Source organism: Dromaius novaehollandiae, chromosome 1 (assembly GCF_036370855.1).
Source record: "Dromaius novaehollandiae isolate bDroNov1 chromosome 1, bDroNov1.hap1, whole genome shotgun sequence".
NCBI classification, from domain to species: domain Eukaryota; kingdom Metazoa; phylum Chordata; class Aves; order Casuariiformes; family Dromaiidae; genus Dromaius; species Dromaius novaehollandiae.
This window is the reverse complement of record NC_088098.1, coordinates 201,449,147-201,521,235: the sequence shown is the minus strand read 5'-3', so window position 1 is coordinate 201,521,235 and position 72,089 is coordinate 201,449,147. Positions and strand designations below refer to the sequence as shown.

Here is a 72,089-nt window from a genome sequence, read left to right as displayed (position 1 = left end):
ATGTTGCTGATGTTCTCTAATAAATAAAAGTCCTATAAACTGTTCCCAGTGGTACAGTACTGCTCAGTGAGAAATGTATCTCAAGGCAACTCCTTTACAGTGAAGTTTTGTATAAAGAATACGCTGAAGCATCACCATAAATAATTAAATATCTTTTTTAAAATATTAATGCAGTTTGTTGACAGCTTCTGTTTCACTTATAATGTTTCAAAGATGTTGACTGTAGGCAAGTATAGATCTTACTTCTGATGAAAAAAAGCTTTGAAAATCATCTAACACCATTGCAGTTGAAAGTATTTCTCCAGACAGGGACTTCTAACTGAAGTGTGCTGTCTCTGAGGCAGAGCTCCTAAGGAGAAAGATCTAAAGATCAAAACAGAGCACAGTAAAGCCACCACAAACAAATCTAGCTGGTGTTTGACCAAGTTGTGTTAGCCACTTACAAATGACAGAATTTTGACTCCATAAGGTCACCACCAGAAATATGTCACTCTAGACAGAGGTGGTCTGAAGAAAATGCCAGCTACATCACAGATTTGCTAAACAATGTTTCCGAACATTATGGAAGACTTTGGTTTTTCTCTGCTGGTTAGTTATGGTGACATTATTTCCAAACTAACAAATATAAAAAGCAGTTGTTCAAGGCACTTCAGTGCTGGGAAATCAGAGAACAACTGTAATACATCACTTTATTATATTTCCCCTCCTTTTAGGAAGAGCTCATCAGTATCAAGGCCAATGGCTTATAACAGATGAGCACTATCCCAGTTTCTGGAGCCAATCATCATGTTGCAGATAAGTAGAACCACGTGTTTTAACCCAGAGAAATGTGACAAAGCTTTTCTAATTATTTTTCTGTGTGGAAACACTCAAGGTTTTCAGTCAGCTGATGACGGGGAGCACCTGGAGTGTTCCCATCCCGACCTTCCGCCAAGCAGAGAGCACAAATGCCACAGCTCTCGTGTCAGCTTTATAGTTAAATACCTGTCAAAACTCACTCTTCTAAGGATGATCCTACTTGGCCAAGAGCAACTTTCGTTGTGAGTCATATGCCCTCTGCTCTCAACAGCTCCAAGTTGATCTATTGCTAATATTTCTGTGCTGTTTGTTGATAACAGCCCTGTAACAGCAATTATCTCAGCAGCTTGCACTGAACACTAGGGATTTCATTCCAGAAAAGGAAGGTTAACATTAAAGGAAACTGAGAAAATTAAGATGTACAAAATCAAGAATATCTGCCTTAGGGATAAAAGGCTGGCAACTGCCAGCTTATAAATAGAGTTCTAGATGTGGAAAATCACCCCCCACATCGCTGCCTTTGTGCCAACACGGTAAAATAGCCATTTAGAAAATGTCAAAATTAAATTGCCTCCTGTCATTGCTGTCTACCTGCAGATGAGTGCTGCTAATCTGTTGTACCAAACGCAAGAGTCTATTGTTTGTGTTATTATCTGCCGAGCACAGATTCCAGCACTGAACATAAATGCAGGGCTTTGGTATTCTGGAGCTTATGTGCACTGGTGTTTATGCTAAACGGGTAGACATAAGTACTAGTATAAATGGTCAAGCTCATTATTCCCTCCCAGGAATGTGTCCCGGTTTCAAAATCAGAAGGAAGCATTTCCGATTAACTCCAGTGGCTTCCTCGTCAGACACCTAGAGCAATGTTTGGCTGCAGACCTGTCATTGCAACATGATCTACAGTGTGTTCGCTTAGGTCATTTCAAAATAAAAATAATGCTGAATGTCACTGGCAGATGGTGAAGCACTGTGTTACGCAGATAAAGTCTAGATGCATTTTAAAGGAAGATGAATAAAAAGAGTAAGTAGATAAGACTGAAAGGTTGCTAGACCTCAGAGTAGCGATGTGGTTTGCTGGAGCATGCTTTGCATTGACTAAGCAGGAATAACAGAGCAAGGAACTGGTGTTAGAGGGAATCGGAGTACATAGCACCAACAGAAAGCAGGAAACAGTATTTCTCAAAAAAACTCTTTCTACAGAATGTCCGCTATCCCTCTGCCTCTTGGGAAAAGTATTGTTTTTCTTTTTTGGCTTGAATCTATAAATTGCTGATATTCCCACATAATATCTGAAATGCAAGCATCTGGGTGACAAAGCCAGCAGATGTCCCTGTGAAAGGTATCTATCTCCTGTATTCTCACACTCCCTATCAGCAGAGGCCTACTGACACATTTTATGACCTGGAGCCTGGTCTATCTTCCTTAGGCTCCTTAGAGCCACTTCTAGTCCTCGTCTTCTGTCCCCTACCTCTGTCACTCCCCGAGCAGCAGAACAACTCCCACAGTGCCAGCAACACCAGCAACGTTGTGGACACAAGCATATTCGCTGCATTCAGCCCTGTCCTAGCTATTGCTGTATTTGCCAGGACTGGGAATGAGAGACACCAGAAGAGGTCAGGAACATATTCCTATGTCCTTTACTGAATCGAGGTCCTTCTTACATCAGTGAAATTCCCCGGAAGCATCTACTCATGGCAGAGCCTCAACAGATTAGTCAAAGTTTTAACTGCCTGGTAGCTCGGTTCATTTACCTTATAAAGAAGAGAGTGCACAACTTCCTTCCTTCCTCATACAGCACCTATGGGCTCGCGTCTCTCCAAGGTCCGGCACGCTTTAAGTACCACAGGCCCTGGGTGAAGTAAGCCCAAGTCGGCATCTACTTTGTTTTGCGCTAATGCAACAAAGCCGACACTGTGAAAATGACTGAGTGCTACTTCCGCACAGAGCATAGAGCATGGTCCACCTTCCAAAAAGGACACTTTCAAAACTACCAAAGTACTTTCAAACTTAGCAACTTAGCATCAAAACATCACTGCATGATCAAAGCATTGGAATTTGCACTACTTTCCCTCTTTGCTTGAAATTTGCTTGAAAGTGAAATTATTTACTAAGTTATTAGAATAAAAACTCAGCACTGTATGTATTCACAACATTATGCTCACACTAATTAATTTCTGACTGAATATCTTGCCAGATTAGCTTACTACTGAAATAGAGATCACAGCATGTAGAAGCCTAACTGGATGGGGAGAAGCCCCAGAAGGAGACAAATCCTCTCTATCTTGATGTTGTGCCAGATCGAAGGAGGGCAGATCTAGAAATGCATCAGCTTGCACAAACGCAGTTGTGAGGCATTGCTGGCAGTGGTGCTCTCTACTTATTACAAGTGTCAGAGCATGCACAGGAGTGTTTTTGCTTTATATCTAAGAAGGGTTTTTTTAATCAGCTTGTCCCATTCATGAAACAAGCAGGATTCCATTTCAGCAACAAGATGGCCAGATTCTCAACAGCACCATATCATTGACACAACATTAACGAGACTTCAGGTCTCACTGTGCAGAGCACGTATCCAAAACTGGCTTGATTAGCTATTGTTCAGGTGACCTAATTGCCCGCTTACATCACATCATCCTCACCATCAGCCTGGGTTCAGGTGGCCCTCAGCAGCCAAGGAGGGCAGGGGGGCAGGCAGCATGCTGGCGGTGGGAACCAAGCCTGGACCCGGGGCCACTGAGGCTGCTGGTGCTGTGTCGCAGCTGCAGACTGTGCTGCCGACAGGCACTGCAGAGGCCCCTGCCTGCTCGGCTAGGAGATTTCTATAATCGGGCAGAACTAACCTTGCTAATGCCGATTGCGCTGAGTGGAAACTAACACGTACAAGTTCCTCATTTCCATTTCAGCCAACAGTAGTCAATATGACCAGGAACGGGACCAAAGTTCATCCAACAGAAGTGTCCCTAGGTCAGCCATTTACTGGGAGATATTAGATTGGCAACTGTCATCTGCTCCTCTCTCTTCTCTTTTTTTAAGGAAGAAGTGTGAAGGATTTGGTCACAAAGCAGCAGCTGTGCTGCACTGATCTTGAAGGCCATGACCAGTCTTAGTTTAGGTACACGTCAGTACCTGAGGGACATGGATCCATCAGCTTTATCTGGAAGAGGTATTTGCAAGCCCCAGAGAAACTCTTCCTTGACGTTACAGATTGATCCAGTAATGAGTAACTTAACATGCTTCATACTGTTATTATAATCAAAACTAAATATCTGATCATTTTAAAGAAAATTCTGGGGCATATTGATCCATGACTTGTATTAACTGAATGGTAGTCAAATGACTAGGAACAAATAGAAACAATCTCTGTGGAAAACTTCATAACACTACTAGCTAGTTAAAAAGCAAAATGCAGGTCTTCTTTAAAACAATTTTAATTCAGTTTGCTACAAATGTGACTCAATTCTTTCTGCCAGCAGCCTTAAAATACTACTAGTAGGCTGATCTGCTCACTCACAGAAAGAAATGGTAGCGGTTCTTCAAATACTCTTCTTTCAGTACTGAGATGAAAGGTCCTTTTCTTCATAAAAATGTTGCTGCCTCTCAGTAGACCATAACCACAGTAACCTTAGGGTTAACTGACTGGGTTGGGACATTTGTCTTTTGAAACATCTTTCATTTTTGGATAAATCATTCCCTTCTCTTGATGCACTATCTTTTTTTCCCAGCAGTCATTCAAACCCTGTCATAAAGACTGTGAAGGAAGTGTCGATGGGAGTCAGTGGACTACCTCAAGTTACAAGCAACTTTGGAAACCTCTATTGAAAAGCCAGATGGGTGTTTGATACAACTTTTTACTACAAAAATGTTTTATTAGTAATAGTCGTAATAGCTCACTAGAGACTTCAATGTGACTTGGCTCCTCTGGTTGACATGGCTCCTCCTTGTAGAAAATACTTCAGTGCACTGTGGTACACAAGGCAGAATTTGCAGAGCAGCATTGATGGCTGAAGAGTGTGTGCTCTGCGAATTTGTTGTCTGTCCTCTCGTAAAAATAGACCTCAGTGAAAGAAAGTGGGATCCAGGCATGCACATGGGCTTGACATTTAGCAGACTGTCATCTCACCAGCGTTAATTCAGTTTGCACTGAAGCTTGTCACTGTTTGTCCCTGGATGAAGTATGTGCAGATTCCTGGCACCCAAATGATTCATTGCAGAAACCACAGAGCAGAGGGGAGAAAAGGCCTTTAGAAAGGCATCCAGACTGTGAATGGGGTGGGATTGGGTCATTCCCCCAGGTCTCCTCCTGAAATGGTATCACAACAGGATTGTGCTGCACATCCAGATGCAGGAGGGGGGAAGTACTACTGAGTCTTCCCTATGGTGCAGCTACCTTCTAGCACAGGTTGCCCTGGATGAAACACAAAATAAAAAAGTCTGGCGGATCCTAAGCCTAAACTGATCTGAGGATGGCACAGACCAGCAGCTCTCCCTAGAAGGCAGGGTGCATGAGGCCTCTGTTTTAAGGAGGGAAGGGAGTTTAGCTGCAGGGACATGAGCTCTGTCATGCCACCTGCCCTCAGGGCCAGTCAATGGCCCGTTTTACTTACTAACATAAATGCAGCCAATTGGTTTTGAATATTTTAGTTCCCTCATTGACTCCTTGGTCCTGCTGTCCTGATAAAATGTGATTTCACTCCTAGATTGTCTCTTTGGAGTGAATCAATTAGCCTCCTCGGAAACAAAACTGGCATGCGGTTCCTGGCAAGGGCCACTCCACATAGGCAGAGTGGACAAGCCTGGACTAGGCTGGGCTCCCACCGCCCTCAGCAGTCTCCCAGCACTACCGTAGAAGACTTCATCCCATCAGACAGACCCTCATGTCACACACCAGGGCCTGCAAAACGCATCTTCAGTTTTGGCATATAAAATCATTTTTCTGGTGGACTGCAACTCAGCCTCCACATTTTTTTTCAGACTCTCTAATCTGAAGAAAAGACCAAAATAATAATCAAAGTCTTAGAGCCACAAGGGAATTCCATAAAAAGCTCATACAAGAATAGGGCCAGGTGTGACACCAAGGGGGCACAGCCAGTCTGCTGTAGGCACGGTGAGCCCGCAGCAGCGTGGACACAGCCACGCTATGCCACGGGGGCTGGGAGCGCTCCCCGGGGCAGATGCAGTTAGCTGAACTCATATCACCAGTAGGACCATCTAGCTGAGTCTCCTCTAACTGCTGCAATTCCAGTTTACAGAGCTGCACTTCTCAAGCTTTGGTTGATGTTCAAGGAAATGCTAGCACACTTTGCCGTTCCCTCCTCCATCACCCTGAGTTTGGAAGGGCTCCATTTACGCAGAGCTTCCCTTTGTGCTGTTCTCGGAAACCAGAACTTGAGCACAAGCCAAATTATATGACATTTTCACAGTTCCTCAGAAAAACAGCCACGGCAAGGCTTTGTGTGAGGAAACATACCTTGATGGAGCCGTTTCTCTTTCCTTCTCCTTTCTGCTAGACCAACCTGCCAAAGAAGCTGATTGATTTTCTTGCACATCGCAAGAAAAGCAGAGAAATACATTCATACCAAGTAGAACAGAAAAACAAGCAAATACAAGGTGGAGGTTAAATTTGGTGGTTTTCTGGTGTTTGCCAGAGCCCTCTGCATAGCGGGTGCTATGAACTTTGGATTCCCTCTCTCTCTCTGCAGAAGCAAAACCCCAACTGTGGTTGAACCTGCAGGCAACATCTGTGCTAGTAAACTAAACAGGGCCAAGGCACAAACTCAAGCAGAGTCCTGCAGTCAGGCGTACTGCTGAGTTGTTAGCTTGGTTCCTGGTGCTATTTTGGCTCAGGCCAACAAGCGCTCTTCCAAATACTGCCTGGGACAGTTCCCTACAGGCAGTTTCAGTGTAGCCACCCTGCTGGGCATAAAACTCTTTAGCTATGTGGATACGAGTCCTACTGTGACATTTGGCCTAGAAGCCAGAATCCAGCCTGTTTTATTTACCGGGAAAGATGGAGCCATAAGGTTTTGGCAGTGATCAGGCTTGGTGAGAACTTCTCATGCAGTGTTTTATACCCTGAGCTGATGTCTCTCAGACAGAAGGAGCCAGTCTGCCAGCTCTACGTGGCAGCACAGCATTTGACCTGTGCATGAGGTCCTCTTGGGACAGAGAGCTCAGGTGTCTCGATGTTCTGGCATGTGCTTGTCCCTCCTTCCTCCTCCTCCTGCAGGTCCATCCCAGTGAAACCCAAGCTCTGCCTATTTCACAGCAGGCCCCAACAAGCAAGGTCAGACACAGGTTTAATTGTATGTGCAGTGAGGACAGCTCTGGGCTAGTCTCGTTGGCAGAGGGAAGGCCATGCGGGACCACCACCCAGCCCCGCAGCAAATCCCCTTGCTGAGCCCAAGGGGCCCCTGCCTTCCTCAGATAACACCCAGCTGGAAACTGAGATCCCAAGAAAATCACCCCAGGCCAGAGCATCCCCACGGGGACAGGAAAGCGGGAAAGGGGCGCGGAGCATAGCGGTCGCCCAGGAGGGTGGCCAGAGGAGGGAATCCCCTCGACGCCTGGCGAGGGCCACCGGCCCATGCAGCAGCGGCACCTGCCCCGCGGTGCCTCGGGGGAAGAGGCCTCTGCACGTTGCTGCGCAAAAAGAACAACCATACGCTTCCTACCAAGTGACTCATTCAGAGTAAGGAAAACAACCAGAATAAATGCAAAATGTCTCTGAGAGAGCACAGCGTGTGCCACCGTTCACAACTTGTCAAGCAAGTCAGAGATAAGATGGCATCTCCTGTCTGCGCACACGAAACCCATTGGCAGCCCACTGATTATATCGAGATAATGCAGACATTTTTCATATTAGCCGCAACTAGACTAATGCTGTAGGTAGACAGGAATCATAACTTTGTGCTTGCTGATTCCTGTTTGACTAAATTCGTAACCTGACGATTGCATTAACACGGTACGCGCATTTATGCTGTAATTGTATTCCAACTGCCTGAATGCTCCCCTTAATTTAGTCACGCTACTTTAGTTTCGCTGTGAGTTATAAATCACTCTTGCTCTCAAGAAACAAATTAATTTACAGATGTTACAAGAGATAGGATTACCCAGTAGGATTTCTTTTTTTTTAACACATGCAAGGTATAAACTTTATTAAATGAAAATAATTTCTTCAGGGAAGTCCAAAAGGCATTTACGCTAATGGCAGAGGAAGATAAATTAAATATTTTTTGCTTCATGTAGCATCACAGTCTCCTTGCAACTGATTTGAAGGAGCTCTGCTGTGAATAATATGGCAAAGCAAGAATACCAGAATCCTCCTGCACCTGTCTGCTTTTCAAGCACTCGCTGATTTTTCTAGGGCACAAATATTATGCACATACAGATATGATGATTAGAACATGAAACAGTGGCTTTTTGAAGCTGGTTGCCTCTTTCCACTCTGAGCAAGCTTTTTCAATCACTTTGAATTTTTTTCACTTACATTTTTGGCCTAATTTTCCAATTATGAGGTGTTTTAGTGGCTCAAGAGTCTGAGGCTAAAACCTAAAATGTTCCCCACTTTATTACAAATAACAGTGTGTGGGTGAGATATCTGGTTTATTAAAAAAAAATCATCAGTTAAAGTAAAACCATTATCTTCTGGACTTCTGAAAAGTAGCCATACTCTTGTGCAGTCCTCTTCCTGCCAAATTCATCCGGTTTCATACCATTCCATTGGTCACGCATTTGCTGAATTAAATTTTTGTATTTTGGAATATGCGCTTTTGTTCATCAGAGTGCTCTGTCCTAAATATAATAATTAGATACAATCTCAATAGATGGGGCTGAAGAGCAACAACACAGCCCCTGACTGTTACAGTAGCAAGAATATTCCCTAAGAACTGCAATGGCTTTCACTAGCTGCTATTTACATAAACTTCTAATGACCTGTCATTCTGGAGTTATTGCACTGTTTCCAGTCTTCTTAGATACAAAATAAGCTTGGGTATTCCTGTTAAAAGATATTAACATTCTTAAATAAACATAAAAACTTCATTTTGTACAATAATAATATACCTTCATACTTTTTTTTAGCAAAGTATGCCTTCTTTGGAAGTTGTCCATAATGTAATTTCAGTAGTCCTTGTCTGCGCTACCAGATATTTGAACACTTTGATGCTGATATACAAGAACAAAATACGCTTTTGTTACATCTTTTTCACTTAGCTATATACAGACTTTTTAAGCTTCTGAGAGAAGCTAAGTGCATCTGTTACTTCAAAAGCTTGTTCTCAGGCAGTGAAACACCTACAGAAAAATCCCAACCAACAGACATTGGTCATGGCACTACCAGCCTGCAGACGAGCTAGTAAAATAAAGTTTATTTTAAATGTAGTGATGTCATGGGCCTGTGTTCAGTGATACTGACCCCAGGCCATTCATTTCAGATGAAAATATCACAACCATTCCCAGTTGGTAACTTAATAAAAATACATCAGTCTCAAAGGGCATGGGAACCTGCTCTTGGAGGCTGTTTAATCCAAGAGGGCCCTGAGAATTATAACTTTTGGGCTTTGCTCTTTAAATGAGCAGGAGCCAGTTTATGAAAAAATTTGGTTCTCTTACTTCCAGAATGGATGAATTCAATATCACTTTAGGAATTTAATATCAAACTTTTTAAAAGATGCTACAATTTAACCAAAATCTACAGATTTGATTCAGACCAATTGGGTATAATACTTTGACATCTGTTTTACAAGAAATCAGACTTTTCCTTCTGGCTCTTCTCTATAAAATCTATAACTCATAGTCCTTAATGCTCATGTAGGTGTAAAAAATTAAATTGTGTCTAGAGAGGAGTGACAGATGCACACTTTGAATATCACTGCACCCAAGTCCTGTTGAACCTGCCATGGGCTTCCTTTAGCTGCTGAGCAAATCTCTCTGTGCCTCTTTCATCTCTTTCCTAAATTGTAAATCTTCAGACTTGCAAAGCCCCTTACTAGAGACACGAGTGCCTATAAGAATGGGCCAGTGAGCTTAGCTGGACCCACTAGACCTGGGGTGATTCCACCTAAAACTAAAGCTCCCAAAACAAGAAATTTCCATAAAGAGATATTGGCATCTCCAAGGAAGAGCTGAATTGCTTCTCCAGGTGCCTAACTCCCTCCAAAGACTGTAGACGAAGCCCAGAAAGGTGAGATCTCAACACCTTAGATGCAGTTTGCTGGATGAACGTAGTTTTAGGTACAGCCCCAACACGAGAAAAAATAATCAAGTTAAACAGAAAAGGTTACAACATTACAGCTCATCCGCTTCTCATTTGCTCAAGTGCTTAAGTTGCCAAGAGGTTATACAGGCAGCATTTTGGTGAAAGACCAAGACAGTCCCAGGATTTCTCATTTTACATTTTTAGGTGTCAGTGTCTGTTTGCTCCAAATTGTTCACGATCCATCATGGAGCTTGGTGCAGCTTTTCTCTATCAAACTTCCTAAATTGATTTAAATATTTACAAGACAGATAATTTCAACTCCATGAAATATCCAACAATACATAGCGTGTGAGTGAATGGTGCTGACAAGAACTGATATGCCTGTCCCAGACATCACATCAGATAGAACTGAATGTGTGGGACTTATGAATAAAGGTCAAAAATCTTAAAATAGCTAATGTCCAATAGCTTAGCTTCTTTGTCAAATTCTAGAGCAGGTAATGTCACCACTCAATTACTGCTCCACTAATTTTTTCCTTTTCAAACACATCATGACATTCTGATGCCAGATAATTTTCTGATGTCCTTCTAACCAAACCTGGGAGGGAGGCGGGATGTCACACATTTTTATTTGGATACTTGGGTCTAATGCATGTGACAGCTGGATTATTTTTTGAGTTAACTCCAATGTTAAAAAGAGACATGTTAAAGAATCTTCTATGCACCTTCTCTCAGAGGCGGCAGATGATCTGGCATATGTGATTCATTAACTGAACATTTGTTTCCCCAGGAGCAATAAATGTGCGTCGCTTGTGCTTTGAAGCGATGCACATTTCTTAAAGAATCTATACCTACTCACTTTTGATCTGTGGGACAGGCAATGAATACGCGTGGTATATTTATCCCCTTCATCTCACTGGGAGCAGGCTAAAAGGGAAGAGCTGCTGGTGCTTCAGGCATTACAAGGGCAGGTTCAAGTGCAGGCTCTGTCATGGACTGCCCATGGGAAATGGAGCAAGTTTAATCACTTTCTTTGTCTTGGGAAAGCTCCATTTCCCCACTGCACGCAAGGCTGTCCTTGAGGGACACTGTCACACTGGCTACAGTATGGGATCCACCTTCCCCGTCTGCAGCACACCTTCTCGCCCTGGTCAACTCAAACCACACCGTGGCACCTGTTTGTGAAGCAAAGCCCCTCTGTTTTGGCTCTTCTTCACCCAGGCAGCTCCTGTTCGGGGACAGGAGAGAGCAAGAAGGGTGAAAAAGGGGTGGAAGTCAGGAGGGGAGAAGTGTGGGGCTGGGGTCGGCCACCCTCCTGCGTGAAGGGCTTGCGCTCCCGGGGAGCCCCCAGCAGGCTTGCAAGGAGTGAGAGGAGAGCCTTGCAAGATGAGGAGGCCAGTAACCTGCAGCCACCGGCAAAATGGTTAACAAAAGCAATCAATCTTTTCCTTGCTGAAAGCATAAAAGACTTCCCAGACATTTTTCATGGCATTAATACATATCCCAGTGTCAGCTGCTAACAGCGTGGCAAGAGAATTGCTTGGCCGTGAGCTGTATGAAATGAACTCCCAGCCCATATCTGTGAAACAGCTGGATAGTGAACCCAGGTTTAAGGGTCACCTAAAGGTTAACCCTAATTACTAAGGGGAGCAGGGTCTTTGTTACACATTTTATAAATGAGGATCATTTTACTATGTCCTGGGGGAAAGGAGGAATGACCAGGTGAAAGATCAGGTAGCACTCCCGTTCCACCACAAGGGAAATCTTCGAACGCACCTCAAACCAACGCAGGAACAAAGCAGACAAAAAGGCAGGAAGATGCTACTTATGCACTTTTACGTGATTGGTGTGATTGGCAAATACTTTGATTTTTTTATGAACTGCAAACAAGGTAGCAGTCCAAAGAGACAAGACACTGAAGAGGCGATCAACAGAGTTTGGAAGTTTTCAGTTCAGATTATAACCAGCCAAGCAACTAACTGGTCCCGGGAGAACTGATGGGGAATTGTCATAACCATACATCTACTGCTGTTTCGTGGTCCTGCACTGGCACGCTGAGCCTACACCGCTCTCCTCTCACCATGGCTCAGTGGCAGTCTTGTCTGGCCAAACTCATCTGAATCAGATTACTATCTGCTATTATATTTATATTTTAAAATCCTTGGAACAGGAAATCCATAGCTGATGAGCTGTGCTTGTAATCTCACGTGTTTTACACAAATTTAATTTCTGTGGTCTCTGTATAGCACAAGGTTAGTTACTGCTTATACCCTCCCACCACTCCATAAGCTGGTACTACATTTTGAAGACCAGCCAAGTCTGAGTCAATACATGCTTCTGTATACTTTCAGACAAGACCTACAATATGTTACCACTGATTATATCAGTAGTTTAGATAAAATAAAACACCATCTCCCAAACAGAGCACTATACATGGGAGAGGACAGAGTATCAAAATTAAAATTAAAAGGAATACAAACTCGGAAACAATACCAAGTTTAAAAACAGAACATACTACAATCCTACAAGCATTATCTTTGTCTTATACTAGTGACAGTATGGTATAACCATCTAATTAAAACATTTTTGTGTTTGCAGTATGAATTAAAAGTAATCCAAATTCCAATAATCAAATGTACGCACTTCCCCCTTGATTCTGCTACAATGAAGAGTTAATGTTCTGCAAATGCAGCCTGAGCACAAGATGCTGGTGGATTTAAACAACACAAGACCTTTGGTGAAGCATGTGTGCAATAATCCCCCACAACAAAGAGATATGAGCAGGGTATTCCATTTCCTTTAATGACCTCTTAAAAAATTAACCCCTAATTAATATACCTATAAATTTTCAGAAGACATTTTTGCCAAGGATACACTACTTCTTAATATGTAATTAAGATTTAATCCTCACTTTAATTCAGCTTCATCAGGTGGGATAACTGCCATTCCCCAAGCATGGACAGCTGTAGCATTTTCTGCCCTAGATAAATATGCAACAGCTACTGGTCATCTAATTTAACAAAATTATTGAACAATAAAAGCCATACAGTAGATTAACATTTCAACCAGGTGTACTTTTATTTTTTGGAGCAATAAAGCTCATAAATTCTCCTTATGTTTTCCATACGCGCTCTGCCATTTTAACAGATTAGTTAGCACGAGTAGCCCTGTGCACAATTTAGTGAGCAATGTGAAAAAGAGTGGCAAGCTGGGTCAAAAACATCCCAACTAGTGAAATGTGATTTCTACCTCTCACATGGAAATCTCACTCAAAAATGCTCTTGGGTTAGTCAAGAGCTCTCTAAAGATAGCTGCAAGAATATCCCTAACGTCCTTCCGCCACCTGGCCACGAGCACGCTTTTCCTCAAACGCAGCCCGGCGCCCATCGAAGCCGCCGGCCGGCCACGGGAGCGGGGCTGTTTCCGGCTGCTGCCGCCCAGGTTCTCGCCTTGGGGAGAGGGGACGGCACAGGCAGGGAAGGGGCCGACTGCGGGGAGAGGGGCTGCGCCGGCAGGCGGGGGCCAACCACTGGACCCAGCCGTGGTCCCCGTTTAATCCTTTTTTGGGCACACATGAAAAAATATGCCCCTACTTTTCTTTCAATAGGAAATATCTGAAGGGATGCTGTGATTTAAGAGCTAGCTTATCTTTATTTTTTCCATTTGCCAAGCTAATGCTTCCACCTCTTTTTAACACGGCGATAGACATCTTTGACAGCACTTTCAATAGTGTTTCTGACTGCAGCCCTGTCCCTTTTCTTTGCACGACGATTCATGAAGTCGCTGTCTGTGCACTGTTATTTTACATCTTCTTGTGGGCCAAACATCCCCTCATGCTGCACCGCAGGCGGGACGTGCAGGCACGCTGAAGCACATCCCTCCCCATCGGACACACACAGCTGTTTTGGCAACCACCACAGAGATACTGAAATGCCACCCAGCGATCGCACAAAGTAAATGCTCCAGGTTGGGCCGCAAGTTTCGTGTGGGATTCATTTGATTTTAGCTGAGTAAAGGTTAAGCACCTAAAGTAATCACATATGGCCCCCCATAGTCGTTAAGAGAAGTGACTCAGTGGCTCAACCGTAGGCATGTAGAGCTGTTTCAGACCTCCCAGGGTGTCTCACCTGGCCTCTACCTACTGCTCCAGGCCACAGATCTCCTGTAGATCCTGGGCCATATCTGTCCTATAGATGCCACAGACTCCACAGGGTGTCTCAATTGACACTAAACATCTATATTTAGGCAACTGAATCATGCCCCACAGAGAGAGGCACTTTAGACAGGACCTCAACAAGTTTTTTTTACAAAATAATTAATTAGCTAAATTTAGGAGCTGAATCCCCTGCGGCACCAATAGGTTCAGTGTTTAGGACCATTCACCCACAGACCCTCATTTGGCTGCTGTGTGCTTTATTACTGCACTGTTACACACTACAGTAAGTAATGACACAGGTAATATTGGATGAGATTTAGCTCCAGGTTGCAGGCATTTAAAATGAGGTAGCTAAATGCAGATGCTGCTATAATGACCTGGCTCTCTCAGCTCTCTGTAGAGACAGGGAATCCAGATACCCTCTCGTAGCCATCCAGTGCCATCTCAGATGGCCTTCCTTACCCACTCTCATCCCCAGCTGCCTGTTCAGCTTCAGCTGTATAAATGTCTATAGATGCCCCAATTTAGGTGTCTCAGTCTGTGTCCTGAATCTTAACTCAAGTAGTAAAGCAGAAGATAACTGGGCCCAAGTGCTCTCCACAAAACATCAGCACCTCTTTACTCTTCTGGGCATGAACTGCTCAGTGGAAAGACAATGTAAGCTGCTTTAGTACCTGCTGAATATTTATTTTGCTATCTCTAAATAAAATCAGGTAACATTTTTGCCTAATCATTTTGGTTGAATAACTTACAACAGAAGTGCACAAAACCAGTCTTTGTCATATGATCACCAGTATCTTCAGAAAATGTAGCTTTACTCCTTAGGGTAAAATTAAGTGATTAAAAGAATCACTTGGTCAGTAAAATTCATAAACATAACTTTGAGTAATAAAAGAAATTCTAGCTTAAAAAATAAACAAAGAGACAACTCTTCAGCTACTGAAAACTTTATTCAGCGTCACTTCATACAACTGAAATATGAAGGCTTGCATCAGAATAAAAAAAAGATCCAAGAATGGTTTTACTGATGTTAAAACTGCAGCCATATCAATTTTAATCATTTATTGTAAGTATGAAAAGGTGGGGGAGGAAAACTGCCAATTAATCTAGTGAAAACACTTAACATTTTGGAGATTGTCATTATTGCTGCAATGAGGATTGGCTAAGACTTTCTCTTTTTTTCCCCCCAAAAATGCCAATTTTATCAGAATGTCTCTGCAGAAATCTGTCCCATTTCAAGACAGTTTCACTGAGAAGTGAACATCAGTTCAAACCCTTTTGCTGTCTCATCCAGAAAAAGAATACATTCAGTTCTTACCGGACAGAGGAGGGGCTTAACTCTGTCTCCTCCACCTAGTGGGAATGCACCAAACAACAGCCTACTGAGATAAAAAGCAGATTACAAAAACACATATTCAAACTTCCATTACTAGTAAAACTGAAAATAAAATACTTGTTCTCTGCAGCAGCCCCAGCTGCAACAACGGCTGCAGCAAGTGGAACAGATGGCCGTTGGGGTGGAATGTAAGAAGCAAACGCCTCCAGCGGAGGAATAAAGTCCATCAACAAGTGAGAGGTGTACGTATGCGACGTGGCTTGCAGAACCAAATCTAGCGAGAAGCTGAGGGGCTTCCCAGCACTGACGTGTGCCAACCACAGAGCACTCAGACAGCATCTTGCAGATTTAGGTCCCTAATGTAATATAAAAGGTATTTGCTCCAGCTAGTGACCTGAGAGCTTGCTTTGGCTTAGTTTTCCCTGAAGCATTTGCCGTTAAGTTAATCAAATATTTAAAAATAACAGTCTCGCTTCCCAGAGACTCAACATAAATACTACTCTGTCTTCTTCTAAGGGCCAGATTTTCTGCAAGGGTAAATCAATAGTTTCACTGACTGAGGATCTGGCCTTAAAAGTCTATCCAGTGCATTAAAATCAGTGCAGCACCCTGGCAACAGAACAATTCTCCAGATTAATATTTGAGGGGAATTTTGGCAGTAAAGAAGCTCTAATTTGAAACACTGCCATTTTTTTTAATTGGTGCTGACCACCACAGTTTCTCCTCTTGTGAACTGTACTGTTCCAGCAGGAGTTTCGCTGTCGTTTTCCTCAATCTTTAGCGCAGCGTTGTCCAAGCCAGCGCTGACTGTGCTGGGCTGTGGCAAAGTGGTGGGTTCTGCAGTCCGAGTTGGCGTGGAGCAATACAAGATGAAGCCCACCATGATGACAACGAAGGACAGGATATAAAGACCTGAAAACTGTCAGAGGAAAGAATAAAGTGTATTAAGTCTTGTCTGTTTTAAAAACATACAAATGCTGCCTTGTTTAAGAATTTGAAAGCTACACTTGCCTTTTAAAAGAATATTTTAATATGGATTATCACTGTGATCTATATTCAGGCCTGAAAATCAAAATCCAACAGCTCCATTTACTGATAAAACTGCTTACTGTTTTTCTCTGTCTCATCCTCAACACTCTTCTACCGGGTATTTTCTTAGGTCTACATACAAAAGTCTTGACAGATAGAACAAATGATTCTAAATGTGGTGATTGTAAAGGACAGCTGTTTCCACAGCCAAAATGTATGCTGAAACACTGTATCCCTAAGAGAATTTTGTTTTAACACAGCCAAATATTTCAGGTCCTGGCAAGAGAAGAATCTGTCCATCCTACTACAAGTCACTCGAGTGGCTGGTTCTCTGCACAACTCTTAACTACTCGCAGGGCTAGATAAATATTATTACTGGGCAAAAACCTGCTTGCTCTCCGCACATGGAAAGTCCCCGAAGACAGGGAGACCAAGCTTCCTTGCACAAGATACACATCTGTGCTACTTACTGAAAGCGAACAGTTAGAGCCGTATGAGGTAAGAACACGAACTGCCGTGGTACATTAAGCATGTGATTCGCTATCATTTCCTTAATTGATGAAATTCTGACAACAGGCAATATTCATCCATCTTGATAGAAAAATAAATGCTTACTTCATAATACTGGATTTAGTAACACAAAGTGCCTGAGTCATACACAGCTGGCAAGTTTTTCAGGAGGTTTGCTAAAATTTACCTTATTGTCTTTGACAAACCACACTGACTTAAACAGTAGGATGATGGCCATAGCATATCTTACATCCCATTGGCAGGACATTATAAAGTTCTGGACCTCAATGGAAGCAGTATTTTTACTCAGGAAGGTTGGGTCATGGTCAAGATTTTCAACAGAGTCTGAGAAATTCCAAAATACACTCCAAACCCCCTGAGCTTCCTTAGACTTGCTTGAAAAATCTGTTCTAGCTTATCAAGCAGCAGAGCTGGATGCAATGAATGGTAGGAGTTGGAAAGGCACAGGACTGATCCAAAAAAGACTTCGGTGTCTACAGCTAAGGCACTGTGATTCCCAGCAGGCACTCACTTGGTCTGGAAAGTGCACTGAACCCTTGGAGGGCACCACACAAGTTGAAGAGCAGGCTGAAACGCACCAGCCCTCTCTCCACCTTGCAGGCTGCTTCCCTAGTGGTAGGCTTGGACTCAAATCATTCGCTCTGTGTTCGGGAAGGGCCACGCTCTGTAAACCTCCTAATGGAGGCAGCAGCAGTGCCTGTGGTCCTACCCATGACTGATTCAGTTTCATCACACAGGCAGAGCTTGTGTCTGTACCGAGGCACCTGCACAACTTCTCCAGAGTGCAATCTAAGGACGTGACTGAGCACGCGTTTGTATGCAAGTAAATGCGGCTGGCAGGCAAGTTTGAGCAGTTAGAGTAACGTCTAGATCCTCTCTAATAGTGCATACAAGAACATAGGTCTCCTTGATGCTGATCTCAAAGTCTATAGGTGAGTGGATCTATCTGGAGATGTTAAGCAGAGTCGTGTGTCTGACATCCTGCTCCCCCAGAGCTCCAGGCCCAACATCAAGGATGCACTGTTGAAGTCTCCACCCAAGAGTATCAATCCTCTCAAGGCAAAATGCCTTTTTTCTTTCCCATAACCCAGCACGACTCCCTGTTTTCTTTTAAAACCTAGATGCTGGAAAAAGAGCAGCTTATCATGCCCATCTTTTACAGAATATCGTTGTATTTAGATCACCAAGCCAGGAAGCAGGAGACGCAGGCAACGTCCCTATCAGTACCCTGCGCAGTGCCAGGCCACAGGCACTGTGCCGTGACGGCTCCTATTGCTCAGTTGCTAGCTGCGTCTCTGGCATGCTTTTGGTCTGCACTCTCCCAAACAACTCCAGACACCACTTGGAAGTTGGCATAAGCCAGGGACAACAGATAGCTTGGATGCAGCCCTTCGCTTTAGAGGGCAAGAGGGTTTAGCCATAGGGATGAGAACAGTCCCTAGCACTGTTCAGTGTACTACTGCAAGATGTAGTCCCAAGGCAAGGCCTCCCCCGAGCTGGGAGGTTCACACTGTCATCATCTGCTACCGAGACAAGTGCCTGACCTATAGGTTACGGTCATGCTTCTAGACAGAAGAAACTACATGGCATACAGGAAAGGGTAGATTAGAGAGCACGGCTGCTGAAGCCTCATGGTTAAGACATAATCTGAAGTCATTGAATAAAATAGGATTTGGAACAGGGACCAGACCGGTTAATTAGTTCTTCCTGTCCTGCATGTGGATAAAAGTTTGGGAAAAGAATTTTTTAGCTTGTTTAGCCCTATTTTGAAGGAGCATGTGGAGACTCTCCTACCCCTAAACATTTAGTTGATCAGTTTTAAGATGTCCATTTATGCAGTAAGGATAATATCAGTGGTGTGTGAGCATATGCATTATATGCATATTTATATATATATGCTCACAGAAATCACAATACATATGCAAATGACATCACATTAAAATGCCTTCCTTTTAAATGCCAGAGTGCTTCCCTTCCACCTTATTTCAGAGTCAGAGTAGTACTAAACTGTTTTATTATCAGCCCAGAGGGAAGAGTTCGTCTTGTTCTGGAGTTATGCAGAGGCTTCTCAGAATTAATTCATCTGTGAGTAGACACACAGTCATCAAGACAGGGCACAAAAATGTTGCGATATAGCTTTGGTACAAGGCCTGCTTATGTGCTAGTGGCTATTGACACAAGTATACCTTAACCATGCTGCTCCACCAGGCCTACACCCTTTGGAGGGGGGAGGCATGGGGGCCTCTGTGGTCTTCTTCTTGGTTTTATTTAGTTTCAAACGTTGCAGCAACTTTATTGCTTCAGACACTGATTTTAGTCATACCTCTGCAGTTTATCTCCCTTTATTCAGTAACAAGTCTAAAGACTACTTTAAATGTGACAGGCTGACTGTAACTCCATCTAGTGTCTGTATTTGCAGTATACTATTTCCCTAGGAGTTTATGCAACAAACATTTGAAGACCCTTTTTTAAGATGTCTTGAGGGGTTCTTCCTCTTAGACATTCTTGCATATTTGCCATCACACCTCACAGCTTTTGGGTAGCTGAATGAGCACATAATGGCAGACGAAGTATTAAGCTGAAGATGCATTTTGAAGCATCCTAAAGGGCAAGGAACTCAAAGTTTTACCGACTCCAGTGGCAGCTAAGGACTTGCAGCACCTTGTAAAACAGAAATGTAATATTTCTTCACACCAGCTATCTATATATATAATCAGCTCATTAGGAGCAAGCATACCAAAGATTAGCTATGGAGTAAAAGAAGAAAAAAAGTTCATCAAGGCAGTTATGCCAAATTCACATTTTGTATGCAGCAGACTCTTTTGAGGCTGGGAAGTTGAGTGCGTTAGCAAGACGCTGCACTCAAGCTAAGAACTCATACGTGCCTGGGCTCAGCCTCTGCTGCACCAAGACGTGTTTGTGCTGCTTCCATTTCAGAGCAGGCTCAGACAACAGCAACTCAGAGCTCTCCGCAGCTCAGCTCTTCCCACTCTGCAGCCCAGCCAAACCTCGAGTGGTTTACTGTGAAATACCATTTGGTAATGGGTAAGTCTTTCCTTACTGAATAAGAATAAAGAGTGATTTCTTGCATTTTTGTTTGTAGATTCCTGTATCCAGTGCGCTTTCTAATCTAGGAAATGTCCTGCCTGGTGTTTTGCCCAAGCGGGAAAGAAACTATATGGTAACTTGGCAAGATTTTCTACTGCTAAGTGTAGTGTTAAAAGCCCTGCAAAAATCAGGCTCCCTGAGTTCTCAGTTCCTAAGTCATCTCAGATCCTGATTACTAAAGATGTTGCATTATTATTTCTCCCTTTTTTGTTACTTGATTGTTTCTAACCACAGATGTAAGTTCATGGTAGTAGAGCTGTCCTCCTCCAGAGAGCCTTCTCTTGAATGTTTAGCGTGGTACTTCATTATCCCCTCCGTCCCCCATGAAAAACAGACAGTAGTTTCAAACACCCCTCGTTCCACCCTGCCATGTGAAGATGGAAACAAAAGAATTAAATCAACTGGCATCAAAGCTGTTTAGCCATTTCTCCTACTTCTCACTGGGTCTTTTTAGTCACTCATATTTTAATATACATCTGAAATTTTCTCAAAATGCAGCCCCAAAATCTTCCCTAATTCATTTTTCCTTTTTGCTACCAAAATACCCTGCAGTCAGTAATTACAGAATGATCTGCTCCCAGGAAAATCTCTCCGCAAAATAAGTTAAAATCCTGAAATTTAAAAGTTTACCTATATCCCTTCCAAAATTTTTGCCTATTTCTTCATATTAACTATTACAGATACAGATCTCTAGTCAGTTCTTGTGCTAAAATCTGAGCTATCTGGTGCTAAAACGCATTATTGGAAGTGACCAAGAAATGATTATTTTAATTTTTAGAATGTAACTATGGTTTCCTACATTCATTTTTAATGGATGCTTTGTAGTTTGGAGCAGTAGCTTGGAGCAAATTTTGAAACCAAAAGTGGTGAGGAAAGTCAATAGCTAGGAATGTCCTGAAAAGGAAATTCTAGCCCAAAATTGGATCCTAATCTAACCTGTTGGATTCCAAAATAAATTGGCCTTCACTTTCAGAAATAAATCTGACATAAAAGCTTCTGGCTCTCCATAATGCTGAAGAGAAAGCAACCACATGGAATAATACAAATTAAGCGTCTTAAGCAAAGTTCACAAGCTTCTCACTAAGCCCTTCCAGTCACTGCGCGACTCAATTACTCCAGTTGCTACAGTGAGTGAGGTTCCCACAAATGATTCTGGACGAAGAGGGTAGGTCAGAATGAAATCTTTTTAGCACTGTCATTTAGCTTCAACAGACATCTCAGAAAATATTTCAAAGAGCAATAAAAATAACTGCCTCTTGCAGACCTTACAGAACTATATATTTATCTGCATTTTTTTCAGTTCCTTTAGTTTCTCCTCAGAAGCATTACTGACAGAGATTGATTCTTCTCCCAAGACATTTGTAATAAGCAAATTAAACTTGTAAAAGAAAATATGATTTTCTGAAAATCAAATCAAGCCACTACTCCCGCAGACACCAAAATCCTTTCACGACAGTTGGATTCAAACCCCCTGTTTGTAAGGGAGAGATGAACCAAATCTAACAAACACAAACTCTGTGGAGTTCCAAACAGGGACTAAAATAAGAATCTATCATTTGAATCCCCAGTAAATTGTTTACTATCTCTAATGTTAACTCTAACTTATTCCATGAAGTATGAAATTATTTTACAGTCACTAACTACGTAATGGTGCAATGCTCTGTAATTATGTCCTTCTGATTGACATCTGACAGTAATGAATGATATAATCTGTACAAACATAAAACTGAAATCAGTTTTGAAGGGCGATTAAGAACAATATGATTTATTTATAGTTTTGGAGTAAAAATTTAACTGAAACTATAAGGAATGAATGAAGTTACTTACCTTATAGTAAAACAGGAAAAGTCCGAAGAAAAGACTGTAGAGATCTGCAGTCAGAATGCCCAAGTTGACTGATGTTGCACTAGTAACCTTAATCACTACTGGCATGAAGCTATACAGCCCAAACATACACAGGGCAAATACTGTGAACAGTAACGCTGTAAAAAAAGGATGGCCATTTAGTGTAAAGGCATCAAACAATGATTTTAAAGAAGACTGATACTACTCAGATGTTTCAAACCATGCATCCTTTAAATCTCATCTCTTTACTAAGTAGCACAGTTTGCAGAAAATACATATATTTGCAACAATGTAACATGAAGGTTGTTATTTAATATACAGAAAAAGAAAGTGGAAAACCCACTGTTCTAGGACTAAATGGTTATTAGTTTTTCCAGTGTTCTGTAAAAATGCATACTATTTTGTCACAAACATACCAATTTTCCAGTTCCACTGAATTTTCATTATGTCCTTATGTTCCAGAATGGCTCTAGAGTTAAAGAAAAATATCATACAGTAAAAAAAAAAAGAATTCAAATAGAGAATTTAATTATCGGAATATATATGAAATATTTCAATTTTATAATCCCTGAATTTTTTGTTTGAAATTTTATTAAATAACAATAACTCCAACATCCAACAAGCATGAAAAAAAGACTTGACAATTCAAGTGCTTGAAAGTCAAGAGCACTTTTATTTAATTCTTATGATTTCTTTCAAGGCTTTTTCATCCTTCAGAGATTCAGTTCTATTTGATACATCATTTGAGGAAATAATTAACTATAATGATGAGAAATGAGAAACATAAAATTCTTTAGATAGACTTCAGTGCATGTGGTCTCTTACTCTAACATGGTTATTTGTAAGAGTATGCATGCTTCATTTTAAACTTAAGTTTAATATGGAAGCCATCCTGCTAATCATTATCTCCGAAATCTTTCCACAGAGAAAACCCATTAGGAAATGCATTCCTGTGAACAGTCCTCAGCCTACTAAGCGTCCTCATGAAGGTCAATAAAATCAAGAATACAGGCAAGTATGACAGGTATTCGATTTGCAGGATTTGAGCTTTACAATTGCTGTAATAAGGGTAGAGCAAATAAAAACGATATATAATGGATGCTGCACAGCAACAAAAATGCAATTCAAATGAAAGATCTCCCATACAAGTCAAATACAGAGTTAGCAAAGAATTAATTTAATAATAACAGCATCATTTCATGGTAGACAAGTAATCATCCATAGAATAGTCTTAATTAATTTTAAAATAAATATATTAGATCCTTACAGCTGTAGACCGCTGATAATAGTCCCAAACAAGCCCACCATTCCTAGAAACTCCACTCTGCTCAGATTTTTCACAATGTATTCCTCACTCACATTAGAAATGGCATACAAAGAAGCACCAAGAAGAACTAAGACATCTCCAATCACCACGTCACTTCCTGTACAGAAATATTAATCCACAATAAGGGTAATGCTGCAAACACTTTTCAACTTTCCTTAAACAGACAAGCAAATTCAACCCAAACATCTCTGTCTTTCTAGCACCTCTCAGTGTAAGTGGAAAGGATGTGTATGTGTAAAGGTAGAGCTGTTGCTTGGTGCCTGAACGCTAACACTGCTAATGACTTGCATCACCCCTGCAGAGTGTGGAATGAGCAAAACTTCGCATTTAAATCATATCCTGACCAAGACGCTACTTTTGGGGTTGGTCCAATTCTCCCTGCTTCTCCTGATGTCGGGCGTCACAGGAACTCGAGAGGAATTGCAGGCTAGCGCTGCAGTCCAGCTTTCAGACTATTGCTCCTGCTTTTGCAGTAAGGCATTCAAGTCTTGCCAAAGTCAATTTATTGATTTCTGTGGACTGAGCTTCACGTTTATGACAGTTCTTAAGCAGGTGCTGCAGATGTGCGGTATCAGGTATCATGTGATATATTGACACTGTGCTAATGGGACTCCCTGTAACACAGTCACTCATCAAGCAAATGTTGTTATGCATTCACTCAATAGCAAGATAAGGGCTGCTGTTTAAGTCCTCAAATTGATTTAAAATTTCCTTCCCTAAGCGAGTTGGCAGTCACTAAGGAGATACGCCTGGAATATGAGGGAAAGCAGTACTAAGGATACCCATGTCAGTGAATAAATCACAACTGTCCTAAAATCCTAAAATTTTTCTCCCTCAGGACTTTGACATACTTGTACCACATAGCATTGATGCTAACCCTCAGTTTGTCATGCTATCTTACCTGCAGTAGATGTCCCAAAATAAAGCTAAGCAGGCTTATCCCTATGCTGCCCGATGAAGTCAATGCTACGTTCCTGTTCCCGCTGAAATTTACCTCGCCTTATATGCACTGGGATTCAAAATAAGATCACTATGATGTGGCCTGATTGCGCGTCTGGCATAGAGAAGAGAAGATGAGGCCAGCCCTAACCTATGCCCCTTTGGGTGCAGGCACCCAGATGCCAGGCTCCCTCTGGGAGGCCCCAGCAATTCCCTATGCTCTGCCCACGTCTCCTCCGGCCCTGGCATCGCAGGGCAGCGCTCTCCAGGCTGTGGCCAGTGGACCTTGGGGATACACAGACTACTTTTTATGGGTCTGCAAAAGAAAACTCAAAGAAGTAAGCCTGTTATTTAATAACTTTTGATTTGCTATTCATGCTCAGGAAAAATCTTCAGGGAACTGTAGATCAGAAAAGTCTGGCTGCCAGCAGGCCGAGAGTGTGAGCAAGGTGAGGTTTGTAGGGAGAGGTAGCATCTTCTATTAGACCACCTCATACGATTTGTAAAAGTGACCAAGCTTTCAAGAAAAAGGTCTTTCATCAGGTCTGAAGTCTTTCATCAGGGCTAATAAGCAGCAGCAAACTTCAAGCTTAACACAGGTGTTTCTCTTTCAAGATGGAAGAAATAATCAAAATCTATAAGCAAAAAGATTTCACAGCTCCCTATAAAATCGACATCTCCTCAGCCACTATCTTCTTGGCCAGGAAACATAAATAGCAGTTAATCATCTCCTCTTCTTGTTTAAAATAAAATTATATCCATTCCCCCAAGTTTGCTCCTCTTTGTCCTTTGAAAGTTAGACCAGCACAGGAACCACACGTCTGCATTTCCCCCTTGTGAGAAAGATTTCCTTACCTTCGCTGTCCTGCCTCCCGGCCAGTATGTCTGCGCCCACCATTGTTCCTACGCCCAGCAAACAGACAGCAACAGCAATAAAATGGATTAGTTTGTATCTTGCACGGAGAATGAACCATGATAAAGCCATCAGCACAGGAATCCCGAAACAATCCAGCAGCTGTGTGTGCAGAGAAACGATTTCAATTAGAAACCTACCCCAAACTTGGATATCACTATCGTGAAAGCAAACATACAGGCTCTTACCTTCCATCACTATCTGACATTAGCCTGTTGAAAGGCACAAACCAAACCCAATAGACTAGTTTAAACAGAAGAGGGGTCAGACCCACATTTCACCATGAAAAGCATTTTGCAAGTGAACGAGGGGTGTTGGGGGGGGGGGCTTCATGCTCTCCTGTTAGAAACTCGTGGATCTAGAAACTCTTCTAACAAGGGATCTAATCAATCTGCACAGCTTCACAAATTAGAACCAGGACGTTGCACTGAGCCCACTTTGCTCCCCATGACACTAATGCAAGGAAGTGGTTCACTGACATTTCATTTTTTCCATCAGGTTTTGTCTTTCCTTTCTTAACAGATTTCAGCTGTACTTGTCTACTCTCTCATCTTTTCACTCCTCTTCAAAACTGTAATTAGAATTTAGGGCTGAGTACACACAATGTGCAAATCTGGAACTATTAAAGAATACTATTGATCTAATTTTACATCAAAGTGAATAAGACAATAATCTGATCCTGAAGTTTTGCATCTGGCTTTTTTAGTACATGTGATGGAAGAAAGATGCAAAGTTGATAGCAGGAAGACAGGAAGGAGAGAACAGCTTTCCTAAGGTCACCTTCCCAATGTTGCAGCTTCCCACAAAATCATGCACAACGCACCCATGCATTTTCAGTCCACTACTCTATTACAGCCAACTCTGAATTAGTCAAAAACGGGTAATTCACTCGGTAACTTATCCATGCCACAGCAGCAAGGACACACAAGACAGCTTGAGTCCAGAAGCACTTCAGACATGTTTACGGGCACTGCCCTGAGCAGACTTATCAGCTAAGGCTCAAGGATGTCTGCACTCCATGACAAGCAGTGGCACCTATTTCTCTTTCCTTTCTCCATTATCCATCTCCGCATGTTGCTAAACTCTTAGGTATGTAAGCTACACCTTACCTTTGCCTTTCTGTTAAACCCACAAACATTCTACCTATTCTCCTTTATTACAGAAAATCAAGACTCAGCTATATACGTAAAACAAAAACAGGGAGCAGCATAAAACGGACATAATGCTCTAGAATAACCAAACTACACAAAGAAAACTGAGCTAATCATAACCGGTTTTAATATTTAATTCAATTAAACAGACGTGTTTCTGAATTTGTCTGGAGGGAAAAAAAGAGAGGCATATTTTCTGGCCTGTCTCAGTATAATGCCATGAAAATACCTAAGCAAACAGTCTAGAGCAGAACATATAGCCAGCCTTCCAAAGACTGCTCTCAAATTACGCTTAAATGTCAACTCTTAAAACAAGGCTTCTTGAAGTCACAATGAAACACTACGGCCAGGTCAATAGGACCATGGCATAATTGTTACAATCAAGATAACAGCCCTTAGTCCTTAATGTTCATTGCTAACTTCTGCCTGTCTAAATGTGCCACTTTTCAGTTTTCTCCTGTGCTTGCTTCTGTTAGTTCATTCATCCGTTACAAGGGTTTTAACCAAACTTGTAAAACTGTAATGATAAGGCTATTTTCCCTTGTTCATAACTACCTATATTAAGTAAGTCTTACCAGGACAGCACTAAGGGAAGTTAATACAGGTTAAGTCCTAACAGTGCTCTCTAATCCTTCCACCTATTGGTCTGTGTTCCCTGGATTGTCTCCAGCTTGTGCAGTTTGAGAAGTCTGTGTAAAAGCACGGGCACTTACCTAGGCTATATTAGCAGACGTCAGAACTACACTAGTCCTAATATGTGCTACCACATATTTCAATACAGCTTTGCTCTATGGTAAGAGTATCACGCTATGAGTTTCTATCTGATCACAGGCCTTTTTCTCCCTCTTTTCTTTTGTCTAGACTAAGAACATTTTTAACACTTCCCCTGAATGTGACTGCTTTTTCTAGTATCAGACAAGAAGTGTCATTTATCTGTTTCATCAAAATGTATGATTTGGCCCTCACAACACTGTTTTTCCACATTTGGTCTCAACCAGTTTGTTCTGAGTAAGGAGGTATATCTGAAAGTGCTGAGTCTTAAAGATTTCTCTGGTGTGAAATTGTAATCACTGAAGCTAAAAAATACTGCAAAAATAAAAAAGGAAAATGTTCATCCCCTTGGTAGTAGACATATCATCCCCTAAGTAAGCTTTTACTTCCCCTTTTATTGAGATGTTACCATGTAGCTTTCTAACCTCCAAGCAGTTTTTCAACCCAAAAGAGTAGAACAAAACCCTTTTTTTAAAAAAAAAAAAAATGTTTAATTAGAGTGTAAAGGTCTCATAGATAATGAGCCACAATCTCTTTCATTAACACTGGATAGGGAATTGCTGCATCCAGACCAATAACATACTCTAGAGCTACAGCACCCTGGTTAGGAGACTTGCATTCAGGACAGGCAGGCACCAGATGATGAAGAACTTGCACTGGTAATCTATTCCAGGGGACTATTACCCTCAATTACAAACAAAAGAAATCTGATTTCCAACTACTGGATCTTGCCTTGCCTTCATCTACTAGGCTCAAAGAGTTTTCTGGAGGAAAATGCTCTCTTCTGTGTAGCATCAAGATCAAAGAGGTGCAAAGCAACCGTAACATCACAGTGAATTTATGCCAGTGGAACCATTTAAAAGAGTGAGATTTATTCAGTCTTTACAACATTTGTGGCAGTACTCCTAGGTACCAATTGCTAGTGCCAGTACAGCCTCAGCAAACCCTTGTCTTATTCAATTCTGCCCTGCATTTTTACAGGGAGAAAAAAAACACAACCTGTTGATTTGATTTACATTATGACTCAAACCAGGTTTCAACCACACTGCTTGTAGGAAGGTTTTAATGATAGGGTAAATTATTAACAGATGTTTTAATAAACAGTTAAGCAATTATCATAGATTGTTAGAGGTCGTTAGTTTGCTCACAGCTGCCAGCTCCAGACAGCTTACAGAGTGAGAAAGCTCAGCAGCTCATCCTGTTTGCTTGCCTGTATGGCTCCCAGAGGGCAGCCTCCAGATGCACTCCAGGGGCACACACTACTTTTTCTCCTGATGTGGTTAATACTCGTCTATGAGCTGATAGTCTGTCAACAGCTGCCTATTAAATGCCCCCACCTGAATTGTATGACGAGCAAATGCTAACCGTGCCTAATAACATATTAACAATGTGGAACCACACTGCTTGCTTTGTGCTATGAAATATGTGGTCAAACGCGTTACACGGAGCAGTCCAGTCAAGTCCTGTTGCAAGACCGAAACATTTGTATCTCGCAGTGAGAAGTCCCACCGGCATTGTCTCAAGCAGAACTGAATGAAGAGCTGCAGCTGTGGACCAGAGACTTTTTTCTTTATTTATAGAGAAAGGAGAGTTGCCATCCCAATGCTATCTCTGCAAAAATCTCCCAAACCCTTCCTTGCAATGCTAACATTTAATAACTAGAGGAAAATAGTTTTTGTTTCTTTTGCGCCTGTGAGAAAATACATGGAAGTTCCTTGCTGAGCGGAAACTTACCTTTGAAGAAAATCATGAGGCTGAGCTAAAGCTCCAGCCAGCCAGCATTTCAACAGTGATCACACTGTGCTCAGAAAAGGTGTGATATATTCCTGCCTTGTTCTTGTGCTTCCTGGGCATCCATTTATGGCCACTACTGAAGACAGAATATTAGGCTAGGTGCTCTGAACCAGGATGGCCATTCTTATATACTAATGTTACTGCAGAACTGCTTGCTGCTGGAGCAAATCACAGACCTTTTTGTCCTGAATCTCATTTCTGACAATGGTGGGAAACTGGTTACTCCATGGGATATGCAAGAAATCTTACTGCAACAGGCAGTTACAGCAAATTCATAACACTGAATTGACATTTAAAGAGGCAGCAGCCTGAAGGTTATCAGATGAGAAGGTTCGGCAAACATCTGAGTTTGGTGACTGGGCAAGAAGACCAACTGTACCTATTCTTTCTTCATTTCTATGGAAGTAGTCATGGGAATAGCTTTATTGCTTCTGAGAATTTGGACCAAAGTCCTGGCTTCTTTGGCTGTGAATTATACGATCAAACAACGTTTCAGTTATCAGCTTAACTTGATCTTGAGACAGAAACACGTCACTGTTAAAACTATAATTTCTTAGACATTACTCATAAGTTTATTAAAAGCCTAATGAGCCATAATACATGTGTGTGAAATGGAAAACGTGACAATGATAATCCTTCAGACATATGTTATTGTTCTTTAAACAGCATAAGGAAAAGCCACTGCAGTTTTCTGAAGGGAACCCAGATCACAGGCATTTACTGCTTTTCAGCTGCTTCTTTTAAATATTAACCCTGATCACTTTGACTCTGCAAATCACTTGATAGCTAAACACTACTTTTCAGCTAACAGCAAAATCCGTATGGACGTTATTCTTTTAATAAAATAAGTGGGACCACGAACCAAGCCACAGATCCACATTCAGGAGGAGTGAGCACAAGCTGGCTCAGCCACTGAAATATTCAGTTCTTGCTTCTGCACTGTCCCTTCTCTTGCTCCAGCAAAAGCAGTTTTGGAGGCACACAGTAAGCTAATTCAGAGAAACAACATAGCTTACCAATTTTCTGACAGAAGACAGGTTTTTTTCTAACCTCAGTCAGTTCCCTAAGCCAGTTTGTGATGTTGTAGCTCAAGGGAGATGGCTGTGCAAGCTTAGGAACAAGCCATTGGAGGCAGGAGGACGGCACTAACTCTTCCAGCAGTAGCACCAGCTTACGTCTGCATGTAGCAACAAAGAAACTACAGCCTGAGTCCTTCTGCTACCAGAGCTATTTACAAATGCAAGATTTTCCTGATGCAGTAAGACAGCACCAACCTTTGGCACTGCACACAATGCTACTGTTTACTGTCACTTCAGGAGCCTGGCAAGCTGATGTCCCTTCCCTCTCACAGAGAGGGGTCAGAACTGAAGCGCCACGTCCCAAAGCCACAGGCCTGGCTCCCTCGCTGCGTAGGTCGGAAACACCAGCTGACTTCCACTATTTCCTCACATGAAGGCTTACATCTCGCAACGCCTCCCACAGCTTCTAGGGCTAGGCACGAGATGGACCATGCTGTGTGCAGCAAGAACCTGGGCTGAGTAAGTATTATCTGGTCCTAAATCTTTATTTTGCATCATGAAAAGAAAGATTAAGTAGCTGTCAGCAAACTCTTAGAAATGCTTTCTATCAAAAATACTTAAGAGTTCAATTCAAGAGCTGGCACTGGGTAATACTAGCCAATTTTCTCTGCTTCCTGGAAAAGTTATGCATGATGCAGGATGCTCTTCTCTGTACCGCAAAGAGAAAATAGATATTGACAATGTTTTTCATATGTAAATAGCTTCTATGTCTGTCCTCTGAAATCTCATTTCAGAAACCAGTCCAAAACCGTAAGAAAAGCAACAGTCCGGAAAGGGAGATTGGTCCTTACCTGGACACTTGTAAGGGTCGTGTATTGGTATGCTTTTACAATCATGTAGTTGGCTTCAACATCAGCCAGTCCCAAAAGGATATACTTCCACCACCGCTGTTTCAGAATTTGCAGAAGACTGTCATTGCCTGTTTAGAAAAAAGCACCAATCAATATACGGTCCTTTCAGAAGAGATGCTGCACAGGGATATTGCTTTTTAGAAGCATAAATAACATTGAGATGTTTGATTTTGGTTACCGCATCGTAAAAGATATAGTAAAAACAAAAAGCAGCCTATAAGAAGACAATAAAAATGGTGAAAGGTGGGGAATTCCACCACATGAAAAAAATTTAGAAGATCAGGACTGTTTAAAGAGTGCATTAATAAGATGTAGGAAGAATATTAAATAGCCTTCTGCTAAAGAGATTTGTTACAATAAAGATTATTTTCTCCTAACATAACATAGGACTTTAACGAAACCAAAGAGCAGAAAATTTTAAATAGATAAAATGAAACGAAACGCACACTTAACTTGTGAAATTAAGTTCCATGTGTTATTACAAGACAGGAATTTCAGCAGAAAACTTAAAAAGCTTGGACAAATACTGAGCAAGTTGCTTAGTTTCAAAATCCAAGAGGAAAACGTAGAAGAGAACAAAATGATGAACCAAAATCTCCCACCCCATATTTTACATACCAGTCCTAAATGCCAGCATCGTTGTATAAACTAGAAGAAGCAAAGAATAGTTGATAAAACTTTGAAACATTGGAGTATTCACTTGGTATTGTTCTGCTAGGTACTGGCTTGTAACAGCAGTCCCACAGATAAACAAGGAAAGCATCTGGCCCAAAATTATTGTTTTCAAAATATACCTGTAAATGTAAAAGACAAGATAGTAAGTTTAGAATTTAACATTCAAAGTTTTTGTTTTTAAATATTATCTTGTTTTACAGAGAAAAGGCCATTTTTCACATTGAGTAGAAAATGAACCATCATCAATGTCCATATTTATAAGAAGGAAAATTCCTGTTTTCCTGGTAAGCAGTGTTTTGCCTACTCAGAAGAGCTATTCTTACCTCATGACAGTCAGTAAAAATGGGCCAGGCCAGTTTAAACCACCAAAAACAGAGACTGCAATACCTACGTGAGTATGTACAAGCAGCTTACCTGGGCAAGCTCAAACCAAAGTGAGGAGCTATGCTCATCCAAAGGGATTTTGATATACATGGCCTGAGCTGCATCCTTTGTCCTCCAGCTACTCCCTTTCTGTCTTTAGCCAGGTCAACAAAAATCTGCAGCATGGAGATAAGGCACAAGTGCCTTCAGCCTCTTGCAAGACCTGAGTCTTGAAAGTGCGTTGAAACCCTTGGCTGAGCAGAGCTAAGGAATTACAAAAGCATTAATACTCATTGTGGGGTTTTTTTCTGCCATATCCCATCACATTCTGCTGCAGTCAGGGATGGAGTTAAGAACACATTCTGGCCAAAGACCACGTTAGTTTTTGACATGTTTAGATGCTATTATGGTAGTTTTTACTATTTCTTCTAAATCCAACACACAGCTGAAAAGTTAAAAAACACCCTCATGCTATTTTAGTAGTAATTCTCCACCTAACATAAAGTGGGCTGTTTCAGATGTTCTAGACAGAAAGACTTCTGTGCATCTTTTGGTTGGCTATTTTTCTTGCCACTGCAGCTGTGCAGATTTGCCAGTGCTGGCTCTGCCTTTATACTCACAAAGGCTACATAGTGAGATTGGCTAGATGCCATACTGTCTGTACAGGGCTGCAGAGGGTCACATCTGTTTACTCTGAAGACTATTGATGGCAATTTAATTGTCTGCATAATTGATTTATTTGTTGCTACTCCAAGTCATCAAGCAAGGTACGCAAGAATCCCATTAGAAGTCTGCACATATACTGTGACCACAGCTCCCCGCTGTAATGACAAGGCACACCTGCATTCAAGCACAGAAGGGACAGCAACACTGGCTGTTTTTCCAAGGTGCATGACTTTAATGTAGTAAGTGCCAGGTCACCTAGCTATGATGGGCAATCCAGTTACCAGGCAAATTCATCCACAAGAGGAGTGTCTTCTGGGGCGCTAGAGCCAACTAAAACCATATCATCAATCCCAAATAAAATGCTGCGAAACACATTTCTCTTTCCAACTCCCCTTTGAGGAGGCAGCAACCCCCTGGGAAGCCTAGCCATGCTGCAGATTCCAAGAGGTTCGAGTCCCGCATTTTCCTACAGCTTGCCTTGAACACCCCAGCAACAGTGCACACACATTTTGTAAGTATTCATGTACTATGTCAAAATGTTATAAAGTCACATTCACCCTTGTGTGAATAACTGTTTCTTGTAGGTGAAAGAATGGAGATTCTTACATCTAGCATTGCAAACACCAGAGTCAACAGAGGAAAGAGAGTAAAGAAATGGAGACCATGCTTCAGCTGGAAATTTTCCATGGCTACTCTGTAGGGTGGTATTAACTGCAAATAGTGCTGTAATATACATATGTAAGAAGTGGTTACTGCAAAAAAAGCAAAACCTTCGAAGTTTGGAAGCTACCACACCTCTGTCATACTGTTTTTTAATTTTACCAAAGACATGACTGCACTGTTTTGTGAACCAATTAGCCCATGTACGCATTCTGCCTAATCATTCTGATTTGCAAGCTCATCTAGAGAAACCACTTCTTCAGGTGCTATTGAGAAGACTGTGACATAGATTAATTAAAATTTCAAAGATCGTACCGTTCCTCTCAGGTAGGCATGACCAAGGTTTCTAGCTCTCCCTTTGCCAGCCCTATGAAGTCTGGCTCCTTTGTAGGAGGCAGGAAGACAGGCAAAGACTCAGAGAAATTTCAAGGCAGAAATAATACAGTGAACTATAGCGAGGGAAAATGTGGTTTCAGGAATTAAATATATGTACTCCTTATTAATCTAATAAAGAGCTCCCTGCTTGAATTTAGCAGAAAGTATTTCTTCTTTGCCCTCACAGCAGGAGACAAGGAGCAAGCCTTTAGCAAGCTTAGTAAGCCAAAGTCACTCTGCTGCTTGGACTAGCTGGGGTGAGGGTATGGAGGTGGGGATCAAACCCAGTTAGAGGTGTAATTGCACCAAACAGCTGTAATTTTATTCTAGCAGAGCTGTGAGGTCCATGTAGCCCACAAAATGAAGAGTTCTTGTCAACACATGAGCCCTTAGGGGCTCCCATACATGCAACAGATCTATGTGTTCCTATGGCTCCTTTCTAAGAATTACCAGTAAGAGCCAAAGCTGCCTTTTCTGCTAGACACTCCACTCTTCTGGATGTGAATCACCCTTCACTCATTTCCTCGGTGCTGCCACAGAGACGTGGAGAAGTACAGGCAATACAACCCTGCGAGAACCTGGTCTGTTGAACATGGGCAAGTCTTTGCACACCTTCTCCCAGGATATGGGGAGAGCAGCTTTGCCCAGAGAGCTTTGCTCTGTGCTTCTTTGCACTGATTGCACCCTCTCTGCAGCAGAGGCCTGGAGTCCAGGTGCACAGCACTTTGGCAGACTGGATAGTTATCATATTCCAGAGACAGGCTGAAAAGGCAGAAATCTGTTACCATTCGTACTTGCTAAGGATTGATCAGCTTCAACCATCCATCATCTATTAAAAAAATCAAGGAAGACCTTCTTGTCCCCTTGCAGTGGAGTAAGTCCATTGCGCCTGATCCTCAGCTTTTATAATAATTAAGCTTCTCCAGTTTAAAGTTCCCAGAGAACTACTTGATTGCATTTTTGCATATGGGAAGAGAATCAGGTCAAGACTCTCCAGAATTGTTTACTTAGTGGTTACTCCACCAGCAATTGTCTCCATTTAGTTAATGTATATCTAAGCATTCCCACAGTATTTATTTCTACAGTACTGAAGACTTCTGGCAGGGCAAAAGTTTGGTCTTCATCCTGTCTAATTCCCTTCTTTACTCTTCTCCATTTTAATTCAGGCTTTTTTTTTCCTGTCTCTCTCTACTAAACAGAGTCAAAATGTTAAGATCAAAAGAGCTGAATAAAGACACTGTTCCCTGAGAGCAGAAATCTGCCCTCAAAAAATGTCTTCTACGAATTCCAGTATGCTGCGTTTCTGGCAACTTTCTCCACTATGTGCATATTAACAGCCTCCTGCACTCGCCCTCACAGACACCAGTGTCACGTGCAAGTCTCACCACGAAGCAACATCTTCTCTCCTCCCAGGACTTGCTGGTGTGCTGCTCCCCGGGCAGCGCACTGCGCTCAAGGGAGCGAGACGGATGTTCGAACAGAGCAGGATCACCCCTGTCACACGCAAGCTCAAGTGCTTTGCTATTTCAGTGTCCACTAAAATTCCATAGCAGAAATTAGAAAACCTCTTCATGAAGTATACTATTCTCTACAAAACTCTGCAGAATTTGAGAATAAGCTTTAAAATCCATAAATCCTATTGGTTTCATTTTGCAAGACAAAATCGAAGAGAGAAACACTCCAACCTCGAAAACATGACTTTCCATTCATTCTAATATTGACGTGACTATTGATTCCTGTGATTTTCTTATTAGTATTTTATGATTGTTTTTTAAATATATTAATAATTAATTTTTCCATGATGGAACTTGGTCCTCTCTGCTCTTTTTTTAATGCACTGGTAAGGATTAAATCACTTTGGACTCTTAGATGACTCAAAGTAAGTGATCTGAAATGGTCTTTCAGTTCTATAATTCCTGCTAGTACATTATATATATGTATATATGTAATTTTTAGTGATTTCTAATTGGCTAGTGGGTAATTACTTCTCCTCTACCTTAAGAAGGTAGGTGTATCTTATTTAGCTATACCTACGGCTATGACTAAAACTTGCAGCCATTTCTGGATTCTTAGAACAGATGAAAACTGGCCACAAACTGGTCTAAAGATAATGCTGAACTAGCCAACTAAATGTGCAGCTCCTGCCATTATAAGAAAGTCAGACTGGCTTTCTTTGGATCCACATGAAACAGAAAAAAAATACACCAAGATATTAATTTCCTCAGATACAGACTGAGTGTATTTTAAAGAAAAATCTAAAAAGCTCACACTTAATTTTATTGACCACTATATTAATAAATCCTATAATTTTATTATGATTTTTTCACTAAAACAAATGCTGTAATTTGACACTTTCTTTTCAAAAATTAAGATCATTTATACCACCAGTGAAATGCTAATAGGTAAAGTTTGGCAACACTCTTCATGTAAATAGTTTACTCACATTTCAACTTTACCTGATGAACCCTTCTTGAATGGGAAAAAAATGAGACCATTTCATTTGAATAATGAGCTCAAATTAATTTGTAAAGGATAAGGAACTGAAAATAAAAACAGATTTTGTTTCAAGAACCAGAAAGTCTTATTTCTATGGGTTTTACTCAAAAACAAAAATTTCGTTTCCTACATAAAATTACTAAGCCTTCATAAGCCTCAAAAAGGCCTATAAGAAAGCTCTGAAATAACCTCGACTGAGCCACCAGCTGTGTGGAAAAAAAATCAAAATTCAGTTCAATGTCTCAGATAAGGCTCTGCCAAAGACACGGAGAGCTACTTATTTTCTTTCAAGTATCATCAGTAGAATTAGTCATATCCTTTGGCAACATCTTGGCAAAACTATTGGCAGAGCTGAGGTTACTGGGGCAGCTCACTAAGGTCCCATCTTGTGGGTTTGGGCATTCCTGACAGGCAGAGGAATGAAAAGAGAAAAACTTAGGCCGAATCTCAGCCCCCCACCATGCTGAAAAGCTTTACATAAGAAATCATTATAAGGAGGAGAAAAAAAAAAGAAAAAAAAAAAAGACAGACAGAAAGACAGATAGACAGACAGGCCTTACCCTGGGGAACAGGCTTCTGCTCGGCCAGCGCACCCCTCTGTGCAGTCTAGCCTTCAAGCTCCAGACTATAAGCGCAAGGCTGGCAGCAGAGCCACCACCCTGTACTCGGCAGCTGAGGGCATTTGGTGCAGTAGTTACTAAAGGGCAAACCTGGAACCCAAAAAAAGCCTTTCAAACAGAGATTTTTTTCCAGATGAAAAGTAAGTGAATACTGGTCTTGGAAGGAAAGCTGGCAGTAGTATGAGGGATCACCACACTCACCAAGAGCAGTACTTTGCAAGGATAAGCTTTGGGATGCATGCAATGCTGCATAACTTTTAAGAGTTTTTCCCCAGCTTTTCATGCTTAACCAACGCCTGTTCTAATTGATACATTTTAAAGTTGTAAGGTGATTCAAGGAAGCAGGGGGAGGAGAGCTTGAGCTTTCTGGATTCCAAGCTTCCTCTCAGCCATCTTGTTCTGTTTTCTTTTTCCCCTTTTTACCACCTGTGCTTTGCAGCAACGCTGATAGGAGAGCTATAGCAAAAGAGGGAAAGAGAAAAATAAAATTAAAGCGAGAACTACTAGAAGAGTGAAGGGTATGTGCACAGGTGTGAGAGTACATGCTCACAGGCGGTTTTGAGATCATTCTTCATTCACGGATTTTGTAAAGAGAGCAAAAGCAAAACATTTCTACCCTAAACCTACAAGAGAAGAAAATCAGAGACATCACTCAGTAATTCAACACGTAGCCGCAGCGGCTCTTCCAAGGCAGGAGACGGCCCTGCTCACGCAGGAGCGGCAGAAGCCCGGGTGCCCCCGCACGTCCCCCGCGGCGCCGAGCCCGGCTCCCGGCTCCCGGCCCGCGGGCAGGCTGCGGCGCGGGGCCGCGGCTCCCCCGCACCCGCGGGCGGCGCACGCACCGCGGACGGGCCGTTCCTGCCTCCCCCGCTGCCCCCGGCCGGCGGCTGCCGCGGTGGCGGCCCCGCCTCGGCGCCGGCGGAAGGGCGCGGGGGCCGCGCGGGAGGCGGCCTGGCCCGCCCGGCTCCACGTGGAGCGGCGGCGCGGGGACTCACTCACCAGGTGCACAGCTTGGCCCGCAGCAGCGCCAGCAGCCGCCTCGGCGCGGCGGCAGCCTCGGGCGGCGCCTCGGCCGCGGGAGCAGCAGCAGCGGGAGCAGCAGCAGCGGGCGCAGCCGGAGCCGCGGCCGCCTCCATGCCGGGAGCCGCGGGCGAGCGCCCGCCGAGCGCCGCGCCGGCAGACGAGCGAGGGAAGGAGCTGCGGGGGCGGCGGGCGGCGCCGGCCCGGCCTCGCCCGCCGCGGAGGAGGAGCCGCGGCCGGGGCCGCCCCGCCGCAGGGGCACGGCTCGCCCTGGCCGGGCGCCGGCGCTCGGCTCTCTCCCTTCCCGTGCAGCAGCACAGGCGTGCTGCAGTTCAGCGCATCAAAGCGGCTCTAAACCCTTTGCTTTTAATTTCTCCCAGCTTTGTGTCTGCACAGCTTCGAGCTCGCGTGAGGGCTTGGTTCCTCATCTTCACGCCAACAGCTCCCATGCCTAAGGACTTCTCCTGCCCTGCTTATCTTCGCCCATGTCCCGGGCTAAACCACTCTATCCTCACCTGCAGAACCGGCCGCAGCTGGCACATCCTCCTTGCTGCTTGCTTTTATGACTCACTTCCCCTTTCTGCACGGCCGGTGCTGGCATCAAACCCTAGAGGTGCCTCCCTCCGCAGCGAATGCGTTACGGTAATTTTGGCACGTTTACCTGAGCGAAAAGTGATGTCCTGGCCATGTTTGTGCAAACGTGTCGCAGGCCTGGCTCTGCTACCATGCTGCCACAAGCCACTGCTTGTGCCTATCCTTGCCTGTGCCTCACAGAGCACCAGGGCTCCGTCCTTGTCCCTGTCACACGTGCACGCGTGCACACACACACTTTTCAGATACTGTTTTTCCCTGCCACAGTTTTCTCATTCAGGCTCTGTTTACCTTCCTTTGCAATTACCACAACTTATCCTTGGATGATTTGATTTAGGAAAGTAAGATAGGCATTTCTCTGCCATTTCTTAGGTGATCTTTATAACTATATCGTCCGGTCCCTTTTCAGCAGAAACATGAACTAAAATTCAAGTCTTCCACTTTTCAAGGGCCAGGCCCTAACCACCAACGTACATGACTAAGTGGGAGAGGATTGGCCCCAAAATCCTGTGTATGATTCTGCCATCATATAATGTTAAAGCTGAAGGTCAATATGTAGGTCATATATTTATATGTATATACACTCCTTTCTGTATTCTACTAAAATGATAGGTATATTTCCTCTGCTTGTATAACAGAATAGTTTATGCATTTTTCTTTCAAATTCCTAATCAAAAAGTCCTGCTGTGGCTCTTGCAAGAAATCAGTCAGTTGCGAGTAGTGTCAGTGCTGTGCTAGTCATGAGTCAGGTCATGCTGGTCATGACTTTCCATAATTTAAAATAAAAATAAGATAAAAGAAAGATATAGATAAGATAAAAAGAAACAGTACTATCAGGGCCTGCATATTTTGTCATATCTGATCTCCACAGCTGTGTTATTATTATCTTTGCCTTTAATTGTATTTGTCATGTATCTATAATCTGCTGCTGAAGTCAAGAACAACGATGGAGAACTGTGTCTTCGGGGCTTTTTGTGTTCATGTAAGCTAAACTCTTGTCATTCCTTGCCACACGTACCTGCAGCAGCCTCTGACCAGCTGGCTTCCTCATGAAAGCAGCTGCCAGTCTGGGGCTTTATGTTGGAGCTGTCTGGCTGTGGCAAGATTACAGCCCAAGGCACCTAGGCACTAGGTACTAGGGCATCGAGGCACTGCTAAATATGACAAAAGTTAAGAAGAGTTTACACGTGCATGGATATCTGTTTTGTTGTTGTTGTTAAGGAAATTTAAAGAAATGTAAAAGCTTTTCAAAAAAAAAAGTGACAAAAATAGAAAAAGTGCTGATGCATTTGTTAGACTTCGGGGACTAAGTTCAATTGAGAGTATGACAAACTTTGCTACGTGAGGAAGATTTTATGGCTTGTGGATAAACATGGCCATAAACACAGAGATATGTGCTTCTGGCTCCTGCTTTTAGAACGATCCTGTGTTCACCGCATGGGTGAATATGGCTGTATGTTTATGGATCTTAGTCAGCCCCGAGTTTGCCCTATGCTGCACCTGAGCTATACAGCTACCTTGAGTGTGGTGCTGAACCGGGCTAGCTGGGTCCTGAGACTCTCACCATTCAGTGCAGAATGGCTATTCCCTCATATAATCGGCTAAATCCCTCATATATTCCCTCATATAATCCCATATAATTGACATACAATCCCTCCTATGACTGACTCTCTTACATCATCTCCTGAGTAGAAACTTGTGAGTGTGCACATCCACAGCAGCACATTCTTCTTCAGACATGAAAACTGGTGCTCTATAAAAGTAGCTATTTTCCTGTAACCTAGTTTACTGTGTCTTTTACAGTGTGAATAAAAGCCCTGGGAGCTATTAAGGGTTTATTTGCATGCAAGATGCATTTGGATGTTTACTGGGCCTATAGTGGGCCTATAGTGGGTATACAGCTATTTTTTTTACTTAGAAAAACTGCTGATAAAGAACTATCAGCAATCCATTTGTAGAATTCTTTAAAAATGTGGTCTGTTCAAAATTTGTATCTAAAGTATTAAACTATGCTGAAGTATGATTGAAAAGAACTGGTAATCTGAATATTTCTTATAGCTGGTTATCTTCTAGAATGGTTGAAAGATACCCCAGAAGTAACTGAATAGCTTTTCTGCTGCTTTTCAAAAAATACTTTGGGGCTGAGAACAAACAAATATTAGCACAGCCATAACAAATAAGACACAGATGTAGGTTTCATATCTTCATGTGCTTTCAGCTCTTTTTTGTTAAACAGCTTTATTTCAGTGTGTCCTATCACGCTGTTCCTCCTCCTAGAAGGAAATCATAATTTTGTGATAAATGAATGAAAAACAAAGAGCATAGTTGGGGGAACGTTCCTCTCCTGTTTTCTTTACACAAAAAGCTGCTATATGTTTGAAATCAATCTGCTGTCTTTCACTATTCTATTTTTTGTATTATTGTAATGATAGCACATAAAAACAGAATAATTTCTAAATTGACAGCATCTGCTTTAAGTCTCAGGGAACTTAAAGGGAAATGTCATTTTAAGTCTAAACCCGTTATTGATACGTCTGTAATCAAATTATATTTTCTGCATTTACCTTATGTGCAAAAATAAAACAAAAATATCATATAAGTTGAACTTAAAATCTGAAACTGCAGTAACGATTTGATGTAAAATTATGAACAAGCATAACCATGAGCTTTTTTATTGGAAATATTCTTACCACTAGAGGTCCCTCATCATCAGATTATGATTTCCTCCACAGTGTTTTTTCCTTTTTCTAGTTTTTCATTCATGCTACATACATGCTCCATTAGTCTAAATTTTTTTAAAGTAATGTAATATATTCCTAAAGCAATGGAGTGATTTTCCTTCCTGAAACTTTTCCTGGTGAAATATCAATATAAGGATTTTTCAAATGGAATATTTTAAAATAAAAACTCCTGTTTTGTTACAACATACAATGTCATTTTATTTTTTAAGTCAATCATTCAATATTTTAACATTTTGGCATACTTACAAGTCCAATTTTCACCATTGTACACTACCTCTCTCACATAACCACTTTTTTTCCCGTAAAAGACTAAAGAAGGAAGCAAAGGTCAAACTAATGACAGAAATTAGGGTAAACTTAATTTAAAAAATAAAATTATATGTAAGCTGTTTTTTCTCTTCTATTTCATGATTTCTTTCTTACTTTTTCTAGTTAGAAGCCAGTTAAAAATGTCTGAAAAATATTCGGAAGACCTGTGCAGCCTTGAAAACTTGAGTAATAGGACTGAGATTAAACTTATCACTACAAAACACAATGTCATTTATCTGGAAGCTTGCCACAAAGATTTGTAGCAAAAGTTCCTCATTTGGAAACAGTTGAGAACCAGGACAAAGAAATACTTGCTCTTCACAGGATGGCCATGAGCTGAAAGGCCTAGTAGCTGCACAAAGGGCAAATGTAATCTGAGGATGCATCAGCTGAAGTCAAGACAGAGATGTATTAGAACTCTTATGGGAAGTTCTGGAGAGAATTCTGAAATATGGTGTACATGTTAGTCACCTGTGTTCAAGCAAAATGTGCAGAGAGGTGCAAAACAAGATCTACAGGAGCCCATGGGATTTTGGCTTGTTTATTCTAGCAAATGACACCGAGAGGGAATATGACTACTGTCAAAAAATACATTGAGAGCAAACCCTCAAAAAATAAACTTTACAAAGAAAAAGACAATGTTGGCACATGAATAAACATATATTTATTAAACATTATTAGTTTTAGGCCAAAAATCAGAGGGCAGTTCCTTACTAATATTTACAATACAGTTGTCTTTATTAGGACAATCAGGCTCTGGAACAGATTTTCTATAGGAGTAGTAGAAACAAAAAAATAAGTGCCTGATAGCAGGGGATTAACCCTGATAGCCAAGAGATTCCTTCTAGTTCTGTATGAAAAAAAGGATTTTCAGACAAAGGAAATCCACAATTTTAAAATTAAAATAGTCCAATGTTTTCTAAAATTTGACATAAGATTTAATCTGAGAAACATCACAGTAAACTACTTAGTGCAAAATATTCCTTATGGCAAGGAAGGTGTAATCTCAGACATATCCTGCAGTGCAGTGCTGGGTCTTTCTCTAACAAGAAAGAAATACTAATTAGAAAGCATTTCAACATCTCAGAGCCAAAGAGGTATTAACTATGCAAAAGCAAATGAAAGAAGAAGGTGGATCTCAAAACATGTTTTGTTTTGAGTTTTATTTATGGGAAAAGTTTAAGGTTGGAATTTAGGTACCTGATTGCCATTAAAATTCGCCAGAGCCCACATAAATGACAAGACGGAGGGTGATATTAGGGGTTTGATTAATACGAGGCCACATGTGTCTTTGTCTGCTGCTAGCTCTGGTCTTGTACACCACCGTTGGTTTCCTTACACAAAAGCTAAGTATCAGCAGCAGCTCCTTCCTGCCTGAGAGCATAACATAAAGAAGTGATCAGAACAATTGTTTAAACGTGGCGTGCTCACAGGAGCAGAGGACACGCTTCCCTGAACCCATGTCTCCAGCAAGGAGCTTGGACGCGGCCAGGCCAGCACCTCCTGTCCTCTCCCGGGCCCCTCCTTTAGCACTGCCCACAAAACATCTCAGGGGTCCATGCAGGCCACTAGTGCGGATCACGAAACACACTTAGGTTTAAAATGATAACTTTTTTTTTTTAATTAATCTGTTTTAGGACACTGCCCAACAGACATCTGAGGCATACAGGGTGGCAAGACCAAAGCCCAGCACAGGTTGTGACAAGGGAAGCAGCAGGAAGCAGAGGCCCAGGGAAGGGAGTCATGGTGGCTGCTCCGAAGGCACCCTTGCTGGGTGCAGACTAACCAATCAGAAGGCCATGCCACAAACAAGCCCATGGCTTTCCTGTCCTGATTGGCCAGGCAGCCCATCACTCTGCAGAGGGGGCCCGCCCACCAAGGCTGGAGGAAGGGATGAGGGAAGGGAGGCGTGAAGGTGTGGTGGGGGTGGTCTGGGTGCTCCTTGCAGGCCTGTTTGAGGAGATCAGAATCTCAGTGGCTCACCTGTTCATTTGAGTTGTGACTCCCCCCTTGCTTGGAAGTGTGGCCAGGCAAAATTCCAATTTTTTTGCAGACGTAATACCCCTGAAGCCTAAGCAAACTGACATGAGTGCTGATTTCACTAATAACTCATAAAGTCTGGAAGGACACTGGCTTCACACCCAGTCCAAACACAACTCCCTCAAATCCTCTTAGTGTTCTAGCATTGTTTGACAGTATCATAAATGATAATTAAAGAGCTGATGGGAAATTTGGAGGTTACAGCTTCAAATTGGGAGCTGTGTCTCTGAAAGGCAGACATAACAAAACCCAAGGACCATCAAAATTTGCATCTATTTAGCACATATTGCTAACATGATCTTTTTTTCCAGATACTCTGTCCCTGAAATGAAGGAGACTGCTCTTCCAACCCCTGGACAGCTTTCTGTCTTTGTTTTCAAATCATATTCCCCTGGTGATTTTGTGAAATACTGTTTAACACCCACAGTGTGGGCATGTTGTGCACCCACAGCATATCATAAGATGGGTTAAACAAGTATCTTCTGCTCTTTGGGTTCAACAAACAGTTTTAATTTTTTCTAAATTAATCATACTGACAGCTATAAAAATAATATTTGAAAATATCCAGCAAATTACCTAGAGTTTCCTGTATGCAGTCTAGGGCACAATCGTATCTGAAAGCTTTCCATATTAATTAGGAATTACATCCTAATGTATATTCCCAAAGTTTGGGAAGCTTTTTTGTGTTTTCTAAAGACAAACTCCTGGAAATACAGATTCACTGTGGATCGAGTGAATGCACTTGGCCTCATTTCTGTCAGACTAGGCAATACACACACAATGTTGTTTATTCTAGCTTGCACTGTATGCCAGCTACCTGATATTCTAGTTTGTGTTGTGTCCACCCATCTGTCCATCCCCCGAGTGAGCTGTGGGATTCCTGCTCTGCTCTGTTATGGGATGTTTTGAGCTGGCTACCCTTGAGGGGACTGACTTTCCTCTTCTAAGATCAATCACCATACTGAAAAAAGCCCCATATGAAATAGCACACCTCTGCTGAGATAACATGCTATTTTCACCTTGCCTGTTTTGTGATGCATTTGTAGGACACCCTGAAGAGCAGAACAGTTTCATATCTGCCAGCACTCCTGCAAGCAGGTCTTGCTCATCAATAGTGATATGGAGGTATCAAATTTCCATGCTCACTACAGACTACACTGAGAGAGAGTGCAATGGACAGAAAGACATACAGCAAGCAAAAGTCTTGTAGACTCATAGCACATGGGTCTCTGAGGGGAGCAATGTGTGGTAGCAGAATATTAGGCTGAAAATGTGAGAAAATCATCACCGGGGGAAGAACAGGAAAGGAAGCATTTATAGAAATCTGCTCTGAGCTCATCATTTCTGCAGTGAACCAGTGGATCAACAGGAGATTGTCACCAACCACTAGAAAGGGAATGGCTTTGGTCACTGAGAAGCTGGCAGCCCTCAAGATACATTACTCCACTGTTCATCAGTTTGGGATGGAAGGACAACAGCCCACGTCAAGGCATACTGGGTCCTTCGTCTGCTGTATCTGCAGGCACCTTGTTTACATGGCCTTCCTCAGGTGTACTGGATCCATCAGTGGGATGAACATGCCTATCATCTCTTCCCTCAGCTTCCCTTCTCCTGAATATAAAATGAGCAGCGCTTCAGGGCTGGGGAGGAGAACTTTGCTCCACACCTGATATGTAATGCCCAGTGACCATCAGCTGTTAGCTTTCCTTCCTGAGCAGGAACAGAAGAGACTGTATGCTACCACATCTTGCACCCACATGCACACAAAATCAGTGATGTTCTCTGGGCAGTAATGTAGGATGATCCACAGTATATAGGGAAACATGTATTTCCAGGGCAATTTTATTTAAAAATGAATGGGTAAACAGCATATTCTTATGATCTAAACCACTTCACTGCATTGTTTATTGTTTGTTTAAGTGAACTATTTCTTGTGTTGATTCTGTTTAATTATGAAAAATGAATATAAACACCTTTTCTTCTGGAACACAGCACGAACAAGCAACAGCAGAGAGTTTCTTTACTTGTGATTTCTAGACCCAATTTCGTAGTTAAACCTATGCCCCAAGGAGCTGTATCTTTTCTACTCAGGACCTTTCACACAGTAGCTGTTTGCCAGCTTTCTTTCCCCCCAACTTCACGTACTCAAGCATACACATGTACACTTGGGTCAGTCAGACTCCTAGCCCACACACTTCCTTCCTCTAGAACAGCCAACTGTGTGGAAGAGCCTCCCCGTTTAGCTTTGGACCAGCTTTACCCTGCAATCTTGTCATTATCTTGAATGAGACCTTCCAATTGTTTAAACCCATCATCACCCAAACAGGTGTGATTTTTTTCCCATGATTTAATCTGGAATGTCCTTCCTATCTCCTCGGCTAAAGTCTCTCTATCTCTGGAGTGATAACGCACATTTTACAGTTGAAAGCCATGGTTTTCATGATTTAGAATAGTTTAGTTTGGTGTGAGTGTTATCTTAAGATATTCTCATCTATCATTCACTGCCACGTGTTCCAATATGGCATTTGCTTATGCATTATGGCATATGCATTGCATATGCATCGCAAAATGTGGTTTGTAGGCAGAAGAAATCGTTTGGATCAACTAGTATAATTTGAAGACTAGCATACAAACAGTTTATCCAGCTGATCTGTCTTAGGCTGTGTCAATGTGATATTATTAAGACGGGGAACTGAGAAAGAGGTTTTCTTAAAAAGCTTGCCCTGGCATATTTTTACTACTTCAGTGAAAGACTAGATTGAGTCAATTCATCATACAGACGTGCAGTCTGTGGTGCACTGATAAATAGTCATATCTCTGAGAGGAAGAGAAGAAAAGCTAGTTGCTTTCTTCCTGACCATTTTTGCCATATTCTTAAGTAGTGAATAGAGTATCTCTATAATATATGTATTTAAGGCATGGCATGTGAGTGTAGCACTCCAACTCTTCCACCTTAATGAATGTTACTTCAAAGTGTTTCTTAGGGTATGTCATTACCACAGTCATAGGATCACAGAATAATTTAGGTTGGAAGGGATCTCTGAAGGTCAGCTGGTCCAACTCCCTGCTCAAAGCAGGTCAGCTACTATGGGTTGTTCAGAGCCGTGTTCACTTTAGCTTTGGATATCTTCAAGGCTGGAGATTCCACAACCTCTCTGGGACCCTATTCTAGGGTCTAGGATATTTACATATCCTCATGGTAAAAAAAAAGTCTTTATATGTAGTCGGAATTTCTCTTGTTGCAAATTGAGACTGTTTTCTTTTGTCCTTTTGTGGCATGCCTTCAGAAAAACTCTCGTTCCATCTTCTCTACACCCACTCATCATGGAAGATGAACACTGCCATAAGTTCCCCTTTACCCTTCGCTTCTCCATGTTGAAGAAACTCAGTTTCCTCAGCCTCTCCATACAGGACCCAGTCCTGTATGCCAGTGTCCTTCTTGTACTGGAGAGCCCAAATCTGAACACAGTACTCCATATGCAGATGATAGCACTGAAGAAACAGAAATGAATGATGGTTATTAAGGTGTTCATGTAGGGTAATTTCAGTAGTTTTACTATTTAATGTCTCAGAAGCATGTTTTCTACCAGTTTCTTTCTGAAGTCTTATATAATCATATTTATCAATCATTTCTTAGTTATTTTGCTGTTCACATCTGTACTGGAAACAGTGTTACTTATTTTTATCAAAGCCATTATTCTTAAAATCAAAATATGGCTTCTGACATTTTAAACCACACTTGTAGGAGAGCATTCTGTAGAAGCATATAAGATGTTATAAATGAAAAAGCAGAAATGAAGTGTGATCTTCAATATGGAACTAAGATCAAAATAGTTCTTCATTTTAGTTTTTGTCAATTTCAAGAAAACATGAGTAATAACAGACATTTGAATGATGTAAAATAAGATTCCACTCCACATATAGAAAGATACTGCAGTATCCAGATATTACAAGGTTATATAAATAATGCAAAAGTAAGCAGCTCTAAATTCTTTTTTTCCTAAAATTCCTACATACACAAAAGCCATTTCATACTGCCTGCTTGGAGAAATTCTAGTTATATAAAATGCCTGTATTTCACATCAGTTCCTTCTTAGAAAAATAATTACTCTTTCTTGAGAACATTCTATTCCACTACTTACTATTTAAGGATTTTGTTAGCAGTCTGTTCTATTATTAATCTTGGATTTTAGCTCTAGATATTTTTGTTCTAGATAGTTCATAAACACTTTCTTTAAGGGAGGAGGGAGAAGAAAATATTGGGTAAAATAAAATAAAAATTAAAGAGATTAGGTGTCAGCCAGACTTGCGGAACCGCATTCCATTCTTTATTTTAATCTTGGCAAGATAGTCCACTACTGAGTAAGTGATATAAGCTCTACCTTTAACACAGCATTACTTTAGCTGAACTTTCGCCATGTTGGAAGATGTTGGAAGACCTTTTGAACCTACGGTTTAACATACACTCAACTGGAAATTTTTTGCTTGTTTTCAGAAATGAATTCAGAAAAATCAATGTGATTCACTTTTTTGTCAATATGAGTCTCAGTAAAAGAGTAGTCTTCCAGACATTCAGGCGAAGTTTAGCTGCCGTTAGGTGTGAAGTACCTACTTAACTTCATCTGTTAAAATGCTTTCCTAAACTGGCATCACCAGTCCACAACACTTACGCAGTTTTATTTCTCATGAACGTTATACTTAGGAAATGTAACTAGATAGTTTTAGCCATTATTGTATTCCCTTTCCTTTTCCTACTCCTATTCCAGTGGGAGTAGGAGTGATCACAGAATTCCCTTTATCTGATAGTCTTAATATATATGTAACCTTAGTAAAATCAATGTTATGTAGAAAAGTAAATTAATGATATAGGAATTATTCTTGCAGTCCTGTTGAGGGGAGGGTTTACTAAAGTAAAATATGTTCTTATCTGAAAGCTTGGCTTTTCCATGGTAAATTGTTCCTCATGATTCATAATTTTATCTCATTTAAAACAATGTAAGGTAGCAGTGATTCTATGGAACTTGATAGCGTTACCCAAAAATATGACATTTTTAATATTAATCATAATTTTGTCAGGATGATTTTGTTTGTTTTTTTCTTACAACTTTTCCTTACACTCCTGGCTTCAGTTCTAGGAAGTAGAAGTTAGGTCTTTCCACAGGACATGCACAGGGGAAGAGTTGGTAGACAAGACTGAATGACTGTAAAACAGTAGTATGATTGTTTCTCTATCATGCTGTTTAGGTATGATAAATATCCCATGCAAGAAAAATACTTGAATACTACATCTGTGAAAGAAGAAAAAGAATGGCTAGACCGACTTACAGGAATCTCTTGTATGATATTACTAAGGCACTGTTTTACAAAAACTTTAACTTTCTACATGTGTTCAGTTTCTTACGTTTACAGATTTTTCTGTGTGATACCTCTTTGGCTTACAAACTTTCCAGGTACCTCCTAACAGCCACTTGATCCACCAGTATCACTTAGTCAACCAGTACCCCTCAGCGCACTTACACCTCTAAGTCCATTGCCATCATTGCTCAGCTTGCCAAAAACAGACAATGATATTAATTCACAGCTTCAACAGTCACATCATGACACCTCAGTGTTACAGTGACCACTTCCAAGATTTCTTCTGTTTCTGTAACTGGTATGTACAGTGGATGGTTGTTCAATTCTCTCAGCATGCTAACTTATGCTCTCCTGTTATCTGCATTGCATTAACAGTGAGTTAAAATTTCTTCAAATAACTCTGATTACTTTTGCATTATGAGAAGACCATTGTGCTTCCTGGAGTTGTAAACAGTATAGTATATTAGATAATGCATGCTCAAGAAACAGATCTTGCCAAATATATATTTATTCATATTTTGATCTACCTGGAACTGTTAGACATTTTCCTAAATCCTTACAAGCAAGTCAGAACTTAATCAAAAGAAAGATATTCTTTTATTTGGAAATCAAGAGCCAGATTTTGTTACGCACAAATAAATTTGGAGTGACAGACTGTAATATACACATCTAACTCAAACTTTGATCTTATCACATTTCAGGATCATCCTGAAGGCTTACATACAAGTTGACCTAAATCAAACAAAGTACCAGGTAGGTGAGCTTGTCAGCTGGCTTTGATTAGCTGCTGGATATAGAGAAGGAAAGAAAAATAAAAAAAACCTGTAAGAACATTTGATATAAATCCATCAATTTGAATGCAATATGAAAACCTGAATGTTAAGGCTTATGAGGCTTAACAAGCATTGACAAAGGTAAGCTATTTTTTATCCGAAGGCCTGGCTCAAATAGAGCAGATGACCTGCAACTCCAAGAAGAAAGCTGTGCATGCTTAGTACTTTCCAGTAAGAGGGCGCAACATTTATTCAGAAAATAACCTTCTTAAAAGCAAGAGGGTGGTTGCCTTTGGTACTTCCTGACAGCCTCATGTTGAGTACTGCTTGTACTAAGAAATATTCATGATGATGTTTCTGTTATAACAGTGAACATGATGCTATCATTTAAGGAGACTTCAGAGAAGGCAATCAATGGAGAAAACCCATCTTTTAACAACTATTGGAACTTATTTCTGGACAAAATGTTTGTTATAAAAATGATGAGAGTCTATAAAGCTGTCTGTGGGTCTGATCCTGCAAAATGCTGAGAATCTCCTAAACAACACTTGTTTTCCCTTTGGCTTTGACAGAAGCAGGAAGAACTCAGAACTTTCTAAAAGTAGCCTATTGTTCCCATTATTTTAAAATGTCGTTGGTTACAAATATGCACGCAGGTCTGCACGATACCACATCACTAACCCAATCTTTGCAACTTCTGAACAAGTGTAATTATTGCTCAGCCATCCACCCACACACAGGCTAAACACATGCAAAGTCAATTTGCATTTTTTTTTAAGGCAAAGCTTAGATTTTGGCAGGCGCAGCACTGATTTTTCTACTATTCTGTATTAAAACATTTTCTTTAAAAAGTTTTACGCCAGATGTATTACGGATTTTCAGAACGTAAACTCCCCATCTAGCATTGACCCTCTCTGCGCGCCGCCCTCTCCCATCACCGCGGCAGCGGGCGCCCCCTCGCGCTAAAATGGCGCCTTCACCGCGCCGCCCACCGGTTGACGGGGGGGCGGGGGGCGGGTAGGCCGGCGCATGCGCGCGCGCGCAGCAGCGGAGCCACCCGCGGCGCCGGAACCCCCGCGCGCTGCGCCTGCGTTCGCGACCGCCTCCTTCCTCTCCTGGCGGCGCTTGAATTGCGGCGCCGGCGCACGAGCTCCCTCGCGAGCCGAGTTACTGCCCGCCGTTAGGCGTCTGCGCGCCGGGCCCCCTGTCCTGCCCCTGCCGCGGACGGGCTGGCGCAGAGGGGCAGGCGGGGCGCGCACTAGGCCGCGGCCGTTGGGGTGGCCGTAGGCGCTGGGGGAGGCTGGCGCGGGAGGGGAGCGGCCGCTCGCCTGGGGCTGCGAGGGAAGGGGGAGGCGGAGCCCCCGCAGGTCCCTGCCCTGCCTGCCTTCCTCTGCAGCACGTGTGTGCGTGGGGAGAGCGAGCCTCGGCGGGCAGCCAGGAGCTCTGCTCTGTGGGATGGGGCGCTCCTGGTTGGCTTGGCCTTGTTTTTCACAGCCCCTCATCTTACGCAGTGGGGTGCGGTTTGGGTGTGTGGGCTCTAGCCCTGCGCTGAGGTAGTAGGAATGTGTCTTCCTGCAGGTTCAGAGATGTGGTGCATAAGGAGGAGATCACTGCAAGTATCTTTAGAAACAAAGCCGGTCTCTTGAGCAGGAGATTGAAGCAGGCCTGTCCAATAGGAATTGACCTGCTGTTCTAGCGTACCTGCAGGTGGGATGCAGAATTCTTCACAAATTTGCCATTACTGGTGCATCTATATGTGCAAGGATTGGTCAGCTGCTTGTGGAGCAATACTGCGTATGGTGACTGCCATAGTAATACTGAACAAACAAAATGTCACTTGCCTTACGACAGAATATGTATGTGTGTGTATAAGGACACATATATATACTTAATGTGTTAGGGATATAATACCTAATCTGTTACATCAGTTTTAAACTTCAAAACTTTACTGGATTAATATGCATTAACAGTATATGCAAATGGTTAGTTCTTATTTATTATTATCACTAACTAGTCAAAACAGTATTTAACAGTATATCCAAAATTAGCTATCTGTACAGTATTGAGCTGATACTGTGCAATATGCATTGAGGGACACAGTTGTTGGTCTTCACCAATGTTGAAGTGATTAGGTTCAATAGAATAGATGAGAAATGCTGAAAGTTAAACCATCTCCCTACCCCCTTGCAAATTCAGGATCTTGTCCTTTTATAAGATGTTTGAGTTTCTAGACACTGCAACTTTGCTCTGCTTTGGCTCCACTTGCAGGTCTGTCAGATAAGGAATGGCTACTGGGTAGATTTCAAAGGGAGAAAGGAAAAACACAGTCGGGTATTTTAGCTGCTTGCATTTTGAATTCTTTTTCACTCACAGCAAAAAAAAAAAATTGAGACAGTAGTGAAATAAGCATTGACTGAGCTACACAATTGTAAAAATCTCTAAGAGTTTCAAAGAAGCCACCTTCCAGCCAAGGAAGCTGATATGCATGTCAGTTTAGGTGATAATTAGGAAAAAGATAGAAGCCTGAGAGTGAATGTAGCAATAGTTGCAAAAATGCAAAACTAGGAAATGCTGTTCTGTTAAAAAGCTGCCCATGTAAATATCATAAAATGTTGTGTGTAAATAATGGTAAAGACTTACTATTTCATTAGTAATGTCTGATTTTTTAAAACAGTAAAAAGCAGTTTCATCAGTATCTATCACACTACCATATAGTGTGATATTGAGAACATACCATATGTTTTGAGAAAGGAATAGTAGTTTCATTGTTTGCATATTCAGGCAAATCTTCAGCAATCATCTTCGTACTGTAAATGTTAAAATGTGAATTCTGTCAAATGAATAATTCACACACTGTGAAGCCATACGTGGAAACACTACAGGTACAGAGATGTTACACCTTCATTGCTTTATGGAGCAGGTATATTTTAAGGACTATGAAAGGAGCTGTCATGTTTCAAAGAGCTTTAATTTCTCTAATTAGAATGGCAAAATTGCAGAATAGTTGGAAGAGGCCTCTGGAGATGTTCTAGTCCAGCCCCCGTGCTCAAAGCAGGGTTAGCTAGAGCAGGCTGCCCAGGACTGTGCCCGGATGGGTTTTGAATATCTTCAGTGATAGAGTCCACAAGCTCCCTGGGCAACCTGCACAGCCACCTGCACAGTAAAAAAAAAAAGGGGTTTCTTATGTTCAGATGGAATTTCCTGTATTTCAGTTTGTGCCCATTTCCTCTCATTCTGTTGCTGGCACAGCTGAGAAGAGTCTGGCTCCATCTTCTCTGTGCAGTCCCATCAGGCATTTGTACAAAGTGATAAGATCCCCCCTGAGCCTTCTCAAGGCTAAACAGTCACAGCTCTCTCCGCCTCTCCTCATATGTCAGATGCTCCTGTGCCTTTATTATCTTTGTGGCCCTTTTCTGGACTCCCTCCAGTATATCCATGTCTTGCATACTGGGGAGCCCAGTACTGGACACAGCACTCCAGATGTGGCCTCACCAGGGCTGAGAAGAGTGAAAGGATCACTTCCCTCAACCTGCTGGCAATGCTTTTACAGGATTAGTTGCTCCATCACTTTCCCAGGGATCAAGGTGAAGCTGACCAGCCTGTAGTTCCCCTGATCCTCCTTCTTGCCCTTCTTGGAGATAGGTGGGACATTCAGCCCTTAGGAACCTCTCATGATTGCCATGACCTTTCAAAGATGATCAAGAGTAGCCTCGCAATGATATCAGCCACCTCCCTCAGCACTCATGGGTGCATCCCATCAGGGCCTGTGGACTTGTGTACATTCAGTTTTTTTAAGTGTTCCCTAACCTGATCCTCTTATCCCGAGGCTAAGTCTTCATCGCTCTAGACTCTCCTTCTGGTCTCAGAGGCCTGGAATTCCTGAGACCCAGTCTTACCGGTAAAGATTGAGGTAAAGAAGGCATTCAGCATCTCTGCCTTTTCTGTATCCTGTGTCAGCAGGACCCCTGCATCATTTAGCAGTGGGCCCACAGTTTCCTCAGTGTTCTTTTCTGCTGCTGACATACTTGTGGAAGCCCTTCTTGTTGCCCTTCACATCCCTTGCCAGATTCAGCTCTGAGTAGACTCCGGCTTTCCTAACCCTTTCTGAATTCACCACTTTACAGATTGGGAGCTACAAACCACCTTGGCTTCCCCTGCTGATAAAAATGCAAATGATCTAGCAAAGTATACTGTGAGTCTTCTTGTGGTTTTGCAAGGTACAAAGCACAAATTCCAAAGTAATATTTAAAAATCAGATACAAGAATGCTGTATTTGATCCACAAGCAGCAAAGCAAAGAAAGAATATCTCTGAAGAAGGGCCTCTGTAACAAGTTGGTCATACTACTAGCTTTCAGTCAATGTAATCTCATCTGAAGGAGGCAGAGGTATGTCTGTTGTTGAACAAATCATGAGAGCTTCCATAGCAGTCTGATTATTGTTTATATCGTGATCAGGGGCATTAGCCCTGTTGTTGTTTGCTGTATTCTTTAATTTGTTGATTGAAAACTTCAGGAGCTAAATAGAAGTAGCATCTACCAGGAATCCTCCACAACCCCAGCGTATCACTGCAGTTTAACAGAAGTCTGCACGTGGATCCTTATGCTTTTGTACCTGCAATACCTTGGAGAGGAAATAATCCTTGTCTAGAACAGAGATTTATGAGGCTAGGTTATTGACAAATATAGAAGAACATGATCTTGCAACATTCAGCTTTTGCTCTGAGGGAGAAGAGTGACCTGCTTCTTGACAGAATTCCCCCTAAGCCAATGAAGGTGTAGAGGAAGTGAGGAACGGCATATGCCTGTCCACTGGCAGATGTTTCTGGAAGAGGCTGTTGATCACTGCCTCTGAGTATTAGTGGACTGGGACAGATAATGCACATAGTAAATGTATCAGGCTATCCTGCTGAAGAGTTGTCAGATAGGTGTAAATAACAACTAGGATTTCTGGCATTTGAATGGAACATAATAAGAAAGAAAGATAATCCTTTCATTCTTTCCTATTCCTTCTCTGCAATCCAAACAAAATTATTAAGTAAATGAGCAATTCCTGCTTCCCTGACAATTTTTCAAGATCTATCCCTAAACTACACCCCTATTTCTGTGCTCAAGCCTAGTCTCACTTGCAAGGGTGACATGCTCTTTGTCGTTCACAAACACTTAGTGATTCCTCCCTGGAGTATTTATCTTCCCCATTCCTGCAGAAAAGTGGTGGTCTACTTGCTAGCTGCCTTAGCGCAAGTGGATCTAACAGACAGCATGCCATCCAGGGTGGTCGTAATGGAGTCTGTGGCCTGGTCTATAGGAAAGTATTTGCAAAATAATCTCAACAGAAATCATGAACAAGACAAACTATGTCAACATTCTGCTTTGACTCTTGGGATAGAAAGCTTGAGCAGAGTCTCTTCCCTAATCACGAAGGCTGCAGTTTCTTTGTAGTGTAACTGGATTCTGCTCTTTTACATTTCATGAAACTGGTAAGTGTTAGAAGATTTCTAGTGCCCTTACTACTGTCCTCCACAGTCATCTTGATGCTATCAGACAGCAGCTCTTGTAACAAGGTCTGACAGAAGACAACTTAACTCCTACAGCCTCTGCGGGACATCATTTTATTCACTCCTGAGGAAAAATCAGGAGGGGGTGATGTTTTACACCCACTTTAAAAAATCTCCTTTTTTTTCCACTCATGATCATCTGAAGCAGGAGACCCTAAATCTTTGACCCTTCTGTTGATGAAAGAGATTTCCCTGTTCCCCTAATTGTTATTCACACGGGTCATTTTCTCAAATCAGGTGGAGGTCAAGCAAGAGTATTCTGGGACATTAAGACAGACTGAGCTAGCCAGCAATGACTGTGTGGCTTCAACTCTTTATTTCCATGCCTGAGTTAGTGAGACAAGTCTATTGTCTCCTGAGATATTAATGAGTTACAAATACTCCCTGAGCTGCTTGGTTATCACTGGTTTTGCCCCTTGGTAAATGTGTAAACAGTTCTGTAGTCATTACCTTGTAAGTCAAGTAAGTCTTTTTCTCCTTTTGCAGTGCTATAGCATTGCTTCCTCTCCCTTTCTCCTGAGAGAGCAAAAGAACAGGAACAGAGCAGCTCCAAGGTAGTTCCAGGGACAAACTTTCCTAACAAGAGATTAAATGGAGCATTTCTGTGCAGCAGAAGGGGAGCTGGCAATTTCCCATGGTTTTTCCTCAAGGCAGCATAAAGAAATAAAAACTTTAGTGCAGTTGTCACTTAGAAACAGGTGAGATGCTAGCTCTCTGCACAGATCCTTGCATCATGACATCAAATCCACAGCACTATATGAGCTTCCATGTCGCAGTTCTGTAAAATGCTTGGACACACAGGTCACCTGGCACAGAGGATCTGTTCCAGTTCTGTGTATGCTCAATAACTGTGCTATACATGGCCTTTTCTCTGACAGAAGGAGCTCTACTGAGGAAGAGTATTTCACAGTGGGGTCTGGGAACCTCTGTTGGATCCTCACACAAGAAAAAAACTTTGAAGTTCTCCTATAAAACAGGGGTCTCCTCTGGCTTTGATTATTTCTGGAGAGGGTAAGCTTACCTGGACTGCTCTCATGTCACTTGAGGCCAATTAATTTTATTAATCTGATTATCGGATTGTTCTGCAAGGCTATCATCTCCCTGATGGAGATGTCTCTGCTCCAGTGGGGGTTCTCCATGGGCTGCTGTCCCTATGAGGGTGTACTTCCTCCAGTGTAAGTTCCCATGGGCCACAGTCCCTTCAGGGGTGTCCCTGCCCCAGCAGGTCCTCTACAGGCTGCAGTCCCTATGGAGGTGTCCCTGCTCTGGTATGGGTCCCCCACAGGCCAGGTCCCTTCAGAGGTGCACCTGACTCTGTGTGGATTTCTCCACAGGTTGCAGTCTTCTCAGGTGTGTAGCTGCTTTGGTGTGGGTCCCCCACAGACTGCAGTCCCTCAGAGGTGTACCTCCTCCAGCATGAAGCACTTCCTTCCAAGACCGCGCCTCCAGCTGTGTCTCCAGCAATGTCCCCTTATACTTGCCTCCTCCATTTTGTTTCTTCAAACGCATCCTCTTTTGCATCTCCTCCTGTGTCTTTTCTCATGGGTGCCCTACTGTGTCTCCTTTATGGGTCTCTTCATGTCTTTCCTTTTGTGTGTCCTCATGTGCACCCTCACCTGGCCCCTCCTCCTTTCCTTCCCAGCAGCTAATGCCCTTTCTGAAATACATTTTAGCAGAGATGCCACATGCTCTTCTGACTGGTTGAAGTTTTAGTGTGTGGTGGGTTGTTTTTATCTGTTACAGAGTTGGGGGGGAACTGGCTGTGACTGGCACAGGGTGGTTCATGACCTCCTCCCACACAAGTCACCCCCAAAGCCCCCAGCCACCAAAACCCTGCCATTTATGCCCCGTACAGGAGGCTAAATGAATTTGGATACCAAAGCACTGTAATCGCAGATACATGCAATATTATGAAATACATGACTACCCTGTGCCATGGAAGAGATGGTGCAATGAGGCAAAGGAGCTGGGCAGGTTAGCGCTGTGGTTTCTTATATGACCTCCCCATCCGGTGGGAGAGATGGCACAGTCCCAGAGAGAGGCAGGGTGGATTGGCGTGGTGGTTCCTGTCACACTGTGCATAGTGCTGGCGCAGGGTCACGAGGTTTTCCTGGGATCTTTTCTGCTCCTGGGGTTCCCCAGAGATTGGAGAGATGGTCCCAGATCCTGGTGCAGGATCATGGGACTTCCTCCTGTAGTCTTTTTTCAGCCACCCTTGGTTATCATAGCTTTCTTAAGTGCCCTTAGTTATGGGATGGGGTAGAGAATATTTCGCTGATGATTAGTCCATTTGTTTTCTGATTTGCTGTCCTTTTCTGCTTTGCTGTTATTTTGTTGGCACTTACAGTCAGCTCCAGACACTTCTGGTCACTTTTACACTTCTTGATGAACAACAGGTTGTTTGCATAGCTTGCCTGTCTTTTTCCTAAAAAACAAAACTATTCTGTTGCTTGGGACAGGTGGTTGATCAGATTTTGTCTGCTACTATTGTAAAAGGTCAGTTAAAGCTCATAGGCTTATGTTAACGGCAACACTAATTCAGCTTAACTCATGCTAACTGCTACATATACACACCCACACACAATATGCACTCACTCTGGTCTCTCCAGTTGCTGGCATCCCAAATGCTTGAGCCACTATGATCCATGACTCCTCCAGTTGCTAATGCTTCAATCTCTATGCACACACATCAACAGAGAGAGCTACCTCACCCAGGAAAAGTTAGAAATAGTGTTTCTCAAGTAGACAGGACAAACTGCAGAGATCAGGATTTCTATCCCAGACAGAAGTAAAACAGTTCAAATAAATACTGTCTTCTATTCAAGTGGCCAAGCTCAGTTTTTGAAAACCTTCTACAAAATCTGTGCTGATCTAATGATAAGGAAATGCAATGCACACATGTAGGATATAACTGTATTACATTAAACTAGAATGATGACCCCTAGCTTGTAATTTACTTTGTCTTTCTATTGGCTGGTCATCCTTTGGGATGACATCTACAACCCTAGATTCTAGGTCTTCTGCAGAATATACAGCTTTAAGAATTGCCAACACTTGTGTTAGAGGTCTCAGAAAAGACAAGACTTTGCACCAGAAGCAAAGGTGCAGGGCAGCTGTCAGTTTTTTGGAATGAAAGTTGCCTCTAGACTACACTTTGCACCCAATCGTCACAAGAAGATTGGGTGGGATGGCCATGAGTACAGAACCACACCACTCAGCGATACACAAGCTAACAGTTATTTGCCTGGGAGGACAGGTATAGCAAGTGGATAAAGATTCCTGTTCAGCAAGCACACACACCACACACAAGCCAGAACTTCAGACCCACCTGTCTAGTTTAGACAGTCCAATACCGGTGACCACAGGGGAACAGGACACTCACTCCAACTGGTTGACATGTTGGGTCCATGGATGACAGCTCAGCTCCTATGCGTTCTCCTTAGGCTTCAGCTTCTACGTGGTATCGGATGACTGTGTATGGTGGTCCACCCTGAAGGGGCTATTCTTTTAGGTAGTTAGTATTTTTTTATTAGATCTTTGAAATAAGCTGCCGCTGGCTTTGCTAATCATGTAGGCTTGATCTGGCCTCTTTATGTCCTCTGTCCCTGAGGCCAAATAGCAGTTGCCACTGCAGTTTCTGTCACCCACCTAAAAATGAAACATTACCTGTGTTACCAGGTCATAATGGATTTTTGCAGTCAGTTCAAGTTTGGCAGATGTAGCCGTGTCTCATTTGTCTGGACAATTCTTAGACGTAAACTAAATGCAATGACACTTACCACATAGGGAAGTTCTTGGTTTAACTTTTGCAAATGGTGCAGGGAGACTTGCCTGCCTGTCTTGAATTAGCTCAGCAATTACGTTTACGTATTAGGGTCTTCTGTGTCTTTTGTGAGGTCTGCAATGGTAAAAAGCATGAGAAAAGTTGCAGGCACTAGGTAGGAGAGAGACACTGGGAATAATATTCCTCTTAGGAAATTTTCAGAGAATGCATTTGAAGCAAAGTGGAAGTCTGAGAAAAACAGATAACCATTACAGTGATCAATGAATTGTAGAGGTACTTGAGAGATGCAATGCTTACAAAAATTACTCAGTTCTTTAGCCTAGGTACCCAGAGGGTCCATGGCACAAAGCAGAGGCAAAGAATGCTCTTTGTTAGCTTCAGTCTGCATTGTGTCACTCACCAGCACTTCCCAGGCAGAAAAGAGGCGTAGGAGCCGGACTTCATCAGAGTAAAGAGTGTGCAGAACACTGGAAGGAGTCATTCTGAATGACAAATGGAAGGACTGAGCTGGATGTAGGATTGACAGATGACAAAGAGGAAGGCATGAGAACAAATACTTGACTTGTTTTATATAGTAGAATAAGTTGCCATTTTGAACTTCATTCTTTATCTCACCTAAAGGCGTTCCTAATCTCTCCTAAGAGCAGATTCTTATATAGCTTAAGTATTAACTTTGAAATGTCACCTAGCATAAATTCAGCTCAGTATTTTAGTGGAACAGTTCGTATGTTCCTGTGTCTTCCCGAACAGGAACACTTTGCTGAGTTAGTTGTGTTTTTGTAACTAATGTCTAAGATGTCATGATTTGCAGAGATAGATATCTATTATATTTGGAGTAAACAGACGTTTGGGAGGAGAATGCAATTCTTGTTACAAGTTTGATCTAGACACAGCAAATATCAAGCTGAGAGTGATTGCTCTGGGTATAATGTAATATTACTAACATTTTGAATCCCTGATAATACTCAGAAGAGTTATGACTTTTAGTTCCCAGGCTTGTCTTTGAAGTTACATTGTAGGTCCTTCTTGAAGATGAGGTTTGAGGAGTGAGGAGGAGTCTTCTTTGTTCCAGCTGGATTTTTCTGTTCTTTACTGACTCTTTCTGTGAGTTCTGTGAGTTCATTCGCTGTGGAGTGATTTCACTTACATCATCTCCACAGGGCCATTTTAATACCTCGTGAACAAAGTGGATCTAAGATGTGTTTGTGTAGGATGCATGGTTTTTGATGGTGAAGTTGTGCAGCTATTTTTTTGCAATGTTTATATACATGTTCTAGCAGGTATATATATACCTGTCTCAACAAAATAAGGAAAACCTTTGCCAATCGAGGACATCCTCTAAAAGGTCGGAGTGTACCTTTCAAAGAACCACCAGATTACCACAGATATTCTTAGAGCACTATAAAAATACTCTCACCAACCATATAGGTGTCAAAATTTATGCAGGATATCATTAATTATACCATATGCTGAAAGGAGCTCATAACTCCCACTCTGTTTTCCTAGACTCTTCCTTTCTCCTTTGCTTATGAATAGCTCCCTGGCATTCCAGACATATCATCAGAAATAAACTTCCTACGGCACAACTAATAACAAATGAAATAAGATCATGCCAAGCAATAAATGCAAAACTTTCCAATGTATTTGCCTTGACTCACTAAAGGTTTTATGGCCTGTTAATTTTTCCTCATCCAACTCAGTTCCTGCTAACATATTGCTAAGAGGAATTTGCTACCTATCTCTAACACCTTCAAAAGTCTGTGACTTTTCTCTTTGTTGACATGCTTTGTTCCACGAAGTTTGACTGCTTTTTTACAGATAGGCTAGTTGAGTGATATTAATAAGGTTATTCCCAAAACATACTGCTCCCAATCTGTTCTGAAGTTTGATATTTGCTAGAGCTGTGTCAGAGCTGCAGAGTATGTAATCGATATCTGTATCTTCCACTGGTGTCTGTTGGTTTAATGAAAGATACTCTCTCTCCCTACATACCTTGCCTCTGTTACCAAATGCAAGCCTTCACACTTAGAAATATAAGTATTTTGAGTTATTTCTGAGCTTTACTGTAGAAAGATTAGCTGCAGGTATTATTCCTAGCGAAAGACTATTTGGAGGAGCTTCTCAGCAAATTCAAAGGAAAAAAAGCACCAAAAGATCTAGCAGATGCATGTTGGTATTCTGGTACCTTAGTCATGAGAGCTGAGCATGAGACCATGAGAGACATAGTAGGATGCCAGAAATGTAAAATGCTGAAGTATTTTCACTACTATGAGGCAAATTGAGGTTTAATCAAGTTAGAACAAAAACATATATTTTTTTCTTTAACATTTTAATTTAGCTGTCTGTTGCTTAGCTGTCTGTTGCTGGGTCTTACAGAGCAGAAGTGGGTGAAAGGATAAATTTGCAGTTAAGGAAGTAGAGCAGGGTAGTTTAAGTCCAGAAGTTTATAGTTTCCAGCCCGCACAACCTGCTCACATGACTTCAGGCAAGTCAGCTGGATCTCAGCCCCACTTTTTGACATAAATATAATTGTAGCACAGTATATAAAAATATATTGATATTTTTGAGACAATTCACTATGACTTTGATGCAGGTCCAATAATTATCCATTACAAGTATATTTCTCCAAATTATCAAAAATATAAAATTTTCCCAAGTACACAGAGAAATTTAAAAATAATTCCATGTCTAGTTACTTAAGAGCATAAAAGACAAAAAGAGACTATACTACAGTCAGTGTCATTTTACGCAAGCAGTATGATTGCTGTAACTTAAATAACAGTTTTGTGAAGGGCGCACAGTAAGCCTTTGCCAAACAGAAAGAGACTGTTTATGTCAGGTTCAGTGTTATCAACAAGAAGAAATGTACTTCTCACTACTGAGGCTCTAGTCAGAAAATTTAAAGTGATATTGAGAAAATGTATTTGTTTACATTAATGAGAGTAATATGTGGCTATATGCAGTTTTGTTTTCATTAGCATTCAGTAGTCCTAGCAGTTAGTCCTGGTTCCCACTGATGCATGCGTGCACAGACCCATATATCAGCTCTTGCAGTACTTCCTCTGCATACAAAGTGCCAAAGTGAAGCCTCTTTTCACCATCTCATCAGGTGAACATTTTCTCTGCACAATTTTGCTATCCCATCCCTTAGCCACTGTAAAACTAGCACGGAGAGGCAGGCACCAGTACAAGACGGAGCTGCAGCCCAAGCCCAACGGCAAGCCCTGACGCCTGGGTGCAGCCCGCTCACAAGGCCAGGAGCTGGCACAGCCGCTGGCCTGGTCCTGGCTGCTCTTGGCCACAAGGGAACAGGGCCAGGGTTTCTGTGAACGGCGGGATCACCACACCTGTCTGTTTGCAGATTTGCCTGCCCTCATCGATTGCCTTTGGTGTCTAAGGTGTTCCTGGGATCACTCAGAAACTCTTCCTGAAGCAAAGGCTCATCCAGAGAGTCAGCCCACGGCCCAGCCCCACACATGGCTGGTGCCTGACTGCCTGGCTGTGGCCCCCCAGCTCCTGCAGCCCCTCCACCTGGCCAGCTCACATGTCCCACTGCAGTGGCCGTTATCCCCGAGCAGCTGCAAGGCTGGAGACGTGACTATGGTTTTCACACAGCTGTGGATACCAGTTAGGTCACCTACTGAAATAGCATCTGTAGCTGTGTCTCTACTGCTTGAAGTTCCACCTGACTCTGCTGTTCAACAACCAGTGGGTGAAATGGTTTTTTTTCATTCTTTCAAACAATATCTAAGATTGTACAGTCCACATCTCTAATTCTTTGAGAGGACACAGCTAACAAAAATGAGGTACAGGGCTTAACATTAGTCCAGCAGTATTGATACACTGTTGAAAAAGTGTCATTTGAGTTCACTTTATTCCAATTTTTATTATAATTAAAAAAAAGAAGAGTAAGGAATGCAAACAGTTATAAAACTGCTCTTTAAAAAAGCTATTCTTTGTTTGAAGAAACTTCCTGTCTTCTGTTTATTGCTTTGCTAATTTGTTCATTATACAGTGAAATACTGCCATTTCATTTGATGCAACATCAGTTTAATTTGTCTTTATAATAGTGTTTCCTAGCACTGAATTGCACTGACCTGCACTGTAGGAAGGTAAGTCACAGAACCTCATCCAAAGGCGATGGAAGGACTCCTGGGATAGGGTTAATCTTGCCTAGCTTTAGACATCCACAGTGTAGTCATATATAAGTGACCTTGTTGTCTGGACTGCCTTTATAGTCTACTGGGAGAAATTACGAACTTTTGGGGCACAACTCAGCTTACCTGTTTAACCTTTTAGGATGAGACAAGTGGCCTCCCTGAAACTGTTTTTCCTTGTACATGGGCAACACTTGATTGAATAAAGGCCACTCTTCATTAAGCTGAGGCTGATGGGCTAATTTGGTTCCTTAATACATTACATTGAAATACAAACTCCAGATCTAGACTTCAATAAAAGTGTTGACTTGGGTTTGTGTTTCCAGTTACTCATAGAAAAACATTGAAATACTCTGTTCTGTTTTTTGCTTCATCTCTTAATCATTTTTTTAATGAATTGCTTGAAGATATTTATTCCTGCCCCTTTACTGAGAGCAGAAATTTCCATAAACCAGAGCTAAGGTTTATATTAGTTTCAGCAAGAGTTTGGGCACTTGCTAATTAACACTACAGGAGAAAGTGTGAAAGACATTGAATACTACAAGGTGCAAAAAGTGAGAAGGGCAGCAGATTTGTTCTTATACCACTTAAAAGAGATTTTTAGGGCTGACTGGTTATTTCAACATAATGGTGTTCTGCTACTCTGGTACTAAGTTTATACGTGTGCACCAAAGAAGTCAGTGGAAGAAGTCTTATCAGAAGGTTATGGTTTAAGAAATATCCTTCCCACCATCATGTGAAACCCAGCTGGCTTTGTGGCATCTTAGAGGAAGGAGAGTCATGGCTTATCAGTAGAAACTATCCCTCCTGCAATCCTACTCTACTCAAAAAAGATAGATAGCAACATCTTCCAACAGCTTGCATATATAGAAACCTTTCTGATAAAATGAGCAGCTGTATCAGCCTCCAGACAGGAACTTAGACCATAAAAACAGGCCTGGCATCTTGCTTTCAGGTTAGTTCCTCAGTTCTTTTAGATTCCTGGGTGCAAAGGTTCAAGATGACTGGGGTTGAGAAGCAATTACTTTGGTCCATGTTTCTCTAAGCCTCAGTAGCACCATGAAGTAAATCTATGGTGACCTATTTGCTTAAAGAAAGATGCCAAAAATCCACACCAAGTCAGAAATGTGGAAAGAAATTAAAATTTTTTTAGACTGTCATGGATTTATGGCTTAATAAAGTCATCTGGCTAATAATACAGTAGATTTGGAGGCTCAGGTTTGTGTTTTATTCTTAATATTTCCCAGAATTTCAGTTTGATTCATCCCTCCTGGGAAGAGCTCATTCAAGCTGCCAATGCCTGAGTAGTGGAAACTATCTTGAGGAGGGTCAGGTTCATGCTGCTGCTCTAACCTCTCTGCTTTAACTATTCTAGCTCCTCATACCCATTTTTGTTTGCTTTTAAGGTACTGTGGCAGTCAGAGATCTCTGTGATGCCCTGTGCACTGTCAGGGCCTCTGCACTCTCTGGTAAACTAAAAGCTCAATGACTTGGAGTAAAACACCCACCTTGTCCACTCCACATCAAACATGAAAAGTGAAGATTCCTTAGGTAGCATTTAGCACATGGCATTCAAGAGGTCCCCAAATGATTGCATATGGTTGTGCTTGGATAAATGTGAATTTAGATACCACTGTCTTTCTATAACACTGGGTTTAGTTGGATAGACCGGACCCTGGAAGCCTTCAAGATATATATAAACATGTTTAGCTTAACTGTAAATACAGTAGGTGAATTGACTTTTATCAGGTGTTAGGAATAAATGTGCTGCATGACTCATTACTGTGAGGTTCTCCCAATCCTGATCCACAGAGGACAGCAATCTACTGTGCATCCAAGCTAGAAAGTACATGCTTTAAGCTCTGAAGGTCCACAGGTGTTAGCTGGGGTGGTGACCCATGCAGGATCCAGGTATCATATAATCAGTAAAGTCCATTTAAAATTTTCTCCTATTCATTTCCAGCAAGAATCGGAGCTACCTGTATCACATACCTGACACCTCTGTTTCACACATAGATTTCCACTTCTTTTATCTAAGTGCCACTTTTGACAAAAAACTTAGGAAAAGATGCCTAAGAATGACTTGTAAGCTTGTTCCATATAAAACTGGAAGCACTGGACTGATTTTACCCTGGAAGCACTGGACTGATTTTACCCTTCTGAAGGTTCATTTATCCAAGGTAACATTGTTTTATTCTAATTGTTACTCAAAGGAGCAACCAGTCAGGCACAAGCTATTTTCAGCTTAGTTTTTTCAAGAGTAGCTGGTCAAAGGAGGGGGGAGAAATGTGCAGGGTTTGTGGGGGAAACACACTCAGAGACCCACACAGACACACAGTCACATAAACGCTGGGGATTGACTGGCCAGCCCAGAAGGTCCTTGGAGAGTCAGGATTCTTGGAGCAGGCAGCATCCTGCAGCTTCAGCTCAGTGCATGCAGCAAGATAAATCCCTCTGGCAGCTCCTGGCCTTGCCTTTAACAGCTTCTGGGCTGCCAGGCCAAGTCTGCTGGAAGCTTCTGGGGTCGCCCAGCCCAGTCTCCACCAGTACAGCTGCGCTTAGACATCCCAGCCAGGCTCAGCCAGTTCATTTCTGGCAGGGGGGGCGTGAGCTCCAGAGCAGTACCTGCGAACCCCTCTGCTTCTGGCTTCACCCTGCCCTTGGCCAGGTCTTGCTCAGTCGTCCTCACTCACACTGCAGAGCTGCAGTGTACCTCAGCTCCATGGGGCAACAAAATTACCGACTAACTCTCAGGAGCAGCTAGCACATTAGAATAACAAAACTGTACTTGAACAGTGAAAATACTCGAGCTACAGAAGAAATCTGGTCTCCAATACACCCCTAACCAACCACAGAGTTATGTGTTCAGTTGCCTCTGTGCCTGATGCTAAGGGAGGAAAACAGCAGGCTGTCTGGAAACAACGTTGCCCATCTCCTCTCCCTGTCCTTTCACTATCAAAGTACTCATTCATACCGGTATGCACTTACAGCTGATCCTCTGCTAGCAGCAACCTACTTCGCAGCTCACCGGCCTCCTGCGGTCAGCTCGCAGGCCCATCCCAGCCCCCTGATCCCAGCCCGGGTCGCAGAAGCTGCCGCAGCTCCTGCCGGAAGGCCGAGGAGTTCTGCCCGTTTGGCCCCGAAGCTCTTAACAGCCGCCTCGGGCCTGTTAGCGTTTGCTCTCCTGCATAGTCCTGAGACAGGTAAGGAGATCTGAGGAATCAGCTGCTCAGCAGATTGATGATAATGTGATACCTTTTTCACAAAGGCCCAATAAATGTAGTCAGTGCCCCTGGAAGCGAAGGCTGCGCGTCCCTGTCGTTGCCAGTGCTATGCCTTTTCTCAAGACAGTCTGCGCTGCTCTCTCTGGGCCTGTCTGCTCACCAACCCGCCTTTCCCCTTCCCCTCTTGCCCGGCCCATCCGTACCATTTGCTCCTCTCCTTCTCCATCCGTCTCTCTTCCAGCCCGCGCTCCTCCAGCGGGCCCCTACCCACCTCCCGCCCCTCCAGCAGGGCTCCTTCCACCCTCCTGCCCTCTTCCAACTGGTCCCCCCTCCCCTCCCCTCCCCTCCCCTCCCCTCGCCCGGGGCTTCCCTCCTGCCCGCACGTCTCCTTCCAGACCCCGGGCCGCAACGGCCCGGTACGGGCGGCGGCTCCGTCCTGCCCCCCGGCCCCTCTCCACTTGTTGCCCGGGCGGGGAGCTGCTCCGCGGGGGCGGCGGCGGCTGCCGCGGGGAGAGGCCCGGCCCGGCCCGGTCCCGCCGCGCACGTGACGGCGCGGGGGCGGCCCCGGCGGGCGGCTGGGCGCGCGCCGCCGCAGAGCGGGCGGGGGAGGCGGCCGCGGCGGGGGCAGCGCGGCAGAGCCGGGCGGCGGCCGGCGGGGCGGGGCGGCGGGTGCTGAAGGGACAGCGCCGCCGGCGCGCCCGCCCCGCCCCGCCCCGCCCCGCCTCGCCCCGCCCGGGCGGCCGCGGGAGCCCGGCGCGGCGCCCCGGGAGCGCCCAGGGGGCCCGGCCGCGGCCTCGCCCGCCCGCCCCGCCGGCCCCGAGCGGCCCCGCGCGCCCGCCGCCGCCGCCCGCCCGCCGCGCCGATGCCGGGCGTGGGGGCGATCGGAGCGCGGTGCAGGCACCGGCCGCGGAGGAGCCCCAGGAAGAGCCCCAAGGCGGAGCCGGGCCCGGCCGGGGCCGCCATGGACGCGGCGATCTGGATCTATCAGTTCCGGCTGATCGTGCTGGGCGACTCCACGGTGGGCAAGTCCTGCCTGCTGCACCGCTTCACCGAGGGCCGCTTCCCGGGGCCGCTGCACTCCGACCCCACCGTGGGGGTGGACTTCTTCTCCCGGCTCGTGGAGATCGAGCCCGGCAAGCGGGTCAAGCTGCAGCTCTGGGACACGGCGGGGCAGGAGCGCTTCAGGTACAGGAGCCCCCCGTGCCCCCAACCCGCCCGGCCCGGTGCAGTGCACCCGCGGCCCCCGCCGCCCTGCTCCCCGCGCCTCGTCCTCCCACACCGTCTCCTGCCCCACGGACTTTGCCTCATCCCCAGGCACGTCCTGCTCTGCACCCCCCGGCTGCTGTGCCCCGCTCAGCCGCCACCCTACTGCCCACCAACCCCCATCCCGTAGCCCACCAGCCCCCGCCCCGCTGCCCACCAGCCTCCCTGCCCAGTTGCCCACCGGCACCCCCGGGAGCTGCCTCCTTCCCCGGCCTTCCCCTTTGCACCCGCCGGGGAGCAGCTACCCTTCCCTTCCCCTCCCAGCTCACACCGTGGGGTAACAAGTGGACTCGTCCCACTTCTGCCCTCTCTCATCTTTGCCCCGAAGTCCCAAACCCAGGGTAGCAACCCCTCCTCCACGCCGTTTCCTCCCTTGCAGCAGGAGCGCTCTGCTTCCCTCTCCATTTCTTACTTTGTCATCACCTCAGAACTAATCCTCCCCTGCAGTATTTCCCTTGCCATAACTCTCCCTCCCATGCAACCCGGAGAGGCTGGGCCGCCTCCCCGCTCGCCCTCCTCCCGGCGCAGCAGCACCCAGCACCAGGGCAGCCTGGCAGCGCCGGGGCCGTCGGGCAACCCTCGCTGACTAGCACTTTACCTGCCTTCTCCGTCTGCCCTGCACTGGTGGTCACCAGGAGCCCGCACCAGCGCTCCCGTCACTTATCGCGCAGCTGAGCAAATGCAGTTGCCTAAACGCTACACCGAGCATTAAATCCTCAGCATTAAATACCTTCATTCAGGTAGCTCTGTCATTACAAAGTCACTCACTCTTGTGACTCTGTTTTATCTTTGCTGCTTGCCACCTCAGGCAGTTTGTATATGGATTTATTTTGGACTTAGGGTTCAGTAGTATCTATAACCTCGGTACAAACTTTGGGAGGAGGCTAATGCGTTAGGCCCATCTATCTGTTGCGATACATGTTACTTAAACCACACGCTTGTCACTGGGATTTTAGCAGTAGGGTTAAAAAGGGTCCCTTCATTGTAGGGAAGAGGGATTTTTAAGTTCCCTATTTTCCTCCACAGCAACTATGTAGATTCTCATGCTCGGCTGACAAGGTGGGATTTCAGTATTTTACTAGGGCACATCAACCCTTTGTTTCAATTACAAGCTTTACAGCAAAACAACAACAAAAAAACTTTCCTGGGCTTGCATGAGTCACGAGCTTATAGATATTTTTGCAGACAGGCCTCTGCAAGTTTAGCAAAGAAATTAACAGTGATAATAGCCAGCACTTAGCATTCTTCATCCTCCTTCTGCTTTCCTGCAAGCAAATGTAAAATACTTGTAAACAAATGACTAAGTATTTATAACTGCTTTATTTTGAATTTGCTGACAAATGGCCAGGATGGCCAATGACACGGCACTTGACTGAAAGGAATGCAAATACACTGAGTTTTGCATATATTTTAAATCAAATGATAGCCATCATTTAAACTGAGAATGCTCAGGGGATATACAGTGATGAGTCATGCATTCGGTTGCTTTAAAATTTACCATTAGTATACATCTGTGTTTTTTCTAATATCCAGAAGATACAAACTGGAGGAAGTAGTTTTAAATATCTGTGTTTACTTTTCTGCTGCAAGTTTCTTGTCAACTGAGGTACAAAATATCACAGCATCCATTGTATAGTCTGTTTTACATTCAGTCAAATAAATTATACATATATTACTAAATTATACACCACAGGTTAGAAACTTGCACATTCTGTTCTCTGCTAATGAAGAAGACTACTGATCACAAGCAAAGTTATTCTTGGGGAAGAACTAATTATTCCAAGGAGTAATCTAATTTTCTGGAGTGCAAGCAGTTTGCAATTCTGATTCCCAGCTCTGCTCTGACTCACTTGCATTGGTAGTTTGGAGGAAGTAAAACCTGGCTTAAAAGCTCCCTGGAGAATCCTCTGTATGCAAGGCAAAATACCAGCTGTACAGCAACCCCCTTCTTTTGGTCCCCAGCATTAGGGACATTCCCAGAGGAAAAGTAAAGCCTGGCACCCCTGCCATCACACTCTCCTAAAAGAGGACACTCATTTTCTTGGAAAATTTGCTTCGGGAAAAGTTTTGCATGTGTCTACTTCAGTGATGCTGCTGTATTTCAATAGAATTTCATGCATGTTCTTGGAAAGCTTTAAAATGGAGCTTTCTTTGCATTACTTCTCAAATAAAGTAATTCTTACCACTTCCACAACAAGGGTAAGCAAGCTGCAAATGCAGACACTGGATAGTTTACTTATTTTGAGCTCAGATAGTGCAGTTATTTATTATATTTGCTTTGACAGCAGTAAGGCATCACTAAGCAGAATTTCCCATTGTGCTAGCTGCTCTACAAACAACAACATAATGACCGATGCCTTAAACAACTTACTAGAACAAGAACCTGCAGACTTGTTGAGTATAGGCTAAGGCCCATAATATAGACTAAGGTAACCACAGGGTACACCTTATGTTTCTTTCTAACTTAAAACCTGTCATTTACAGCAATTGTCAATTACAGCAAAGTTGTCATTTACATCAATTTTCTTCTTTGGCGATGTGTTTCTCATTGTCTACTTTGCTGTGAATTTCTTGTTTAATTTTCCTGTATTTAAGTCCAACGATATGTATTTAAATCATGGAAATTCCGAGGCTATGAACTGCTTACTAGTGCTGTTAAGACAGAGTTTCTTTCAAGAATTTAGGGAAAAAATATTGTGGGGATGCCTCAATTATCCTAACCCACTTTTAATAAACCATGATATTAACTAGATACATTCTGTTTCTAATAAATAGCTCAAGAATAAAACGCTATCCTTATTCTTCCTTTTAGGTAAGCAATACGTATTTTCAAAGTCTGTATCATTACAATGTAGTTTTTAGTCATGGTATAAAAATAAGTCTTCAAAATTAGATACAGCTTTTAGTGAAAGTTTGGTTCATCTTAGTGACGATCACTAAGATCATAATGAGAAAGAAACACTGTGACTGATTTAAAGTCACTCTAAAGCCATAGTCTGATGTGATTAATACATCTTCTAATTCATGTTCAGAAACAATTGTTCAGTGGGCATCATCTTAGCAAAGCTTTTCTTGAGAGTATTAATTACGGTCTTACATCTTTAACCTAATATTTAGATTAAGCTAAGAAGATGACTTCTGTTCTAGACAGTATTTTTCCCTTGCATAATGCTAGTTTAATCAGAATTAATTAGCTGAGCCAAAGTTTACTCTAAATGAGAAGCCATAATTTCAACAAGAATTTACGATCTGCGTGCAAATTTCTCGTATAATTTGGGAAATGGAAGTTTGAGCATTCTTTATGAATAAGTTGGACTTCATCAAACCTGATCTGTCACCAGTGCTTCACCCTGACTTGGACAACTTGCAGAACTCTATTTTTTTCTTCTATTTAAAAAGTGATAACAACAATGCAGTGAAAAACTTCATTTTTGCTCTTAGAGTCTGATTTTTGCAGCACTTAACTAAGTGTGTATAATCATGTAAGTGGATTGATTCTCTTCTTGTGAAAGAACACAAGAAAGGCCAGCGTGGTTTAGTCTAAGGTCCCTACTCACAGAATCACAGGATCACAGAATGGTTGAGGTTGGAAGGGACCTCTGGAGAGCATCTAGTCCAAGCCCTCTGCTCAAGCAGGGTCACCTAGAGCATGTTGCCCAGGGCCCTATCCAGATGGCTTTTGAATATCTCCAAAGATGGAGGCCCCACAACCTCCCTAGGCAACCCATTCCAGTGCTCAGTCACCCTCACAGGAAAAAAAATTTCCTTATAGTCAGATGCAACTTCCTGTGTTTCAGTTTGTACCCATTGCCTCTCATCCTGTCTTTGGGCACCAATGAGAAGAGTCTGGCTCTGTCTTCTTTACTCCATCCCATCAGGTATTTATACACATTGATAAGATTCCCCACACCTTCTCTTCTCCAGGCTGAACAGTCCCAACTCTCACAGCCTGTTCTCACATGACAGATGCTCCAGTCCCTTAATCACTTTAGTGGCCCTTTGCTGGACTCACTCCAGTATGTCCATGTCTCTCTCATACTGAGGAGCCCAGAACCGGACACATTACTCCAGACGTGGCCTCACCAGGACTGAGTAGAGAGGAAGGATCACCTCCTTCAACCTGCTGGCAATGCTCTTCCTAATGCACCCCAGGATACCATTGGCCTTCTTTCCCACAAGGACACATTGCTGACTCATGGTCACCTTGTTGTCCCTCAGGACCCCCAGGTTCTTCTCTGCAAAGCTGCTTTCCAGCCAGTCAGCCCCCAGCCTGTCCCGGTGCAAGCAGTTGTTCCTTCCCAGGTGCAGGACTCTGCACTTCCCTTTGTAGAACTTCATGAGGTTCCCCTCTGTCCATCTCTCCAGCCTATCGAGGTCCCTCTGAATGGCAGCACAACCACTTGACATATCAGCCGCACTTCCCAGTTTTGTATCATCTGCAGGCTTGCTGAGGGTGTACTCTGCCCCATCACCTAAATCATTAATGAAGATGTTAAACAGGTTTGGACCCAGTTTTGACCCCTGTGGTACAACAGTAGTTACTGACCTCCAACTAGACTTCATGCCACTCATCACAACCCTCTGAGCTTGACTGCTCA

General features: G+C 42.9%; 2 protein-coding genes across 6 annotated transcripts in view; one reads left to right on the top strand and one right to left on the bottom strand.

Annotated features, from left to right (window-relative positions):
• Nucleotides 1-15,081: 15,081 nt before the first annotated feature.
• Nucleotides 15,082-37,907, bottom strand: SLC35F2 (solute carrier family 35 member F2). 4 transcript variants are annotated; one of them, XM_064505062.1, is made up of 10 exons: nt 37,679-37,755; nt 36,881-37,135; nt 36,620-36,769; nt 31,443-31,618; nt 30,765-30,892; nt 25,121-25,280; nt 23,267-23,423; nt 22,416-22,468; nt 21,982-22,136; nt 15,082-16,405 (listed from the first exon to the last, which is right to left on the bottom strand). In XM_064505062.1, exons 4-10 carry the CDS (start codon nt 31,585-31,587, stop codon nt 16,181-16,183), a joined length of 1,023 nt encoding a protein of 340 aa, XP_064361132.1. In that variant the 5' UTR covers nt 31,588-31,618; nt 36,620-36,769; nt 36,881-37,135; nt 37,679-37,755; the 3' UTR covers nt 15,082-16,180. The 4 variants fall into 4 exon arrangements, with proteins under 4 accessions (XP_064361132.1, XP_064361133.1, XP_064361134.1 ...); XM_064505063.1 differs by lacking the exon at nt 36,881-37,135 and having other exon boundaries at nt 37,679-37,776; XM_064505064.1 differs by lacking the exon at nt 36,620-36,769.
• Nucleotides 37,908-67,075: 29,168 nt separating this feature from the next.
• The window catches only part of RAB39A (RAB39A, member RAS oncogene family), a 13,324-nt gene continuing 8,310 nt past the window's right edge, over nt 67,076-72,089 (top strand). For both annotated transcript variants that reach the window (XR_003259182.2, XM_026100207.2), the window contains exon 1: nt 67,076-67,413. Coding sequence is in view for 1 of the 2 variants with exons in the window: in XM_026100207.2 (XP_025955992.2) it covers nt 67,091-67,413 (323 nt within the window). In the remaining variant the exon portion in view is untranslated. The remainder of the gene's footprint in view (nt 67,414-72,089) is intronic.

Bases quoted from the DNA above. Each gene is read 5' to 3' on its own strand.
- SLC35F2 (XM_064505061.1), bottom strand. From the start codon at position 37,815: ATGGAGGCGGCCGCGGCTCCGGCTGCGCCCGCTGCTGCTGCTCCCGCT. The intron at 23,424-25,120 runs GTAAGGAAATCT...ATTTCTGTACAG, and splicing joins CGGGAGGCAGGACAGCGAAG to GAAGTGACGTGGTGATTGGA. The intron at 22,137-22,415 runs GTATGTTTGTGA...CTTTTTTTACAG, and splicing joins TCAGTGGAACTGGAAAATTG to CGTTACTGTTCACAGTATTT.